Source organism: Typopeltis vanoorti, chromosome 18 (genome assembly GCF_054136105.1).
Source record: "Typopeltis vanoorti isolate ZY-2024b chromosome 18, IOZ_Tvanoo_1.0, whole genome shotgun sequence".
NCBI classification, from domain to species: Eukaryota; Metazoa; Arthropoda; class Arachnida; order Uropygi; family Thelyphonidae; genus Typopeltis; species Typopeltis vanoorti.
Genome location: NC_143566.1, coordinates 112,831,776 through 112,903,864, shown reverse-complemented (window position 1 = coordinate 112,903,864; position 72,089 = coordinate 112,831,776). Strand labels below are relative to the sequence as shown.

The 72,089-nt window shown below is 39.1% G+C and overlaps 1 protein-coding gene across 1 annotated transcript; it reads right to left on the bottom strand.

The window, feature by feature from the left end:
• Positions 1-26,170: 26,170 nt before the first annotated feature.
• LOC150097080 (serine/threonine-protein kinase pim-1-like) lies at positions 26,171-63,735 on the bottom strand. The gene is made up of 5 exons (XM_090408123.1): positions 63,214-63,735; positions 63,072-63,119; positions 61,969-62,332; positions 47,909-48,085; positions 26,171-26,274 (listed from the first exon to the last, which is right to left on the bottom strand). Exons 1-5 carry the CDS (start codon positions 63,733-63,735, stop codon positions 26,171-26,173), a joined length of 1,215 nt encoding a protein of 404 aa, XP_090264249.1.
• Positions 63,736-72,089: the final 8,354 nt, after the last annotated feature.

Genomic DNA, 72,089 nt, shown 5'->3' with positions numbered 1-72,089 from the left:
CAGAAAAATAGGAGATAATACAAAGATAGGATGTGGAGGAAAGAGTTTAGAAGTGGAAATATTTCAATATTTAGGTAGCTGGATCTCAAAGAAAGGAACTTCAGAGTTGGACTTTAAAAATAGAATAGGCAAAGCTAAATCGGCATTTATGGAAATGAAGAGAATTTTAATAAAAATAAATATTAAAAAATGGTTTGAGAATTGGAATAGTCAAAACAACAGTTTGGAGTATTGTAAGTCATGGAAGTAAGGTATGGACACTCAGAAAGAGAGATATGGAAAAAATTAATACATCGGAAATATTATTTGATATTCTCTCTGTATAGCCAATAGGCTATACAGAGAGAATATCAAATTAATAAGTTTTAAGAAGAGTTGGGATGGAAGGAACATTTCTTAAAAATTGTGCGAAGAAAGACTAGATTTGCTGGACATCTGAGAGGTTCCTCAGGATATCTGACAAGAACTATATTACAAGGGAAAGTTGAAAGGAAGCGAAGACGTGGAAGACCAACTAAAGAGTGGTTTAATGACGTCGTGGAATGGACTGGTTTAAGAATGACGGAGACAACAGACCGAGAGAAATGGAGAAGAGCTGCTCATGTGCTCTTTTCAGAGTACACCACTGGACGACGACCTACGGTTGTATTTATTTTTGCTACTTGTTTTATCCTGTCCCAAAGTCGCCATACATTGGAAAAATTAACCAACTCAATTACATTTTTTTATGTACTTTCAGATACCCTAAAAGAATGCCGCTGTCAAAAGAAGAGCGTATTGAAATAATCCTCATGGCTGGTTCCGGGAGCTGTCGCAAGGTTGCAATGGACTTTAACAGGAAATCACACACGACACTGTTGCCAAACTTATTGAGAAGTTCAAGAAACCTGGAAGTGTTGCGAGTCAGAGAAGCGGACGTCCACTGATGATGGCACAACTGTCGAGGTATTGGCAGCGTTTGCAGGGAGTCCACAAAAAAAAAAGCATACTACGATTATCGAGTATCCAGCGCATTATGATCAATGGCATCGATACAAAATGCAAATGTTACGTAGTGAAGATGAAGTTCTTAGTGAACACGACCAAGATAAGAGGCTTGAATTTTGTGAATGGGCTCTAAAGAAACTGGCGAAGATTTAAACTTTTTAGCCGAGATCCACTTGACTGATGAAGCCAATCGCCAAAACCTACGTTACTGGAGTGATGACATCCCAAACTGGACGAGTCCGTCAACAATTCTGATGCTCCATTCTGCACCACACAATGGGGCAACAGAATTGTTGGACCTGTTTTCTTTGACACAAATCTTACTGCCGACCTTAACTTAAACATGTGCCACAGGATAACATATTGCCGTCTCTCTTAAACGAAGATTAGTTTCAACACGACGGGGTAACACCTCATTATGGTATCACCGTACGGCGATGGTTGTTCAACAGTTTGCACATTCGTGGATTGATCAAATCGTGAACTGGAGAAAAATATTGCAGCTTTTTTAATATCAATAGTATCATGAATGGCCATGATGAATCCGTAGCGTTTGGGGGGGGTAACATAAACATGGAAACTTCCTCTTAACGAAGTATGGAAATAAAAGGTTATTCTCCCCTGCGATCTCAGTTTAACCGGCGAATCAATTCCGTGCGAATAAGGCCCCTCAACGAGAAACAACTGATGCGTAATAGTCTGAAATAACACGTGCAGATAACATACACCAAGTGGTTGTAAGGAAACGTCTCCAGTCCAGGCGTGGACACTCCAAACCTGCAGCACTCCTCTGAATGCGGTTTCTGTCTCGGATCTCGTCTGGAAAGTAACATTTCGAGGGAAAGACAACGCTGACAGGTGACGAGACCGACTCCAGTTTATTTCCGTATAAAACGGAGAAGTGCGCTATAAAAGGTGGATCTGTCTCACTCCGACGAGCGTTCAACGAGTCGCAAAAGTGCCGTGCGATTATTGCGATATCGTGCCGAGTTGTAAATCGCTCACTTCGTCTAACTGAAAGGGGCAGTTGAGAGAAACGAATAAACCCCTTTTCCGAGGGGGCAGGAGTAGAAGAGAATTTTTTGCTTCGAGTACCGGAGAATGGAAACGAGACAACTAAAATTTCTGAGGCTATGGGACCAACGTAGAAAAAAACACCCACACACATAAAGAGCGAAAGTCGTAAACATTGCTCGTACATCTCAGTGACCTGTGGAAATGGCGAAGATCGTTGTCTCATATCACGTGCTGAATGTTCTCAGAAAGCGGATGACGCAGTCCACCCCTCCTTACGACGAAATGCGTTCTTTTAAAACATCGCCGCGTCTCACCTCCGCACAAAAATCCGCCTCCTCTAAACATCCGCGAATCCCACATACGAACCCATCTCGTTGAATTCGATGAAGGGCTCACGAACTCAAAATTTATTCGAATTTAAAATTCAGTTCACTATTGGAGCAGACATAAGCACGTGCCTTACGTTCACCCTTTTCACCTCGTCAGTAAGCAAAGCGATTTGTGGGGAACCTCGAAAACCTGTTTGTACGACACGTTGAGGTCTTCATCGTTCGGCCAAGAAGACCGAAGTGCATCAAACATCCCGAAGAGTTGCATCCCAACAGAGAACTCATCTAGAAGTGAAGAATCAGAAAATTCTCCTTTGCCGATGCGTGGAAGGATGATCTGAAGACGACAGAAAGGTGGAACTCGGTCTCTGTTTACAGAAACGCAACCGCAACTGGGAGATTCCTGCGCGCTGCTTCACATCCCCATCCAATGAGGTAAATGCACGTTAGAAAACGTCTCCACTTGCAGTACCATCGAAAAAAGAGGAGAGTTTAAGAACACTTCAAGTTCCTTCCAGCATCCAAATTTTAATTTTCCCCTCGATAGACATGTGTTAGGCAAAACCGCAGCGACGCTACGGAATTACTACGTTAAATTCGCTTCTGTTCCAACTGTACTAAGATTTTGCATCCCCGAAGCTTTCATACGTCACCCACAAAAGAAAGAAAAATAAATAAACTAAAAAACGAGCCTGTAAATTGACTGCAACTGCGGCATTTCTAATATCCACGAGGCGGGATGTTCCGCCTATCGGAACAGGTACATAAAGAAACATAACGAAAACAACTCCAAGATTGACCTCATCTGAGCGATTTCAGAAAATCGCTTACTTTCTGGTTAAAGACCACGAGATGGCGCCAGTTGCAGGCCATTCCTTCGCGGATAGCATTTGAAATCATCGAAAGTCTTGTCCCAACTATCCGATTGGCAATGGGGTCGAGAGGGAGGGTCCCTCGATCTCTAACAGAGCTGAAAAGCCCCTCCCTGCTTCTTTTTGGGGGAATAAAAGGCGTTAAAGAATTTTATTATTATTTTAAAGAAAACAGAGGGACTGACCTTTCAACCATACAACCAGGGCCCAACGTTTATGGGGAAAATCATAAAAAACACGTTAAGTAATTGTTATGTAAGAAAATTTAAGAAAGCGTGAAGGATGCTCTGCACCCGCACAGTGGATCAAGACTCAGTACTGCCAAGATTGTTCGCATTTATTAAAATCCCTGGACTTCGGATGACACACGACATTATGCCACAAAACACGACAGCACCAATCAGCACTTGTCGCTATTGTCTTTTTTTTTTATTTACAAAGTAAAATACAAGATATTTTATACTGTATTATAAATACAAATCAAGTCGTACAATTCGATGTACAGTCTTATACAATACAGTTCAAGTATTACTATCATTTTCTGTTGGTAATTACACTTATTTTGGGCTATTTATTTTGTTACAGTTAATAAATGTTTCCTTATACTGTGTGTGTGTGTGTGTGTGTGTGTATATATATATATACACACACACACACACACACACATACAAATAGAGTAAAATACATTTCGGATAGTTTTCGTAATTTATAATAAGTTACTGGTTTTAGTGATAAAATAAGTTGGCTTGTGTATTTGTGTGTAACCAAGGGCCGTAGCCATACTGGTTACTAGAGAATTAAATTAGCTCGAAACAGTCACTGCGAGTCCAGTGACCACATCTATGAGGGCTCACCTTACACGGTTTGATTTGATGTACATGTTAATATATTAGTCTCCTAAGTGAATGGACTAGTTAGTATGTTGGTACCTTAATTGAAGATATGTGAGTTATAATGATCCCTTATACTATAGGTTTAAAGTAATTGTCGACATCGTTTAGTCTCCCATGAGGTAGTCTCTCAATCTTTTTCTAAATGTATAAGCTGAGGTTATAGATTTGATTTCATTTTGGAGCTTATTGTAGCTGTTTGTCGCTAGGTACTCGAAGGATTTATGAATTTACACGAAGCATGACGCGCACATCGTTTACTCGGCCGTTTTCACTTTGCTGTTGTACTGCAGCCGAGTCCGTAAACATTCCTGGTTTTATCGTCAGTGAACATAAGAAGTGAGCTCCTCATGATGTAAATCCGATGACTTACAAAACTTACTTTAATGACGTGTTTTCAATGTGATCGCGCGAGTCCGACGAATGTGTCAGACAACAGAAATCTCAGACTTGAAATATGGAAACGAAAGGGTTCAGTTTGGAATAAATTACGATGAAGGAGAGTGCAAATCCACTAAAGCCTGCGCGTAACTCAGTCGGCATAGACTAACCTCTTCGGTCGGAAAGTCCTACGTTTGATTCCTGTTTAGGACGCGCGGCCCCTTCAGTCTTTTCGACTAAAAGCGAATTAACCAGTCTTATACGGAGGTAGGTTTTCCCGGAAACCGGAGTTTTTCATTCCTAAGGAGATGCTTCCCCAAAGTCAGGCCTTGTGATCAGGTTGGATCTCCCAAAGTAGCATCAAGGAAAAAGAGCGGACCTTGCATCAAACCGACACAACGCCAGGAAGAAGATCCAAAATAGGACGAAGTTAAAAAGATAAACTTGGTTTGCTCCTCCATTCCATCAAAGAGCAACAGAGGCTTCCTTTTGGAACCACCGACAGAAAACAATTAACGAATTTGGCGATCTCAGCACTGCGAGACCTCTCGCTGGTGAGATTAACTTCAATTGTATGTGCTGAAACAATTAGCCTTTCTGTCAATTCTCATATATATTCCTGTGGGGGTTCCTTTCTCTTCCATCCCTTTGGGAGACGGGGAAGGTTGAGCGCTGTTAATGAGGGATGTATGCGAGTGTTCACGGGGCCGGTTTGCCTGTTATGAAGGACAAAAAACCCTTTCCTTTTTGTGTGCGCTTTCTCCTTGTAGTTCACATCGAATTCAACCCGAGCTCTCTCGGTCAAACTAAGAGGAAATCAAGTTTCCTCTTTCCCCGCATTTCTTTTTTACCCTCACGAATAACAATGGCAGAGGATGGTGAAGCAAAGCGAATCGTGCAACGAACAAAATTTTTTCTGTACTCTTTGAAAGAGAAAAAAAATACTCCATTTTTCGTTCCCGAAAAATGGAGTATTTTTAAAATGAAAGATTAAATTTCTTTCGATGGAAGATTAATTTCTCGTGCACTTTTCTTTAAATGTTCGAAAGCATCTTACCTGAGAGATGAACAGCCAGAAATCCCGAGAACAGCCTGGGTAGCGTTTAATCGGTGGAATCTTCGATACACGACCTCTCGGTAGCCGAGCAGTTGCAGTAAGACCCCGAAAACGTGCGACATCAGTTGGTGGGCGTGTCTGTCGCTCTCCTCAATGGCGATCTGCCGAGCAACTCCATTCACGATGAACTGGCGTTCGTTCCGGTCCGCACCTACACGAGAGAATCTTCTATGAAACCAGACCGACGTTTGCGATGCAGAAGCGAATTCTTTTCGGAATTGAAACCCCACAGATTTTCTTTTCTCACCCCCCCCCTGCTCAAAAGGATGAAGCGCCACAAGTAATGTGTTGCATCCATCGCCGAACCAGACCGGACAAACCTCTTTGAGTGCGAGGTCCTTGTAAGATTGAATCCGGTGCATGATTTAAAAAAAAACAAACTAATCTTTCCAACCGAACCTCATTTCATACCGACTGAGGTACGGACACAAATGTGACAGCATTCTTAAGTGAGGATTCTTGGAAAATGTGGTGGAAACTCACAAGCGAGTTCTATCGAAAATGTTCCGGTGAAAGTGCGTTGGATGCCTGCACGCCGCTGCTAACTGACAGAGGTAAAGAGAATAGGAAGGCTGCGGTACTGTGAAATCGCATTTTCTGGTCCCACATGGTATCACGTGACTGCGAAACAACAATTTCCCGTCGATTGTTCAAAATTTCACTCCAAAACCACAACAGCCGGGACATGTCGTCTGAGAAGTGGCTCCTCTCCTATCTTGTCGGAACCTTTACGACTACGCGAGTTTTTCTCGGAACCTTTGCGACTACGCAAGAAAGTGTTTTTCATCCAACTACGGTTGGATGAAAAAAAATTCCAACAGCGGCAGTTGAAAGTATTGCGAAGTTCCTTCGTGTGCTTAGTGGCGATCTCCCCAAGAGTGATGTCGCCACTGCAAAAATCGAACTCTCTATCGAGGGGAGTTGAGGAATTTCATCGCGGGCTTCCGGAAAGCAAGCCCGAAGGAGCTCTCAAAAAACTTCTTTCTCAGGGAGGCGTCCCTGATTACGAGAAAAATCAATCAAAACATGAAAGAAAATCCTTCGGTGGACCCGCGGGATGTTCAAGTTGGCAGGTTTGCGTTGGAAGGCAGTCGCACTTGCGCACACAAAATGTTCAAATTCGGAAGCAAAATGAAATCGGAATCCGCGCTTACCCGTCGCATTCGCACGGCAGAAATGTTCCGCTGCAGTTGGAGCCACGAGCAGAAGCAGGTTCAGAGCGGACCAGCCGGAGAGCTGCATCGAAGCCGCCGAAGCGATTCCCGCTGCACCTGCAACAGAAAGGAAGAACGCATTTAGTTACCGTGGGGGAGCGTAAGCCTGGCCCCACCGTGGGGAATTCGATTTTTCCTTTGCTGCGTTGATTCGACGTGCGTTTTATTAATTTCAAGGATCGTTTCGCACTTGAGCTGTTTGTTTCACGTCACCCGTGACGCTCAATCGTGTCAATGCTGAGACATTTTTGTTTTTCGTTTCGTTTCTTAGATTAATTGCAAATCGGGTCCAAAGGAAGTCATTTCGAACCGCACTTTGCCTTCGTTCTGATGCTGGCAACTTCTCCCCTGGATTGACGAGGTGCTGTCGTCGTGTTAGGGCAGGAGTGGGAAACCTTTTTCGTATCAAGGGCGAAAATTGCTAATTTAAAAACTTCCTCGGGCGACTGGCAAATTTTAACTTTTATATAGTGTGTGTGTGTGTGTGTGTGTAGTGTGCAATATATATCTCGAAGAGTAAATGCGCAACGTTCTCATCTGATAGCTTTTAATTACAATTGTTCGGACATAATTATAACAATCTTAAACTTTTTAGTAAGAAGGCTGAAACTGATTTTTTGTAAAAGCTTTGAAATATTAGCCGCCCTTGATGAGACGGCTATTCGTAGTTCATTGGCGAGATTTTCGTCAGAGAGTTTTGTACGAGGGCGATTTTTTGCCAGACTTCATTTTGAAAAAAAATTGCTCGCATTCGTAAGTAGCAGAAAATAGAGAAACTATTTTCAAGGCGTTATTTTTTAAAGAAGGGAATTTCTCAGAATCAACAGTAAAAGTCCGATATATATTTTGATCTCAAAGTGCTATCACACTGCAAACCAACCAACTCTAATTGCAAGGAATCGGATGCTTCCTCAGGGCGTATATCAAATATTTTTAACTCATTTCTTTGATTTTTTATATCTTCAAATCTCCTTTGAAATTGATTCAAAACACTTTGACACTCATCAACATACTCGCTTGTTTAATTCTGGAAAATGTGTAAAGCGGTTTTTTTTCAGTTGGGTAAGAAATAATTGAAGCATCGATTCAAAGCTCTTGATAGGAGTGAGCAAAGAGGCCATTACCTGATTGGGGCCTTGTAATTTCAAATTTAGATTATTCAAATGACTAGTTATGTCTACTAAAAATGCTAAATCAGTTTGAAGCTTTTCATCCTCCAATTCTTTAATGGGGACACTGAAATGTTCAAGAAAATTTTCACTTCTTTAAGTTCATAAAATCGCTTGAGCATTTGAACTCTACTTAGCCACCTAACGTCACAATGGTACAATAAGTCCCCATATTCGGCTTCAAGATCTTGCAAAAATTCTTTGAATTCCCTGTTGTTCAACCCTTTACTTTTTATCAAATTATTGGCCTTTGTTACATTCATGACGCGGTTCATCTTGAGTGACTTTGCACATAGATTTTCCATATGAATGATGCAGTGGCACGCAATTAAAGTATTTGGGTTCAATTGACGTTTCTTAAATTCATTCTTAATCAGAGCCACGAGCCCTTTTTCACGACCTACCATGGATGGAGCACCATATGTAGCGAGACCACTCAGTTTTTCATATGGTAAATCGAAATCCTTTAATGCTGAATTGACCATTTCAAATAAATCTTCACCTTTAGTTGTCCCCTTCATTGATTTTAAAGCAAGAAATTCTTCTCGTATATTGAAATCTGTAGTTATTCCCCGTATAAATATATAGGCTAATATTTTTAAACAAACTCAGTTTTTCTGGACATAAAATCTCGACGGCAGTAAGGATGCAATCTTTCACAAACTCACCTTCATTATGGGTTTTAAGATTTTTAGCAATTTGTTCACACAACGAATAACTAGCTTGAGTTACAGATAGTCTTTCCTGAATAAGCTTTTTAAAAAGAGATTGGCTTTTGATTATATTTTCTTTTGAAGTCGCTATCTTGTCTAAACGTTCTGATCCTTTTAAATTTTCATATTTCTTATGCTTACTCAAATAATGTTGCAGTTTAAGAAAAATATAATCTTGAACGACATGTTCGTTACAAACAAGACAAATGCACTTGTCATTAATTTCAATAAAGAAGTACATTTCTGTCCATTTTTCACAAAACAGATCACATTCACCACTCCTTTTACGCTTTTCACTACAACTTGTCATTAAAAAAAAATAAATTGAATAAAGTTGTCAACTGGTTAATTACAAGGCACTCGCAGTACTGCATGAGAAAAACAAAGTCAATATGTTTTGACACGCGGGAAAATGTCATGGCGGTAATTGGGAAGCAACCAATCAGAGAAAGTCTGAACTTTGCCCGCGAGAAATGCTCCTGATTTCGTTTTATTTTAATGGCTGGTCTCGATTTGATGGTTGCCAGAAGTATGACGATCATATTTCATGTAATATAGTTATTTTTGATTTTGTATATTTAATTATTAAATAAAATTATAATAAATTTAAATTATTATAAAATTTTATTTCCATGTACATACGAGTACATCAGCAAAGGGACGAATTGAAATAGACTCGCGTGAGAGAAATTTCTCCCGCGTGTGAGGGGTTCCCCACCCCTGTATTAGAGGCATCCTGTAGATGCGCTAACTGACGGCGAATGAGCAGCACTCCGTTCATTGCGGAGACACCAAATGTAGAAATTGAGAGGAGGTTGTCGGAGATGTCCCATTTATCCACGTACGGTTAATTCTGCACAGAGAGATGGGATCTGCTTTAGCTAGCAATCTGCTCTTGGGGTTGCTAAGGGTTGTTGTTTTTTTTTCTTTTCTTTTAAAGTTCGTTCTTCTGTGTTTCCATAACCTATTTCATTGCTCTTCTTTACTTATTTCCGACTGCTCATTCGTAGCACTTTTAAGTGTCTCATTAATTTTGCATTATTGGAACTGCAGAAGAAATATGTAAATTTTAACTTGCGAAATACAACTGGCAAAATGAACTTCACTGCAGATTTAATTTTTGCATGATTGGAATTGCAGGACAAATTCAAATGGCAACTGCGAGAAAATAGAAAAAGTCAGTGTAATAACTTACTTGGGGTTAAAAATCGATAGCAATTTAAGCTGGAAACCTCATATTATCGATGTTGTAAATAAATAAGGATTATGTTAAACTGACTTTACTACCTAAACAGATTCTTAAAATTAAATATGCTAAAAATATTATATTTTGCCTGGATTCAACGCACACTACAAATATGGTACATTAAGTTGGGGAGGAATCTATCGCACTACTCGGAAACCTTTAGTCTCGATTCAGAATAAAGTAATTAAAATCTTAACTAGAAACAAATACAAGGATATGCAATGTGTAATAAATACACCATACTAAACATACTATCCCTTAGATATTTATGTCTATAGCAGTGGGTCTTAACCTTTTTAGTGATCGGCACCCCCTTGAATCTAAAAGTAAGTTCTCGCTCTCCCTTGAAAGCTGTGTTTCTATTTCTTTATTTAGGAAATTACATCTATTGCAAGATAATTTATTTATTGAAAAATAAACACATACATTTACATACAAAACAATATCTCAATTTTTAATGGCTATGCTGTTGTTGTTTATTCATAATAATACTTTCGAAGCGAGGCTCCTTTTTTGAAAGAGCCACGCGTAAGTCATCACTTGCATTTAAGCGATTTCAAACTACCTCGTTAACGTTCGTACTTGGAGTATGCGAACACGTGCGCATATCAACCAGTTTCTTATTGTGCTGGTAAGTGCGATGCGCTGAGGCAAAAGGTAGAGAGGGTAGGAGTGGGGTTCCAAAAGTCGAAGTAGCGTTCGCTAGTTTCTCACAGGCGGTAGTTTGCCATGGAAAATTTAGAAACTTCTCTCGCACCCCTGGAAATGCTTTCTCGCACTCCCAGGGGTGCACACACCCCAGGTTAAAAACCACTGGTCTATAGAGTACTATTATTCATAAAAAACGACAACGAATGCGTAAATATCAAACAAGATGCTTTCCTTAAGTGTCAGGAAAAAAATACACGGATAAAATTGCGCTGCAAAAATTACACATAGATAAAAATACACCAAGGGAAAAAATATCCAAGTAAGAAATTACTCAAAATAAAATTTACCAAAAATTGTACAAAATTTATAACCAGCAAGGGGTAAATCATTAGTGCAGATTTGGGCAAGCGGGTTAGGGAGGTCGTTGAGTTGGAAACTCAAAATGATGCAGTGATTAGCTACCCTAATTAGTACTTACCTCAGATTTACAAGGAATAAATTTCCTAAGGTAAAACCAATCGACAATTGTTAATCACCATGAACTGCTCAAGAATTTCTAAGAATTGTTTGGGTGAAGGTGTATAAGTAAATTTTTGTCTTACATTCTTCAGTTCTAGTTTAGTGACTCGTAATACAACTAGTGCATAACGTGCGAGTTAATAAATTTTGTGATTAATTTTTTAAATTAATTTTTAATTTACTAATGGCTGATTTTGAGTACGGCGTTAGTAATGAAGATGGCCAAATTATAATTTTCTATGGATTTGAGTTTGTTCGTCACCGTTAAACTGTTATCTGAACTATTCATTGGCGTTGTGCAAAGTTTAGAACTTTACATAGTCGATCGCCGCTCCATACCAGAGACAAGATTATCCGCGAGTCTTCAGAACACTGTCATGTTAATAGAACTTTTGAATCTGAAGCTCATCAACTTGCAAATCAAATGAAAAGAAAAAATGTCGAATCCAGGGGCAAGGGCTCGTGCAGTTGTAGCTAACAGTTTTAGTGACTGTATCCGACGTATAAAAAATGCGCCTACCGAAGAAGAGCTCCATGACGAGGCGATTAAATATATCCAAAGCTAAAAACAATCGGAAACGTTCCGTCAAATTCAGATAAAAATTTTGAAATACCAGAAGTACTCTAAATGGATTATTCATCGAAGTGAATAATCCACATTGGTGGATGGAACATCGAAATTGGTGGCCGCTTGTTCCACTTGTCACAATCTGTTATACGCAAAGTAAATGAATGTGTACTAAAATCTCTATATGAATCCAATTAGTCATTTGCAGTACACATTAAAATGTTACAATCACTTGCACTTTTACCAGAAGAAGTGTTAGAAACATTTTTAGAAGTTGCTGATCTGTTCTCTAATTTAGACGAATATAATGATCAAATCGAGCAAGTTCTTTACTTCGAACTTACGTATATTTCAATATTTCTACTTGGAACCACAGACACGCAGCAGCCAACCGTATAGCTAGAACTACAAATCGTATCGAAGGATGGCACTATGGACTTCAATCGCTCTTTCAGTGTTCCCATCCAACTGTTTGGAAAACATTGTTGAAGAATTATCTTTGCAGCATTTAACTGGTCAACGAAACCCAGCACGTCGTAGGTGCATTTCGTTAAACAACGTATTTCAAATATTATACAAAATTACGACTCTAATAGCCGACTGGATTTTTTACGTTGTGAAGCTTATATGACTTAGCGTTTGTTTTTTTATTATTTTTTAAAATAAAACTAATTTTTGCAATATTAAGAAAGTTTGTGTTTAATTTGACAACAAAATACCAATAATATTTTAATCGAATTAAAGTCAACAGGTAGGTCTTATAAAATATTACAAAATTATCGGAACTCTTGTCTGAAAATAAATATAAAATTCATCATAAAAATTTTAAAACTCTAAAGTAAAAAACTTCGGTATGAATATTCAAATTTGTGTAATTTTTTCTTAGTGCATTTTTATCCATATGTAATTTCTTCCCTGTGTAATTTTGGCAGTGTCATTTTATCCCGTGTAACCCTTTCCTTATAAGAGCCTAAAATATTTAGTTCGAAAAGCAAATAAAGAAGCAACACACCAACGTTGTACTTATTTAGCACCAAAAGTATTCAACACATTACCTTTAACAATAAGAAATGAAACTCACTCAAACTAATACAAAACTCGAATGAAAGAATATTTATTTTCACCCAGAAATGAGGAGGCTCTGTTCAAAATAATTGTATAAATTATTGATTTTTAGCATATTGGTATTGAAAAGATCCAGTTTGTTTTATTTTGTCCCTAATTAACGTTATGCACTTTCTCTGTCCATATTAGCATGTCTCCTGTCAATTATGTTATTATAGTGTATAGTATGAATGTACGTGTGCATATAATGATAAGGCATTACATAATGTTTTGTAACTTTATGCACATCGTAACTTGGACGAGCTGTTGCTTTTAAGTTACACATAAGATGGTAGAAATTTTGTAATAAAGTAGGAAGATTATAATAAATTTGTCTTTTGCAAACCGATCGCTATTTCAGCAGGAATAAGACTACCTGTCCAAATACGTTTCGCTCGCAGAGGCCTAACACGGCGTCACTAATCGTCGCAATGACTTGCACAGTCCCTACGGAATGGAGAAAAAGGCAGGCCAGAAGTGCGAGCTTACAAGAATACGATTCTGAAAGATATTCGAGTCGGATATCTTTACGTTATCCCGAGGGGAGCAAGCCCACCGCAACAGAACACGGCGCGTTCTGTTCCGTCCGCAGTTATTTCTAGTCATTACAGCCAGAATGAAATTAGTATTTTTTTCTCTCTTTTTGCGAAGAACACTAAAAAGCACACGAAATAAATTTGAGAAGGCGAACAAACAAAAGTGTTAATTGCTCTGCATTTTATTCGGACAATTCCATTCTTTCCCTCCCTGCACGACGCGATCGATACCTGAGGGAACTGGGGTCGAAGGAAACGCTCCGCTTTATTCAGAGCGGTGAATAAACTTTTATCGTTTCCCGATTCTCAAGCTGATCCCTGCAATCAAAGAACGAAGAGCGTAAAACATTCACTGTGACGGGCACCTCGTTCTACTGAGTTACTTCGAACAGAAGACCGAAATTCACCCCTTCTGCCGTTCACACAAACGGAGTTTTGTTTACCCGAGAACGAAGCGTCTGGTAAAGCAAATCCAAGTTGCTTTTCTTCTTCCTAAAGAAAAATAGATCGGCTACGAAGCGCCCGATCTTCCGATGAGATTCTCTGCGGTTCGTTTATTCACCGCACACCACTCGAAACTTCCTCCTGTTCTCCGTCTAGGTTCTGCTCTCCCGAGCGAAAATTCGCGAAAGAACTCGTTCACAGCATCGTATGAAGTTCAGACTAAGATATTGGTAGAATTTGGTCGCTCGCTATACGCATGGACGCACTTCCATGTTTACCTTTCATTTGGCGATGGTACGTGTCGATGCCACTGAACGTGATCACTCGTGGCGATGGCTTCCCGTCACGATCCGGTAGAAACGTCGCAGCTAAAAATGCAGCGTATTGGTTGGAACTCCAGAGTAGACCTCTCGGCGTTTACAGAGGTCTGGTGGAGGGTTCCATTACGTTGCATTTGAAGCTGCGGCGTTTCTTTTAATGAATATGGGCCAGGGTATACGGGGATGCTGTGACTCAGAAGCACTTATTAAATATCAACTATAAGAAATATTAATAAGAAAGTGAAACGATCTTTAAACATAACATACGAGGACTAAAAGGAGGAAAATAAGACAAGAAGCAAATATTATCAACAACACCCTCTGGGTACAAGAAATGACCGAAGACGGTATTAATATTCAATTAAAATTCAACCACGAAACTACTTACAAAAGGCAGAACTTTAACTGAAAAAAAAAAAAAAAATAGTGGGAAGAAATGCAACCGACTTGAACACCTACTTCAGCACCGCTGACTTCCCTACAAAGATAACCAAAGCCTAACGAACCCCTCGTCGATTGGCTTCGATTACCTGTCCTTCTGCAGTCAGTAAAACTGCCAAGGAATTAAAGAACACACCTGCGGAAAAGACGAAAAAAGAAGCACTCTTTCTTAGACTAATTATGAAAGGAAATTCCACAACACATTTGTCTCCGTAGCTTCAGCCGAACCGCTTGTAATAAGCACAAGCCATCGTCCTCGCATCCCTTCCTGCGAGTGCCCAACACCGGACTGCTTTTCGTTCATCTCCGCGGCTGCGCTGTTCGACACCTTCCCCCCACCTGTCTTCTGCAGTTGTTCCGCTTGTCGTGAAGCAGAAAATATTCCCCGACGAGCTACTGGATGACCAAGTGGGGAACACACTCCCTTTTATTGTCGAATCCTTTTCTCCTCACATTTCCCAGCGGAAGTCCGCATCCGGATAAACTTTCGCCGACGATAACAAATTTCTCGAAGTTTACGCGTCGACTGAGATGAGGTCCTCGCCCCTCTCCACTTGCCCACACAGTGTGATGGAGGTGGAGAGGAATCCTCATTGATTTGTTAGCATTCGGTTGGTCTCCATCCTCATCCAACCCACCGCGAGGACTTCAATAAAAATTCTCCTTCGCCCCAATTGAGGGCTTTCCCCACCATCGACGCAAACTGAAATTTTCGACTCACTTCCTCCGGAACAGATTGAATGTCGATGCTAATCCTGTGTCTCCGCGTTTCGCAAAAAACACTTTCAACGAAGATCAGATTTTGCAGTTGGTTCCCCCCCCCACCCCTCTATGTTCCATATTTCCTTTCCTGCAGCACAAACTGAAGTGCCGGGAGGAATGAGCGCCACGTTCTCCCAACTGTGTATGAATTGGCGATCTTTGAAAAGCATTCTCCATCCAATGACTTTCAGTGAAGAGCAAATCGGAGAAATGGAACTCTCGTGTCAACCGCTCGCTCAGTTTTTAACAGCAATTCTGCGAAGTTCAAGTGAAGAACCACAAATGTGTTTCCTCATTAACAACGGACTCGCGTTGAATTTCACTCTCCTCACTTAACGCCCTTCCATGAGTCTCCTCTTCTGTGTCGAGTGCGTTAATGGAAAGAAAAACGGAACGAACGGCTCGAAAAATTACACATTTTCGGTGATGTATTTATTAAAAATTGTTTTTGTTATGACCTTTATAATTAATCCTTTTTATTTTTACTTTCTGTATTCGATTTACCGATCATCTGTTGAATGTATTCTGTCTGCAGCGTTTCCGAAAATAACGAAGTCGTCATTATTATTTCAGGTCCAGGTTCTGTTCATAATATTGGACTTTGCTATTATGGCTGCAGATTTCCACCTGCACATTTATCGCCCAGCAATCTTGTTCATTAAAAGGTCTGGTTTTCTAACACCGGTTTTTTCTCTATAATATGGCTCCACGGTGTCCTGCCTCTGCACCCAGACACCGTGTGTGAGGAAGCAACTACAGGGAGATGTGTGCCAACATCTCGCTGTTGCAACCCCCCCCCCTACAACTAGTGTCTTCTCTGACCTCCTCGGACTGTGCAGGGCTGTGTGGGTAGGGCATTCTGGTTGTCTAGAATCTAGATCAATGAATTCATAAACCAAAAGCCACCATCACGAACTCATTGATGCTGGGTAGCACCAGGTGGGACTCACGTAGAGAAGAGCCATAAGCAGAGATATGAAGCACAGACGTCCATCTCATGCGCTCTGCTAGTGCGGTCTCAATCTGGGAGCGCTGGTACTGGGTCCAACCGTTCGTATGTTTGTAGTCTTTCTGGATGGCATGGCTATGAAGGCATCTTTGCAGGTTGTGGAGGATGAAGCTTCCATCTTGCTAAACGAAGCCGTGGGATTTACCACCGGAGAGAAGGGACTCCTCAGAAACCTCCATAATTCAGCCTTGCGTGAAAAGTATGTCATAGTCGGAGCCATGACCTCAGAGCAGAGCAAACTGCCATATTCCTACGGGATTGTACCAAAACATAAATCCCACCAAGTACCAACTTGAGGTGGTACTAGAAGTAGAGAGTCAAATAAGATAAATCACCTTTGCTGGGACTTGAGAGGAGAGCCCCCTCAAAGAAGCAAGCCCAGTTTCTTAGGCTGAAGGGATAGAAGACCTCCTTTTTGGAGTAAACATCACGAGATATCTCCACTCCACCAGGATTGTCAAAGAATGTAATGTCCTCTCGTGTAGGGAAAACTATGTTCTCGATCTTGAGCCTCTTGTCATGACCTGAAGGGACAAGAGACAGTGCGAAGGCCTTCTCTGCAGTTATAGTAAGGCCTCTAACAGGGAAGAAGTCAACTGCCCAGTTGAGGAGTTCCTACAGGCCTACCCTAGTGACGGCCACGAGGATAATTATTATTATTATTGTTCCGGGCAACTCCAAGGAGTCGACAGACTCATCGAGGGAGTCCCTAACATCATGTCAAGAACAACTATTCGACATTCACACAGTATCTATCATACCTCGCCTTGAACTCATTCACGGTCATAGCACCTACAACAGACTCGGGAAGCTTATTCCACTCATTCACCACTCTCCAAGTAAAAAAATCCTAGCTCTAACGCCCTTGTCAACCACGTTCTTGCCCAGCTACCATGCATGGCCACTATTCCTCCCACCACCAGTCATATTTTCAAAAATATCTTCTGGATCAATCTTATAGAAACCCTTCAGTAATATGAATGTCTCAATCATATCACCTCTCCTACGCCAATCGTCCAATCTCTGCAACCCACAAATCTTCAACCAATTCTCATAAGGTTCATTCCACAGACCTATCATGTTGGTCACTCGTCTCTGGATCCTCTACACTTCCTCCTCATCACGAAGAAACCATGGTGCCCATAACTGGGCACAGTAGTCCAGATGGGGTCTCTGCATGTTAAAGTAATTTTCAGAAGCCAAGTGATTTGATGAGTTGATTTAGTCAGTTTTGCAATGTGCCCCCTAAACTTCAATTCCCTATCCACCAACACTCCCAAATCCCTAGCCTCATAAATCTCCTAGAGTACGGTTCCACCAATGCGATATATTGCTGCTATTCTTTTCACCCCAATGTGCATAACCTTACATTTTGCCACATTAAATTAACATCCATTTTTCCTAGCCCAGTCCACTAAACAATCCAAATCATCCTGTAAAATTTTGACATCCTGTGCACTCACAATTGCTCTACCCAACTTTGCATCATCAGCAAACAAGTGAACACTTCCACTTAAATCCTTTCCTATATCACTGATGAACAAATTGAAAAGCAGTGGTCCAAGAACAGAGCCCTGAGGCACACCACTAGTCACAAGCCGTCTTTTAGACTCCACTCCTGCATAAACCACTCTCTGGTATCTCTCCTTCAAACACCCTCCTATCCATCTCACCAACCCTATATCTATCCCCATCTGCTCCACTTTACTGATTAGGGTTCCCTGTGGTATCCTGTCAAAGACCTTGGCAAGGTCCTGTAGTATCACTGTAAACCCATTACCCCTATCCAGTTCAGCTGTCACTGTGTTATAAAACGTGAGCAAGTTACTGAGGCATGATCTAGCCTTCACAAAACCATGTTGTCCCCCATACAATATCCCATTTTCATCTATCCAATCCTGTATTCTTTTCTTGACTCATTTCTCTAAGACCTTGACAATGATTCCTGATATACTAATCGGTCGGTAATTTACAACAGCAGTCTTGGAACCACCTTTATGCAGTGGAACTATTTTCCCTTCTTTCCACCCCCTCGGAACTAACCCAGACCCGAGACTCAAATTAAACAAAATGGTCAAGGGTACTGACAATTCTTTAGCTGCTTCTCGTACGACACGAGCTGGTATACCATCCAATCCCACGGATGTATTGACATTGAGGTTATGCAATAGACTACTCACCTCCACTTCATTCACCACAATTCCAATTCCCGTATAATCTACTGGTTTATTCGTTTCTGCAATGTTACCACCTGGATGATATATACTTGCAAAGTGCTCACTCAGTAACTCAACTATATCAACTGATTCAGTTACCTCCCTACCATCGGCATTCTTTAAAATCATTCTATCGTATACATTTTCCCTTTTACTTGCTACATATCTAAAAATCTGTTTAGAATTCTCTTTAGCCTGCATGGGCAATGTTCTTTCGTAATCTTTTTTGCTTTTTTTACCACACTCGTTACCCTTCTGGCCTGCGCTTTATACCGTTCATGTGCCTGCCGGTCACCTCTCTCATTAAATTCCCTCCATAGTTGTTGTCTCTTTTTTCTTGCAGCTCAAGCTTAATGGTGTTATTCATCCATTTAACCCTTACTTGATTTATTATTCGGACTCTAGGTATACAGTCAGCCATTGCTCCATGCAAACACTTCTTAACTGCCTCCCATGCACTATCAACTTCTAGTCCTTGCAGTTTTACATGCCATGGCACTGAACCAATCAAACTCCTAAGCTTGTCATACGTTCCAGCCCGATAATTCCGCATGTACCCTGTCTTAATTGAAAATTCCACACCTTTAGCCACCTCCCAAGGCAAGACCCTATGATCACTCTCACCTATTGGTGGCAATGTGGTCATATTTGTTACAGCCAAATCCTCAGATGTAATTACTAGGTCAAGCACTCTCTGACCCCTAGTATTTTCCATTACATGCTGTCGCAGATAGTTATCCCTTAATAACCGCATAAAATCCAATTCCTTCCTCCCGTGTGTCCTCTTCTCACTCCAATCAATGCGACCATAGTTGAAATCTCCCATAATAATCACCCTCCCTCCACTCATTTCTTCTATTTGCTTGTGCATACTATCTCCACCATCTTTTCCATCACCTGGTCTATAGCAGCAACCAATATAATAATAAGAATATAATAAGAATAGAAGATGCAATTCAACTTCTATTCTCCTTGGCTGCAGTTCATCAGTTATCATCAACAATACTCCTCCCATTTTATTCTCCCTGTCATTCCTGAACACACTATACCCATCACATTCAATCCCACATAATGTCATCGGCAAAGGCCATTGTATTAAAGTAAGCGGCACCGTAACCAATGTGGTTAGGAAGAGAACGAAGAAACTCACCTATGATGCAGTTAAAGAAGAGAGGGGACAGGATCTCCTGGCGAACTCCTCGTACTGCGGGAATGGAAGTCGCTCGGGTTCCAGTTGTGATAGAGAGGGAATTACCCGAGTATAGCGCCTCCGTAGCGCAATTGGAAGAACGACGGTACATTGCGCCCTTTGATTGGAATAGGCCTAAGTTCGATTCTCGTCGCGACGGGAGGAATCTTTATCTGGTCGATTTCAATCGAAGGTGAGTTAGCCGATCTCATATGGAGGTAGCAGGGTTTTTTCTCCCGGAAACTCGGGTTTTTCATCCCGCATACATACAAATCGGTCCATCAGAACACACGCAATTTACAGACAAAAATTACTAGTTGTGGTGGTGTTGGAAGTGGGCGGTAGATGGCGTTGATGGAGATGATTCGTAGTAGAGGTTAGGTGTAGAGAGAATTGTAGATGTCCTCCCACGATGAGTCTTCGGACTCCTTGGAGGTATCAGGAATAATAATAATAATAATAATAATAGCTCTGTGACAGGAAAGAAAGAGATTTGGACATCCAGCAATGGATAGCACTTGGAGGACTGCTGGAAGGGAGAGGTTATCAACGCCCTTCCAGAGGTATAAGGACGCCATGTAGAAGGCTTTAGGTGGCGTCGGGAATCGCAGAGGAGGTAAATGTTTTCATTACAGCCATCTGAAGGGATAAAGGCTCTTTGCTGGTAGTCTCCTGAAACTTTGAAAAAGTCGAAGATCAATGATAAGTCTGTACTCAGCTGCTGTTGTAAAGGTATCTTTCTTTGGTATGAATATACAGTAGTTCTGTATCTGTAAAAGTAAGGTGGAATAGTTCGTGTAGACAGGCGGACATCTAAAAGGTCTTGGAGAATCTGCGACGGATCCTTCTGAAGCCTGGAAACCCATCAGGTCCAGAGGCAGATAAGGATAGACGTGCAGCTGCTCTTATTTCCGCTGACACAGGTTAATACAGGAAGATGCTGGGATGTACTGAAGAACCATAGGCTGGTCATATTCCGGACATGGGGTTGAAAAGACTGTTCCAAAACGCCATGTTGCTCTTTGTTAGTTGGATTAGAAACGCCATCTAGGATGGTCTCAGTTCACACCCCTCTGTTGATTTTATAGAGAGCCTGCATATTCCCTCTTCCTCTGTTTCATTTTGTACACAAGAGTAGTGGATGGGCAGGGATGAGGCCGATATTGAGAAGGCGTCTGGTGCTCGATGGTGAACTCTTCTTGTAGGTATTTGTCCAGTCTGTGGGGAGACATCTTGCTCCTTTCAGAGGGGCACGGATGATGGTCTTCAATGCTTGAGACAGCAAAGGAGGCCCTGACAAGAAGCTGAGTGGACGGCTGATGCTTGGAAGATGGAACAGGACGTGTAGAAATATTACCCGTCCCATATCGAGGTGGACGAGATGAAACGATGAAAGTAGTGATATTCCATCAGCTGCCACAGGGTGACCTCCCACTTATGCTACACCTCTCATGTATGTCTCTTCACAGAGGCAGACTAGATTATATCTTAGCAGGGTCTTCTTTTCCCGCTAATTCTGCCAAACCCTTGGCTGTGGTTTCGCTAGATAGTAGATAGGGACATGGCGAATCTCGTTAATCCATTCATGCGCATCACTAATTACATGAGGCATTTGGCTATTTTTTTATTATTAATCTTCTTGCTGAGATATGCAGCAAGACACTTATATTACATTCTGAAGGACTTGAAGTAGGCCGAAGCCTCCCCAAAAGTCTACCCAGTGCCGGTAAGAGCAATCTTCGTGGTAATATCCTGGTGGCAGCTCAAAGCCACCAGTGCACCTTGCAGAGCTATCAGAGAGAGAGAGGACCTGGAAGTCCTTGTGTGTTCGAGTGAGGATAAGTCTCTCTAGCTGGAGGTACTCCATACGCCACGAAGAGAAATGCTGGCACTGGTAAAACGAGGAGCTGCCCCAATCTCCTCATGTATTTGCCTGGCAAGGTCCAGCTTCTGCTCATAATACGGGACCTTGCACTTATGGCTGTAGGTCAGTGGGCACCCAGTATCCGCTGCCTGTGTGTCTTTCACCCAGGCGTCACTACTTCTCCTCAAAATCGAGTCCCGTTTTCTTACACCAGTGTCGGTCTTAAGTGTGGTTCCGCCGTGGCTACGCAGTCTTTGATTTTAAAATGATTACTCAGTATGGAGGCCACGGCATCATGCCTCCGCACCAGGACACCATGGCGGCCGCAACATAACTGTCTCCCATATTCCAGTGTTGCTTCTGAAAGTGTGTAGAGGTCACTTTCAACCAAAAATCCTAGGATGTACACGACGTCGTATATTTGTTTGTGTTTTTCGTCACTCATAGATATTAGATCGAATCAATATCTTTGTGAGGTGGAATCTGTTCAAGAAAGCAGACCATTTAACAATACGCCCTCAGTAATGCAAAGTATATAACGCACTTAAATACGCCGCCCCACAACGAGAAACCTCTTGGTCCTCATAAGTTTGGCAGTTTACTCCTCATCCTGTCTTCTCTTCTGCGCGTGACAGGCTATTCAATATATGATTACACCTTATGAAATAAGGTGAGATGATACGGTTTATGGACTCACCAGATGGTACAATAAAGAACTGCATTGATTACATTCTGATCAAACGCAATTGGAAATCATCAGTGCAAAACGTTAGAACTTTAAAAACTCCAGACTTCGTTATGCACAATTTTACGCTTATATTACTTTTTCTTGCTAGTGCCCCTCCTGTTACTTGCGTCAAGTATGAAATCCAACTAAAAGGTTAACAAAGCAAATCATATTTAATTTTAGATATTAAATTATTCAGAATCATACCATAGTGATCATTGCCTTCAGCTTATTAGTTCGGGATAGCTTTTCTACCCATAGCCTTAAATTACAGACATTTAAATTTCGCTTGTGCTGTGCTTATTATATGTAGAAGTAATATCATGCTGAATTTGTATATTTTTGGCGTTGAAACATACTACAGTTTTGTCTCTTTTATTAATTATTAAAAAAATATATATGTTTAAATAGACTTTTAACTTTAATCTGAGAGCGTTAAGTGCAGATGGAAATTCACTTAATTACGAAACAAATGGAGAACAGTCCCCTGCACGAGTATTTATCTTACATCTTGGATCAGAGTCCGAACTAAATGTATCCTTTCTGAGTTTACTAAACTGGAGTCTTAGAAAATAAAAGAAAGCTAAAGTTCTGTAAACCATCATGGATGTAGAGCGATCAGGCATCAGTAGAACAGAATCCACTATTGAATCCTCTCTCTTCATGTTCGAAATCCAATTTATTCCTGATCTTCCACACATGAAATTTAAGTTAGTAATAGCAAAACCATCTTAATTAATTTGGCTTGCTTGCGAGAAGGATTCCTATCGTATCCTATCCTTTTCGTCCGTACTAGAACGGGTTGAGTCCACCCCAATGAGGGGGTACGACGAATTAATGCAGTCGGTTCTTCACTCCTCTGCTGCATCCCCTTAAGGGCAATATTTATGACTATAACCCTTGTGAGTGTTCACGGGGCCAGTTTGCCTGCTTGCGGGAGGAAAAACCCCAGATAAACTGGAGAGATAAACCCAGCTACCCACGTCCAAGACCGTCTAACTTGCTATGTCTGAGTAAGATCCTTAGCTCCTCACGTCGAGAATCGAACCCAGGACACTTCTTTCCCAGGCACATGGTTGCGAGGTGCATAACCACTAGGCAGATTGGGGACCAAATTTATTATTAAGTATCTAGAAAGCTGCTAACGTTGGAGACAGAGATGGAGATTCTCATATAAAATGAGGATCTCTCTCTCCTCTGCCATTCGTGTATTTACCTTTTCTCTATTGTATATCCAAAAATAAAATCCTATTTCTCTGTAATATTATGGTAACATGTAAATAGTCTTTATTTGTTGCCTTTCTTTCAAAACGTATATTTTATCAAATTAAAAATAGCCATGTGATGGGATTTTCTGTAAACTGAGAAAGAGTGCAATTGGGAAGATTTGTGATTAGAGTACCTAAAAGAGGGCAGGCTGTTGTAATTTTCTTTTTGTATATAAAACTGGACTCTCCATGTGAACTCCTTCAACAGCATTAAGAATGGGCAGCCTATCTGTACCTGAAATTAAACGTAGCACATTGGCGCAAACCATCACATGACACTATGTCATTTGCAGTCATTGCCTTTTTATAAAATAGTATTTATTTTAAAAATAAAATAGTGTATTTGTTGTTGTAATACCATTAAAATAAGTTATGAAGATTGTTGCCTATATAATCAACTGAGGTTCCTCTATTTCAATTACGGGTGTCATTAGGTTGCAATCCTACCTGCAGTGAACTGTGTACAGATGGAAGCAATTTCTGCATTCGACTAGAGCATACCTGAAGAACAGAAACCCAAATTATTACATAGTTAAGTTCTGATTACTGTGACCTTTCACTTGCAATCAACTGTACCTCTTGATAATTCTTATGCACTGCCAGCGAGTCTAGTTCCTTGCTCCTTGATAGTAGCTTTTTTCTTTATGTCTTTACTGTTAGTATAGAACTCTCTTCAAAGTCTTCTTCCTCTTTTCCTCCTGCTTAACTGTGTCAATTTTGCATCACCTTATTTATGTTTAAGAGATGAGGACTGGGTACTCAACTGATGATCACACTCCTCATGCAGATTAGTTCCCAAAGCATCCTAAATGTTGATCTGCAATCTCTGTGAGGTGGTTGAAAAGCATCATGTCAGATAATGGCAATGCACACACTAACCAGGGAAAAAAGATAAATATTTTCCACTTTTACAAGTCTGATAAAAGCACAACTTCGAGTGCTCTGCAGATATTATCTGGGTTCCAAACAGATGGGTAAAGACAGTTGAAGACTTGACTCAGAGTGATGGACATGGGTCAGCTATCTCTGATTGGCTACCTGTAGAGATTGAACGTTCCACTCAGTCTTCAAAACGCTAGATAGGGTTTAAAGGCCTTGCCTACTCCCTATAAGAGAATAAAAGGCGTTATCGGATTTTTTTATAGCTTATAATTTTAGAAAACTGTACTTTTAGGGACATCTCACACAATGATATCTAGTATATGCCTAAACTTTTGGATAAAGTTGGGCTCATTCCACCCAAAAAGACTGCTGGTTCGAATCCCACCGTGGGCATCGATGTTTGTGATTGTCTGTGAAAAAAAACTAGTGGTGGTGGTGGTAGGCGGTAGATGGCGTTGGTGTAGTTGGAGAGAGCTGTAGAGCAGGTGCCCCTCCCTCGATGAGTCTATGGACTTCCTTTAGGTGTCAAATAATAATAATAAATAATATCAAGTGGCATAATAATGAACTGTGTATATATGAGGACAGACTGAAAGAATGCAGTCTTCAAAATTTGAGGAATAAGAAGATGAAAGAAGATATAATAGATACAACATTTTGTAACTTATGGCTAGTGAAGACAGAACTTGGTCATCTGAAGAAAATATAGGATGCATTTAGTAAGCATAAAGGTCTAGGTTCTTTTCATATACTATCCTTTAATACGGTGTGCATTCTAGCAATATTAGTATGTACTTTGAGATATAGGTGTTAAGTAAGAATGGCTAAAAAAGGTCCACTTTAATGAATACTGGACTTCCAGAAGCAGACCAATGATAAAAAAAGAGTAAACATGGCTTTTAAAATAAAAATGGATATTTATTTACCTTTCTTTCAGTCATAAGTTAACAATGAAAGTTTAATAATCCTTTCTCTTAATACTTTTCAGATTTTCAGTGTTAAGTTGATTTCTTTCAGCTCTTCTGCCATCATATTTTCTGAATTAGTTGCTAGATATGAAAAGTATGAAATTGATTTTTTTTTATTTCTTATGTCACAAGTCGAAGCAAAAACAAAGATATCATTCGAATAATGCAGCCAACAGCAATTAATTACTGAAGTACGGAGGTGGCAGTGATACCATGTTATGTCAAAAGGATGAAGTATTTTTCCTCTGGGTGGAAAAACTGTGTGAATCCATTGATGCATGCAAAGAACCTTTAAAAATGGCATTTCGATTCAAGTAGCTAGTCTTTAATGTCTCGTATGCAGATGAGAAGGCTTAGCTTACAAAAAAAAAACTCAGATTGTCATATTTTGTAAACAATGTAACATTAACAGGATGTAAATATATATATCAAACAAAATGATGTCTCCAGACTCTAGTCTCTCCCTTTCTTGTTAAGCGTGATTAATCATTACGGATGTAGTCCACATCACTAATGGTTTCTCCGAAGACTTAAAAACTTTGATAAAAATTTCTTGCTTGGGTTTATACCAAGCTGTCCATTTGTCATACATATAGTTTAAAATACACCACTGAAGGAAAATATATATGGTAATTTCACTGCAGCACTCACAGTTGAACCACATGCCCCCCAAAAATCTTCAATGTAGTTTCCGACAATCATTAACACCAGATCCAATAACCAATCACAGTTTAAACAAAATCAAATTGAAATATCACTAAAAGTTGTCAGTGATCTAATTTCCTCATCCAGGGATGATGAATAATATCTTCCAGATGTGGTCGATTTTTAGGTTCATAAGAGAGGCACTTCCATATTAGATCTTGACATTCTGAAGAGAAAAAAAAAACAAAATGTGATTATTTCTTCTAGGCATTTTGCTAAATTTAACATAAGTGTCACAAATTCTGTTTTAAAATAAAGATGAGAAAAGTTAGTAGTACTAACTGCATATATTAGTAATAATACCTTGCCAGCCTGCTTGGACTATTGTTAGCAAACCTGCTAACCAATAGGCCAAGTTACGGGTTTGAATTTTGCTGTGGGCATGAATGTTTGTGATTGTCTTTAGGTGGGGAATGAATTTAATTACTCATAGCTGATGGTGACATATGTATAACATGTACTGATTGTCAGCAAGTCCTATACTTCAGCTTCTGATGATTTCACATTGATGATAGTGATGAAACACCCATATAAGCTGCTCGCTGAATGCCTCAACTATATGCTCCAGCACTTACCTATCTACATTTATAATCTATTAAACACCATCTTGCCATAATTATTCTTCTATCTACTTACCACATTCTTGAGAGGTAGTTGCTGGGGAGTTATTTTTGGTAGAACAAGTGGAAGGAGAGACAACGAGGAGCCGTCCCTGGAAGGTGCAAAAGGAAGGCAGGAGTAAGGTGATGAAAAGTGGCTTCTTCAAATTGAGGGTGGTTGAATTGTAGAATGCATTAACTAAGAGCAAGAATGGTGGATGATTTCAAGGCGTGGTATGGTACCGTCAGGGCAGGTTCTACCGACTGTGCAACTAGTGCATTTGCACAGGACGGAAATATTGGCCTAAATTATTCGAAAAATAAATTACAAAAAAGTAATTTATTACTTAAATATAAAGAGCTAATAAGCTTCATTTCGGCAATGAAAACATTACTTAAATTAAGGGGATATTAAATCCCACATTGTTTTAAAACCGAATAAGAAACTCAAAGATTGGAATCAGAGAGTTTCATGCCGAATATAGTAAACTATATAAACTACTTGCATTAGCTCACGCTAGTAGTCACCGATACTTTATAGTTTACTATATTCGGCAAGAAACTCTCTGATTCCAATCTTCGAGTTTCTTATTCGGTTTTAAAACTATGTGGGATTTAATATCCCCTTAATTTAAGTAATTTATTACTTATTTATTGAAACCGGAGACTTCAGGATGTCGTTAGTTAATTTTTACATATTAAAACTTTATTGGACTGTATATTTTTTAAAAATCATAATCATTTAAAATAATGTAGTATTATAATTTGTTTAATATCTCACGTTCAGTATTAATATCAGATGATGTGACAATAGCAGAGGCCTGGTTGGCTGAGTGGTTAGCATATTTGCTCTCCAGCCAAAAGGCTGCAGGTTCGAATCCCGCTGTGGGAATGGATGATTGTGTAAATACTAGTGATGGTGGTGGGCGTTAGATGGCGTTGATGTAGTTGCGGTTCGTTGTAGTTTTAGACAGTTGGAGAATAGGCGCCCTCCCTTGATGAGTCTTTGGACTCCCTGAAAGTGCCAGGTAATAATACTACTACTGGGACCTATACTGTATAACCTTTATATCAATGACACTGTCAGTGTATTGCAAGGGATTTTCAGTTGTTTGTGGATGATGTGAAGCTGGGAAGGATTATTAGTAATAGTGCAGATGTGGTAGCCCTGCAAGAGGATTTGAATAAGCTAGACAGATGGCCAATGAATGATGGTGTAGGTTTAATGCAGCAAAATGCAAGGTCTTAAGGTTTGGGACACATCGATAGGACGCTGAATACCCTATTGCAGGAGCAACACTACTTCCTCCAGAGGAGACAAGAGATCTGGGGTTGATGATCGATAGAAACCTGAAATTCAGATTAGATATTGCAAAGGTGGTGAAGGTAACACAAAGGATTGATGCAATAATGAGAAGGACTCTGACCTGCAGAGATAAAAGAGTTATCATTCCGTTGTATAAGACCCTGATCAGACCACACTTAGACTATTGTTCTCAGATTTGGTCCCCCGGATTTGAAGGGGATAAGTTAACTGTGGAAAGGGTGCAAAGGCAGATAACAAAGATGGTTTCAGGACTGGTCAATGTTAGTTATGAAGATCAGCCAGGGAATGTGGACTGCAGAGTTTGGTGGATAGAAGAAGGAGAGGTGATATGACTGAGACTTTTAAACTGTTGAGAGGTGGTTACAGGGTTGACACTGGGGAGTTTTTTCGCTTGGTTGAACAGTGGGAAGGAGTGATGACAAGGGGCCATCTCTAGAAGTTACGAAAGGAAACCGTGAGCAAGAGGGTGAGGAGTGGTTTCTTTGCATGGAGGGCGGTTGAAAGGTGGAATGCATTGCCTGATAGTGGTAAGAGCGAGAACGGTCAATGAGTTTAAGGAGTGGTATGATAGACTGTGTTTCCTAGGAGGGACCACCCGTGATGAGTCTTAATAGACTGTTTCCTGCGATCAGTCGTTTGACTCCTTGGAGGCCTAAATAATAATAATCATTTCCGATTCCATTGTTGGCCGTGAGTTGACCTTGATCTGAGCATAAAATACATGCATATTTATCAAAATTGCTTAATGAAAGTACAGTAATATATTCTTGATAAATACAGAATTACACAATTAGATTATAAAATTCCAGAATGACTGAATTAATTTGAAATTTTTTACGATGTGACAATCAATATTCTTGCTTCCGCGTGCACTCTCTCTTATTTGTAAGCAAGAATCTGACCAGTCCGCAGTGAAGTGTTAACAGGGATGTGATAACTATCTTTTCGTGTTTTATAATGGAGCGAGCCCAGGGAATGCAGTCCGTCCTAAAGTAATCTCTTCAATGATACTTTAAATGCTCTCTTTTCCCAAGCGGCGAACGTAGTCTTTCAAAACTAAAGTTTATTAAAACTAATTTGCATTCAACAATGGCGGAAACTCGATTGGAAGGTCTTGCCATGATTTCAATAGAACATGAAATTGGTCAGAAATTAGACTACACTGTCCTTATTTGTGATTTTACGAACGTGAAAGCAAGAAAAATTTAGTTTTAAAGAGTAGGTTTACATTTTAACAGTGAAAATTTAAATGAACTAATGTTAAGACATGACACATGCTCTAAAACCTAAAAAAAACATTTACCATGGTTATATGACTGTGATTTAGCAGTTTTTCATTCTACGTGACATGATGAGCATTACTTACATGTGAGTTAATAGTAATACATTTTCTTTCTTTCTTTTAACCTTTAATGCTGTTCGACGAGCATATTCATCATGTGAAAAAATAATTTACACTTTGTAACAAAAATTAAAAAATATTTCTCTTATTATTAAAAAGGAATAATCTAATGATCAGTGATTTTTTTTTTCATTTTTATGAAAGTAATGGTGTATGCGAAGCAAATAAAATACCATTGCATGCAATTCAAATAATTTGTTTTGAGAACCGTGCCAACTGCATCTAATTTTCTCCAGAAAATAATGAAACAAACTCTATGAAAAACATTTAAAAAGATTGTATTTATACTGTTTTTTAGCAAGTCTAATCCAATTTTTTATAAACTGTAATTGTAGAACAAATTGCTATACTTTTTTCAATGTTCATGGATTTCTCATGGTTTTTAAGAACAATATTTTTTAGGTTGCGTGATGGTATTTGTGAAATTAATGAATATTGGAGCAATAAAACTGATTTTTCAAATAAACTAACTTATAATAATTGCCACTTTGTTATAATTTAAAATTTACAGCAGGTACATTTACTCTACATTTGACAAGTATATTCATCTTTGTTTGATTTTAATTACCCAAGCAGATCTACGTTTTCATAACAAATTCCACATTTAAAGAGTTAATTCTCTCTCTCAATCTTTCTGTAAAAAATAGTTCATGATCATTTTTCACCAAATTATGAATTTTCATTAGCTAATGCTACTATTTAGAATTTATGATCAGACATGTTGAAGCCCAGCATAACATTATAGCTTTTAAGACATCATTAAAATAGTTTTTTTTATGCAGAAGTAGCAGCAAAATATACTATTGCATAGGGCAACAAAATTCCTACGGCTAATCCCAGGATGCTGTTATCCGGGTTCAGCCTACCATGACGAGTCTTGAGAATCCATAGGGGTCCTAAATCATAATACAGACACAAAAAACAGGATTTTTCTCTGGCTGATTTGCTAATTTCAGCTGAACTGAACTGAACTTTTGCTGTGCTCACTTCCATCAAGATGACTCACCAAGTCATCTTGATGGAAGTTTTTTCACTTGGCTGTGCTACCAATTATATATTTGGATTAATCCTTTATCCAAGTGTAAGCAAAAAGTTACATAATAAATTTAGTTTAATCCTTTATCCACGTGTGAGCAAAACAAAGTTTGCGCCTGAAAGTATCTTCAGGACAGGGGTAAGGTGGTACAACACCGGTCAACTTGTTGCAAAGGTGGAACAAGCTACCAACACTCCTATCTCATAATGCAAAACACATCTCCTTGCGGATATGTATAATGTTATGCATTAAGGGAAGGGCCACTACCGATACCGGTTTCGACCTTCATTGCGGTCTCTTCAGTGGGAGCCAGGTCCAAGTGGAGATACCAAGGCAGAAGCATTAGCAAGGTCATCTCCTCCTATAGGAGCTGCCAAACGGTGTACCACCTTTTTATTAAATTACTCTGGATTTAGAGAAAGATGTTGAAAGTTTATTTTTCACTTGGTCAGACTATAATAAATTTAGCTTAATCCTTTATTTAAGTGTGTGCAAACCAAGTTTGCGCCTGAAAGTATCTTCAGGACTGGGATAAGGTGGTACAACACCGGTCAACTTGTTGCAAAGGTGGAGCAAGCTACCAACACTCCTATCTCAGTATCTCCCATAATGCAAAAATCTCCATGCGGATATGTATAATGTTATGCATTAAGGGAAGGGCCACTACCCAGACTAGTTTCGACCTTTATTGAGGTCTCTTCCGTGTGCCACCTTATTAAATTACTCTGGATTTAGAAAAAGATGTTGAAAGTTTATTTTTCACTTGGTTATGCAATCATAAATTTAGTTTAATCCTTTATCCACGTGTGAGCAAACAAAGTTTGCACCTGAAGATACTTTCAGTAAGGTGATACTGAGGTAAGGTGGTACAACACCGGGCATACACCTATAGGTAGATATGACCTTGCTAATGCTTCTGCCTGGTATATCCACTCGGACCTGGCTCCTACTGAAGAGACCTCACTAAAGGTCGAAACTAGTCTGGGTAGTGATGCTGTAGCCAATGAAGTTTAACTCGGGCTCGGCTATTGCTAATATGAGTTCGCTCTTTTAAGGTTTTTGCCTTAAGGGAGCAATTTGAGTCTCCGGGGAAAGTGCTTTCCGGTACAGCACGGAGAGGGGGTTTGTCGGTGAATGCTTTTCTCCGGAATATGAGCGGTTCTGCTCAGTGGTGGGTGGAAGGCCATAACTGAGTGGTGCCAACGTTGTGATGGACGGTCTTTCGTCCACTATTGAGTGGCCTAGGGATCGTACGAATTTTTAGAGACGGCTTTACTTATTCAAATTGTTGAAACGGGTCTGGGTGTGGCCCTTCCTTAATGCATAACATTATACATATCCGCAAGGAGATGTGCTTTTCATTATGGGAGATATTGAGATAGGAATGTTGGTAGCTTGCTCCACCTTTGCAAGGAGTTGCACCACTTTACCACAGTCCTGAAGATAATTTCAGGTGCAAACTTTGTTTGCACACACTTGGATAAAGGATCAAACTAAATTTATTATAGTCTAACCAAGTGGAAAATAAACTTTCAACATCTTTCTCTAAATATGATTAATTTAATAAAAAGGTCGCACACCGTTTGACAGCTCCTATAGGAGGAGATGACCTTGCTAATGCTTCTGCATGGGCTCCCACTGAAGAGACCTCAATAAAGGTCGAAACTGATCAGGGTAGTGACCCTTCCCTGAATGAAGAGCAGTATATATGTCCGCAAGATGTGCTTCACATTATGGGAGATACTAAGGCAAGTGATCAGAACTTACCCCACCTTTACCACGAGTTGCCCTAGTCCTGAAAATACTTCAGGCACAAAACTCTGTTTGCTTACACTCGGATAAAAAATTAAATCAAATATATAATTAGTTCCAAGTCATCTTCTTGGACTGATATTCTTTGTGCAACTGATTATTACCATTATTCAGTTTGTGCTGCCTCGACAGTACCTTCCAGATTTCACATTTAATCTCTTCATTCATCCATTTGACAACTAGCTTTTTCTGTTTTATAACCTTTGGAATACATACACACACTGATGCAGTTAAATATTTCTTGATTAGTGTCCAAAATCAGCATTTCTCTTTTTCCTACTTAACTCCTCATTCCATACTACAGCTCCAAGTTTTATTGCAAGCTTTTCATAATCACTAGCCCCTATAGTTCACACATATCCCTTCCTAACAAGTCTTCACATGGCTAACCACCATCAAAGTGAGTATACATGGTCAGTCTCATCAACTAGAGAGAAATGCAACACACAACTCAATCATATCCTGAGATGATCAGTTCTAAGATTATCAATCTTAGAATGCCCTCCTTTGCATACTCAGCTATAACAAATCTCAAGAAATTCATTTTGTTTATTCTCAATTTATTTATTTCAATTTATATTACTATAATTAAAATCACCTACAGTGTTCAACTCTAATGCTCTTGTACATTTCTTTGTCAAAGTCAACATTCCTTAGGCCTATTTAGTTCAAAACATTCAACTGAACATCTCTTCTAGTTAATATTTCACACACTATTGCCTCAAAACCATTGCCACTATTTCCTTCTTCCATCTCTACCTTATGTGAACATAAAGTTCATGATATCATGGGCAGCAGTTCCTTTCCATTCTTATGATTCAGGTCATATCCTTCAACTTCCATTTCTATTCCCATCAGCATACCATCATTGTCGATCACATTTCACTTATTCCAACAATTATTATTAACATCTGACCACCATGGAGTCACTGATCATGAGAGATCAACACTACAGCACACAATGCTCATCCAACTATATCTTAAAATGATTCAATCTGTCTACATTCACAACACACTCAGGCAATGCATTCCACTCTCCATTCAAAAAAGAGCGAGTTTTCCTCACTCTTCTTCCCACATCCTCTTTACATTTTTCAGGGATAGCCTTGTGTTTTATTCTCTTCTCATTCTGTGAAACATTTCTTCCACATCAATCAGATAGCAACCCATGACTAACATATGTATCAATCATATCCTCTCCTGCTATTTACAACGCCTTGCAATTTAAATTATTTCAATCTGTGTTCATATTCCAAAGACTACCTTCCTTTGTGAATATTCTCTGGATTTTTCCTAACATATCTTCATCGCCACGAAGATATATTAGGAAACCTACGTACCCCCCTCTCTCATCCCATGAAAAATCTCTTCCATATCAACCTGATAACAATCCCTGACAACTTATATATTTCAATTATATCCCCCCTCCTCTTCACGAGGACTTGCAATTTACATTCTCTCAATCTGTCCTTGTATTCCGCAATTATAAAGACCACTGACAACCCTTGTGAATCTTCTCTGAAACATATTGAACATATCTTGTCAGCATGAAACCCTGGTGACCAGATCAGTCCGCAATCATCCATATAAGTAAGGCCTTACACAGTGGTATCATGAACTCTTAATTTCTGCTTGTCAGGTTTCTCCGTGTCATGGCCATTATCCCCTGTGACGTGTTCACAATTTGCAATGTGGTCCTGAATTTCAAGTTTAGTCCACTACTACTACATATCATTTCATTTATCTGCTTGAACGTTTCCCCACCAAGTATATACTTTGCATCCAATCGTTGCTTACCAAATTTCAAAACCTTACACTTTGCAACACTGAACGATGTTCTACTTAACTGCCCCATTTATGCAATCTATTCAAGTCCGTACCATTGTAAGACCATAACATCCGCATGACTCTGCACCGTTTTCTCCCCAGTTTTGATCATCTCAAAACAGTTGCATATCCCCAGTCAAACCGATTCCATTATCATTAAAATAGAACAATGGTCCCAAAACCGGTATGTTTTCCAGGTGGTAAAATGAGTAGAGTGATTGAGGCATTGGATATGAGGCGGGAGTGAGCAAAAGAGTTAATTGTATTAATTGGTACAAATGATTTGAGAGAGGACAAAGAGCGTATCAAAATGTATATCAGGAGGCTGCTTGGAAGGATAAAAGAATAGTGTGGGAGAAAGGGTAGTGAGCGTGTTTCCTAGGTATGATTGTGGTGAAATGAGGCGGAGAGCAAGGATTATGAATGATATGCTGTCTGAAATGTGTGAGGAGACAGGAGTATAGTTTTTTAATGTGTGGAATGAGTTTGAAGGACGAAATGAACTGTATGGGAGCGATGGACTGCATTTGAGTGGTTATGGTGTGAGTCGCTTGGAGAGACTGCCGCTGGAAGGTAGAGAAGTGAGTAGAGAGAATTAATCAGATCAAGTGGGAAGTGATGTGGAAGAGCAAGACGGGAGCCCATTGTTATAGATATCTAGTTTTTAATTATTGAAGAGGTGGTTATGAATGGGAAAGTGAGTGGTATGAGTATAGAAAATGAGAGAATGGGGAGTGCAAGAGGAGCAGGGAAACGGGGAAGCTCAGGGTGGACGGGGGGGTACAACAGCGTGAGCAAAGTGGATGCTCCAAGAGGAGATGAAAGCATGTGTAGACAGGAAAGGAATGACCTGGGATCAAGAGGAAATAGTTGTAATTTAAAAGGGTTCCAAAATGAATAAGCAGAAAGGGAACTGGCCCCAGTCGAGCATGGAGAGATCACATCTAGTGAGGGGTATCAGTGGAACTAGCTATAGATCCAGAAATGAGCTATTGTGCTTGTATACAAATGCTAGAAGTATAAGAAACAAAGCAGATGAAATGGTTGCACTGATTGCGTCTGTTCACCCAAAGATTGTCGGAATAAATGAGACGTGGTTGGAAGAAGACGACATCCTGACAGGAATAGAGATGGAAGGGTTATGATGTGTTTTGTGAGGGAGGGAGAGTGCTATTGATGATAGAGAAAGAGTTATGTCCGCAAAAAGGAGAGATGCATAGTGCCAGTGGTTTTGAGGCAGTGTGATGCGAGATAGAAGTGAATGGAATCAAATACTTGGTGGGATGTTGTTATAGACCAGGTAATGTGGATGGTGGTGATAATGAAATGTACAATCAAATTATCCAAGTAAATAAGAAAAGGATGATCATTATGGGCGATTTTAATTATGGCAGTATAGACTGGAATGATGAGATAACAACTGAAAGTAAAGAAAATGAGCGAGTTTTTGAGGGATAACTACCTCAGACAGTATGTAACAGAGGGCACACGAGGATTGATGGTCTTGGATTTGGTCATCGCATCAGAGGATATAATTATAAATGAAGTGTCAAATTATCCACCAATTGGTGAGAGTGACTATGAGGTGATTACCTGGATGGTTGCCAGCAGTGTGTGGACCTCTGTGAGAAAAGGGTATATGTGGAACTACAAGGTTGGGGGGAGGAGATGATTATGAAGAACTCAGGAGACAGCTTGCGGGTGTAGCATGGAATGAGAAGTTAGCTGAAAAAGAGATCAATGCAGCTTGGGGATTTTCAAAAAATATCTAGTAGATGCAATGTCTAAATGTATTCCAAAGGTGAGAAGGTAAAATAAGGTAGGTGTGAGATGGATGCATAAAGAGATTAAGTATGCGATAAAGAGAAAAAAAGGCATTGTGGAGGCAGCATAAGAGAAGTGGAAATAAACAATCCCATGAGGACTACAAAGACCAGGCAAGGAGGGTGACTTGGTTGGTGAGGGTAGCTGAAAAGAGGTATGAACAGCAGTTAGTTATTGAAGCCAAAAAGAATCCTAAGGAGTTCTTTCGATGTGTAGCCAGCAAAAGAAAGAATGGTTATGGAAGGATGACATTGACTGGAGAAAATAGTATAAAGACAGCTGTTGTGGAATGTTTGATGGGGATACTTAATGAGCAATTCATAAATGTCTTTCAATCTTGTGAAAGTGACTTCATGGAGAGATTGAGAGCAGTTTGATGATGGGGAGAAGAGCGTGACTATAAGTGAGCAATAGGTATATGAGGAGTTGAGTAAAGTTAATAAAGCTGTGGGACTTGATACCACATATTCTGAAGGAATGTGCCAGGGAGTTGACACCTGCCTTGACATATTCTTTTAATACGAGTCTTGCACCCGATCACTTTCCTAAGGAGTGGAAGGAGGGCACGATTGTGCTGCTTCATAAGGGAGGTAATAGAATTAAAGCATAAAACTATAGGCCTATCTGTGTGTCAGGTGTTGCGGTTAATTGTTGGAGAAGCTTGTGAGAGGTAGGATTCAGAGTTGGGTTGACAACAATGGCATTATCTTTGATCGACAGCATGGATTTGCTAAAGGGAGGTCATGTTTTAGTAATCTATTTACGTATTACAATAAAGTGATTGCCTCCTTGGACAGAGAAGACGGATACACAGTAATATACTTGGATTTCGAAAAGGCTTTTGATAGAGTACCTCATAATAAGTTGACAGTCAAACTAGAGCACATGGGGTTGGATATTAGACTACTGCATTGGATTGGAGACTGGATATCTGATTGGTATCAACAAGTTGTGTATGGGGGAGCGATATCCAGGAAAAGGAAAATAACTAGTAGAATGCCTCATGGGTCTGTTTTAGGGCCATTACTATTTAACTTGTATATTAATGATATAGCGAAGATTTGGATGGAGATATTCAGCTTTTTGCAGATGATTCAAAGTTAGGACGAATCATGAGGAGTAGTGAAGTTGTTGTGGCCTTCCAAGAAGACTTGAATAAATTGAATGACAGGGCACGGAAATGGGGATGTGAGTTCAATGTTGCAAAATTGTAAGGTTTTAAATTTTGAAAAACAAAGATGGGATGCAGAATTTATACTTGGTGAGGTATATTGTTGTGATAGTGGAAAAGGATCTGAACTTTAAGGGACACATGGCCAAAATTGTGAAGAACAACACAAAGGCTTCTGGGAATGATGCAGACGACACTAACGTGAAGAAGTAGGGAGATTCTTGTTCTGTTGTACAAGGCTTTGATTAGGCCACACATGGACTATTGTGCCCAGATTTGGTCACCTGGTTTTCAGAAGGATGAAGAGATGTTGGAAAGGCTCCAAAGGCGACTGACTAATGTAGTTTCTTACCTCTGGAATGTCTAGTAGGAGGAAAGATTGAGAAGATGTAATTTGCAGAGTCTGGTGGACTCTGCCCAAGGAAACACGTGACGATCACTTTCGCCAACTGGAGGAAAATGTGAAGCCACACTCACAATTTCATTCTCTGACGATAAGATCTAAAATTCTCAATCCTTGCGTGCACTCCTTCATATGCTGCTTGAGAGAGTTCTCGCTCACGAATTCAAGAAATTGATTTCATTTATTCCCAAATGCTATTTCTTCATTCCAGTCTATACTGCCATAATACTTGCACTTCCTTTGTTCTTTAATCCAAGTTGTTTATGCATTTCTTCATCCCCATCCTCCACATTCCATGACTTATAGCAACACCTAATTAAATATGTCTTCCTGTCAACTTCCACATTACACCACACTGCCTCATAACCAGCGCCACTATTTCCCCTCTTTCAAGTCTACCTTATGTGATCTTAATTATCCTGCTATCATCAGCAGCACTCTCCTCCCCTTCTTGCCCTTTTTCTCCTCAGAAAAAGTACTATATCTTTCCATTTCTTTACCCATTAAGATATAATATTCATTCAGCCATGCTTCACTTATTTTTCAATGATTTATTATTAACATTTGATCTAAATGGAATCTGACACTTATGGTGCAAAGTACGCACAATTGCATACAATGCTCATCCAACCATTCTTTAAACTGATTCAATGTGTCTACATCCACAAAACACTAAGGCAATGAATTCTGCTCACTAATCAGTCTCCAGGCAAAGAAAACCCATTTCTCACTCCTCTGCGCACAACATCCATATACATTTCCAGCAATGATCTCTTGTTCTACCCCCCCCCCTCTATAAAAAATAGAACAACCCATAACTAACTTATACGTCTCAATCATATCCCTCTCCTCCTCCTATTCAAGAGGCTCTACAAGTTACATTCTCTCAATATGGCCTAGTACTCCACATTCCAAAGACCACCGACTTCCTTTGTAAATCTTCTCTTGAAACTTTCCAACATATCCCATCACCATGAAAATCCAGAGATCAAATTTGTACACAATGATCTATATGAGGCCTGATCAAGGCCTTATTCAATGGCATCATAACCTCTCTACTTCTGCATGTCACAGTCCTACACATCATTGCCATTATCCAATGTGACATCTTCACAACTTGTGCAATGGGGCTCCTGAATTTCAGGTCACTGTCCATCACTCATAGATCTCTCTCATCTCCCCTACGCCTGTTAAAGTTTCATCACCAAGTATTTACTTCACATTCGGATTCTGCATTGCTCTGTCTCCAGTTTTGCATCATCTGAAAACAGCTGCATACCGCTAGTTAAACCCATCACTACATCATTAACATACAAATTGAACCACAATGGCCTCAAAACTAATCCCTCACGCACATTACTAGTGACCTTTTTCTTTTGGGATACCACACCCGCATATACAACTTTCTGATACCTATCCTACAGCCAGTCACTAATCCAACTCAGAAGTATGTTATCCAATTCCATCTGTTACAATTTATTTAAGAGCTTGTCGTCATGTGGCAGTCTATCCAAAGCTTTTGCAAAATCTAAGTACACCACTGTATATGCATCTCAACTGTCCAAGATATTTGTCAACTTCTCATAGCACATAAGTTAGTAAAACATGATTTCCCCCCTAACAAGCCTATGCCGATAACCACAGAGAATACCGCTGCTATCAACCTATTTCTGTATCGTTCTTTTCACCAATCTCTCCAGCACGTACACATCACAACTCCAGATATACAGACCAGTCTATAATTTGAACCTACAGCCGTGTCACCACCTTTATGCAGTGGAACAATTTTTCCACATCCTTGGAACCTGTGCTGTTGGAAGACTTTTATTAAACTGGTATGCCAATGCTACTTCCAATTCCCTGGAACATTCCCTTAAGATGCGTGGTGATATGTCAAATCCTATTGCAGTATTGACATCAAGGTTATTTGTTTCCTGAAATACCTCCTCTGCTCACTCACAATTAAGCCATCTCCTCTGCACTTAATTTTCTCATTCCACCCTAATTAGAACGAAACACCCTTATAAATCGATCACTAAATATCTCAACAATATCTTCTGCATAGTTACCATTCTAATCCATTAACATCATCTTACCATGTTCATTCATTCTTCTACTTGCCACATATCTAAGATACTCTAAGGTTTTTCTTTGATTTTTTGTTGCCAATTTCTGATAATACTGCACTTTAGTTTTCCTTACTGAGTCACTCTCCTGGCTTGTTCTTTATATCCTTCATGTGACTGATTATTACCGATATTCATCTTGTACTTCCTCCAAAGTACATTCCATTTTAGATTTCCTGCTGAAACTTCACATTCATCCATTTTACACCTACCTCATTCAGCCTTTGGCATTCAGAATGCATCCACACTTTAATGCCTGGTTGTATTTCTTTGTCAATTCCCATGCAGCATCTATTTCCTTACTGCTGAACTCTTTGTTCCATGTTATAGCTCCAGGCTATCCCCCCGCTCTCCTAAACTTGTCATAATCACTGGTCTTATATTTCCAGATGTATCCTTTTCTCACAAAAGTCTGCATATGAGCAGCCACACCACAGGTGATTACTTCATGATCACTTTCGCCAACTGGAGGAAAGAGTGAACCCCTCTCAAAATTACATCCTCTGTTGAAATGTTCATATCTTGAACTCTCAATCAACATGTGCCCTCATTTAGATGCTGTCTGAGATAGTCATCCCTCAAGAACTTGTGAAATTCATTTTCCTTATTCCCAAATGATATTTCCTTATTCCCCATCTCTTCATTCCAATTTATAGAGCCATAATTAAAATCCAAGATTGAATAAAGTCGATCACTGAAACCGTTTCATCCCTCTTATTTCCGATACTTCTGGCATTTGTAAATGAACGCAGCAGTTCATTTTCAGGTCTATAACCAGTCCTATGCAAGCCACAGGTTGGTTGCGATATCCCCACCACAACTGCTCATGCCCAATCACCTTTATCACCACTTACCACACATATCCACTCCATCTCAACTTCCCCACCTACATCGCAATATACTCATCCCCATACACGCATTCACTGCTGCTTTCAACATCTAATCTCTACCATGTCTCCCTTTCCACCCCAGTTCCTTTCATTTCCCTGTTCATCTTGCATTTCCATTTTCTCTTCTCTCACACTACCATATTTCTACTGCCAAGCAATTCCCGTCTCTGCAATACCATTCTCCTGAGCATTAATTTCATCTCTTACTTTTTGTTGCATGCAACACACACACACTGTACTTCCATTATCAACACTTTCAACAATAGACTCACTACAAAGCCATTGAAATGCAACATGCTTTTATTATTCCATTCGTCTCTCAAATACATGCCATAAACTGGACTCCCTTCTCCTCACAGAGCTCCGCTATCATATCATTCATGATTCCAGTTCTCTGTCTCAATTCGTCATTGTCATACCTAAGCAACACACAGACAACCTTTCATACTACACTGTTTTCTTTCACTCTTCTCAATAACCTCCTGATACTCGCCTTTACTTACTCCTTATATCCAGCTATCACTCAAGTCCAAACCACATGATCGTTTCCTCCACAAGGAGGCAGTGTGACCACACTGGTTCTATTTAGTTCTCATTATTTTTTGAGCAAATTACAACACATACTGAATATTAAATGCAATAACTTTAATAATTATGATATTTCAGCAATATCAAATTGCCATCATCAGTGATCATAGAAGTGATATGTGCATGCAGACACTAAAACTGGGTAAATGAGGCTGAAGAAATTCATAGGAAAGAACTTATGGAGACAAAAAAAAAAAAAAAACTGAGTCGCTAGTGTTGTGACGAGACGTAGCAGTTTAATTGCATGGTTACCAAAAGTGTCCCCCCCCTTAATTATATGCTTACATTTGTGTGACAGTACGTTTGTGTGACAGCCAAACTGACATAATAATTGTACTGTGGTAATGTATTCTAAAAGTGATCGCTTTGGTTTTTATTTTGATTAAAATAAAATGGAGGTGCCATTTTATTTTTATTTCAGGATGTTCTGAAAATGAGAACGGCGTTATCAAGAATTCCAATAATCAGAAAATGGATGCAAGAGTAATATTAGAAGTGACATCGAAGAGGTTAGGCAAGAGTTAATGACAATGAAGAGTCAGATTAAATGTATGGAGGAAATTGAACGTTTAACAAAGAGCATAACTGTTGTAAATGACAAGGAAGTTATGAACTATTATTTATTATTCACGTCTTCATGGAGTCAAAAGACTCATTGAGGAAGGTCCTTACTAGTGAACACAAAGTCTATCATACCACTCCTTAAACTCATTGACCGTTCTTGCTCTCATCATTCTATCAGGCAATGCACTCCATGGTTCAACCACCCTCCATGCAGAGAAACCACTTCTCACCCTCTTGCTTACAATTTCCTTTTGTAACTTCCAGGGATGGGCCCTTTGTCATCACTCCTTCACGATGTTCAACCAAGCGAAAGAACTCCCTAGTTGAGAGGTGGTTACGCCCTGTAATCACCTCTCAACAGCTTAAAAGTCTCAATCATATGACCTCTCATTCTTCTATCCATCAAACTCTGCAGTCCACATTCCCTCAGCCGATTCTCATAACTAACATCATACAGTCCTAAAACCATCTTTTTTATCCGCCTATGTACACTTTCCACAGTTAATTTATTCCCTTCAAATCCTGGGGACCAAATCTGAAAACAAAATTTAAGTGTGGTCTGATCAGAGACTTATACAACAGCATGATAACCCTTTTATCTCTGCAGGTCAGCGTCCTTCTCATTATTGCAGCAATCCTCTGTGTTACCTTCACCACATTTGCAATATTCCCCCTAAATTTCAGGTTTCTATCAATCATCAACCCCAGATCTCTTGTCTCCCCTACTTCCTCCAGTATAGCTCCTCCAATCGAGTATGCAGCTTCCCATCGATGTGTCCCAAACCCCAAGACCTTACATTTTACTGCATTAAACCACAACCCTCATTTATTTGCCCATCTGTCTAGCTTATTCAAATCCTCTTGCAGGGCTACCACATCTGTACTATTACTAATAATTCTTCCCAGCTTTGCATCTTCCACAAACAACTGAATATTCCCTTGCAATCCACCGACAATGTCAATGATATAAAGGTTAAACAATATAGTCTGAGTACTGAGCCCTGTGGGACCCCACTTGTAACCCTCTACCTCCTTGAAACTATCCCACCATACACAACTCTCTGATACAACTCTCTATCTTCTCAATCTCAAGAAGACTGAGTCACATATAAAGCAACCCTATCATTAAAGATGTAGTAAAAAATAAAGAGCACAAATCCGTTTTACACATGGTACAATAAAGCGAATATCGGATGCTTTGCATAAAAGAAAGAACAGACATCAAAATTAGTGTCGTGGTGGGCACAAAGAACTTGAATAGAGAGACAAAAAATGTGGAAAGGGATTTAAAGAAGTTGTTGCACGAAGTGAAGGATAATAGTGTCATTCGGAAAGTGGTCAGTTTGCTAACTACTTTCCCAATAAACTCCAGGGTGAGGCAATAGGGGGGGGGGGTATGTAGGAGTTGAATGTTTTTTTTTTTTTTTTTTAATTTTATAGGTGGTTTAAAACTGGCATTAAGTTTACAATGTTACTTAAATTAAGGGGATATTAAATCCCACAGTTTTAAAACCGAATAAGAAACTCAAAGATTGGAATCAGAGAGTTTCTTGCCGAATATAGTAAACTGTAAAGTATCGGCGGACACTTAGCGTGAGCTAATGCAAGTGACCCGAGTACATAGTACAATACCGGACGACTCGTTGCAAAGGTGGGGAAAGTTCAGATCGGTATTCTTAGGTATATTCCATAATGTAAAAACACATTTCCTAGAAGCCTCAAAAAAGGCTGAAACCGGTCTGGGTAGTGACCTCCCACCATAATGTAATAACAGCATACATTTCCTAGGAAATGTGTTTTTAGATTATGGAAAATACCTAAGAATAGCGATCTGAACTTTCCCCACCTTTGCAACGAGTCGTCCGGTATTGTACTACGTACTCGGGTCACTTGCATTAGCTCACGCTAAGTGTTCGCCGATACTTTACAGTTTACTATATTCGGCAAGAAACTCTGATTCCAATCTTTGAGTTTCTTATTCGGTTTTAAAACTGTGGGATTTAATATCCCCTTAATTTAAATAATGTTTTCATTGCCGAAATGAAGCTTATTAGCTCTTTATACTTAAGTTTATAATGATTCTATTGAAAAATATCAGAAAACATTCTATTTGTTCTGATAACCCTTTAATGTATGGGATAGCTATAGTTTTACTGTAATCTATATTGCATGTATTTTTGATGAAGAACAAATGTATTTTTTATAGCCATTGTGAACTCACAAATTATTATTATTTATACAAATACCTGGAGTTTATTGTATCTATTGTCCCTGCAACGTACCTTATATTAGAGAAACTGGATGTACAATCCCTATCCATAAAAAAGAACACAAACAACACACTGAATTTAACAATTTTGGGAAAACAGACCTTTCAGATCACACTCTTAATACCCTACACCAAATTGATTGGAAAAGTACCTGTACTTTTCATCGTACAGAAACTTGGCATGAACACAAATTTAAACAAACCTGTGAAATTATGATTAACTTAACAAGAATGGTGGCATAAAAATCCCAAGAATTTGGATGGCACACATTCAGCCCACGTAGTTCAAGCTTTCCAGTAAACTCTGACTTTATCATGAATAAGCAATTATTTCAGCTTTTATTGGTCACAATCCGTACTATTTGGTTTAATTTATCAATTTCCTAATATATATATCCGGTTATTACAACAGCACAACATGATTACGTTTACATTATTATTAATTCCTATCCACAGTTTTTCTCCAAATTAGTTTATTACTTGAAAGCACTCCTATGTTGCCATATCTAACATTTCTTTCTTTCTAAGGCAGCTCTAGCTGAATCAATCCACCTAGACCTTGGGCTTCCTCTGGGTCTCTTTCCTGCCATCTTGGCAACAAACACCTGTTTTGCTAACCTTATCTCATCCTTTCTATTTAAGTGGCCATACCACCTTAGATTAGCTCTGCTGATACATTCTTGAATGCTAATAATGTCAAAGTTCCTTTCTAACAGCTACATTTTTAATATGATTCTGCCATCGGTTCACTCCCCTAATTTTTCTCAGAACCCTCATATCTGTGGACTCTAGTCTGTGATCAAGTTCTTTATTTCTAACCCAACTCTCAGACCATAATAGAAGTGGTAATAACCAATTCCATGAGGATTACAAAGACCAGGCAAGGAGTGCGACTTGCTTGGTAAGGGTTGCAAAAGTAAAGTATGAGCAGCAGTTAGCTAATAAATCCTAAAAAATTCTAGGGAGTTCTTTCAATATGTAGCCATAAGAAACGATTATATAAAGATTACACTCACTGGAGAAAATGGTATAAGGACAACTGATGTGTAAGACATAGCGGAGACACTCAATGAGCACTTGATAAAGGTCTCATTCTTGTGAATGAGACCTTTATCTGGTGAAAATGGTATAAGGACAACTGATGTGTAAGACATAGCGGAGACACTCAATGAGCACTTGATAAAGGTCTCATTCTTGTGAATGTGAAATCATGGAGAGATTAGGATCAGTTGATGATGAGGAGAAGAGACTGACTATAAGTGAACAAGGTGTATGAGGAATTGATCAAACTTTATGTTAATAAGGCTGTGGGATTTCATAATATATCACTATGTATTGTGAAGGAATATCTCAGGGAAGTGACATCTGCCTTAATATATTTTTTTTAATGAGTTTTGCACTGAGTCGAGTTCCAAAGGAGTGGAAGGAGGGCAAGATTGTGTGCTTCATAAGGGAGGTGATAGAATTCAGACATCAAGTTATAGACCTATCTGTGTGTCAGGTATCTTTAAGTTGTTAGAGAAGCTGGTGAGAAGTAGGATTCAGAGTTGGGTTGACAACAATGATATTATCTTTAATGGACAGCATGGATTTGCTAAAGGGAGGTCATGTTTTAGTAATCTACTTGATTATTACAATAAAGGTAACAGCTTCCTTGGACAAAAAGGAGAGGGATAAACAGTAGTATACTTTGATTTTGCAAAGGTTTTGATAGATTACCACATGATAAATTGATAATCAAACTAGACCAAATGGGGTTGGATATTAGATTAGTGCATTGGATTGCACTAATCTAATATCCAACATTATTAGATTAGTGCAATCCAATCCAATATTAGATTAGTGCACTGGTCATCTGATAGGTATGAACAAGTCGTGTATGGGGGAGCGATATCCAGGAAAAAATAAAGTCAGTAGTGGTGTGCCTCAGGGGTCTATTTTAGGACCATTACTGTTTAACCTGTATATTAATGATATTGGTGAAGATTTGGATGGAGATATTCAGTTGTTTGCAGATGATGCAAAGTTGGGACAAACCATGAAGAGTAGAGAAGATGTTGTGGCCTTACAAGAAGACTTGTATAAATTGAGTGATTAGGCACAAGAATGGGGATCAGAGTTCAATGTTGCAAAATGTAAGGTTTTAAAATTTAGGAAACAAATATGAGATGCAGAATTTATGCTTGGTGAGTACATATTATACTCACCAAGTGAGTGTAATATGGTGGAGGAAATAAGAGATCTTGGGATGATAGTGGATAAGGATCTGAAATTTAGGGGACACATTGCGAAAATTGTGAAGATAACACAAAGGCTTCAGGGAATGATGCAGAGGACACTGACTTGTAGAAGTAGGGAGATTCTTGTTCCATAGTATAAGGCTTTCTTAGGCCACACATGGACTATTGTGTCCAGATATGGTCACCTGGTTTTCAGAAGGACGAAGAGATGTTGGAAAGGGTACAGAAGTGACTGACTAAGGGTAGTTTCTAACCTCTGGAATGTCGAATATGGGGAAAGATTGAGAAGATGTAATTTGCAGATTCTGGTGGACAGGTGGACAGAGTTGGTAAGGGGTTGTTATAGGATCAATGCTGGAGAAGTTTTACAGAGAATAGTGGGAGATCAGGGGAGAACCAGAGGTCATCCTTCGAAACTGTATAAAGAGGATGCGAGTAGGAGAGTGAGAAGCAGTTTTTTTTTTCATGCAGAATTGTGAATGATTAGAATACCTTGCCTGAGAGTGTGGTGTCTGCAACAATTAGTGTTTAAAGCACGATATGATGAGCAGTGTGTATGATAAAAGGACCGCCGAGAGGAATCCGACTCCATGGGGTCTTGAGTGGTAATAATAATACTAATACAAAGTTCATCAAAATTGAATTCTGGAATTGGCGGATAAGAATATGATACTCTATGTGAGACAGGATGGCTTTATGAAGGGTCAAGTCATGCCTTAATAATCTACCAACTTTTTATAATATTGACATTTGAGTTGGATAAAGGGAATTGCTACACGATGATAGTGCTGGATCTTGGAAAGACATGTGAGAGGTTACCACATGGAGTGTACGTTGGATTACACAAGCTGCAATAAACGCAGTTGGAGAGAAATGGTGATATGGATAAAAGGGTAGCTGATGGACAGATTCCACAAATTAGTATATGGAGGAGCAGAATCCAGGTGACAAGTGGCATACTGTAAGGCATACTGCTTGGATCACTGCTATTTAATTCATGCATAAATGATATAAGAAATAACTTGAAGAGAGATATTCAGTAGTTTGCTGATGATACAAAGTTGGGTAGGGTAATATTTAATCATGATGATATAGTGCTTTCAGGATGATTTAAATAGGATAGGATGACAGTATGAGTAGAACAAAGTACTTCATTTGAATGAGGAAAAGTTATGCATTCTGATAAACTGATGAAGCAGGGATTTGGGGGTAGTAGCCTGATGCAACCACATCTGTATTATTGTGATCAGCTCTGGTAAACTGGGTTTCTTTGGGATGAGGAAGTAGTGGTGAAGATCCAGGGCAGTTGACCAAGATTGTGAGTGGTGTGTAAAATGCTTCATATGAAGATCGATTGAAGGTTTGTGGGTGCAAAAGTTGGTATATAGAGTCAACGAACAGAAATACGATAGAAACATTTGAGTTACTTAAGAAATATCATAGGATTAATAAAAAGGGATATATTTCAGCACTTGGGTAGATTGGGGCAAGAGAAGAAGCCATCCCTTAAAGTTAAATAATGTTTAGCAAGGGTGCTAGGACGAGATTTTTCACTTGGAGAGAGATATGAATAGATTGCGAGTGCTTTGTCTGTTAATGGTTTCAAGGAGAGGTATGATTGATATTGTGTTCATAGTTTTGATCTCACACGATGAATCTTAGGACTCTATAGAGGTTTCATGAAATAATAGTAATATAATAATAATAATAATAAATTTATACCTAGAGATATCACTCGACGAAAGTTTACTTCTGCCCGTAAAATCTGTTCATCATTTTTAAATGGAATATTTCCACAAACCATATCATAAAGGAGAATTCCAAGTGACCATACAGTAGCAGCATTACCATAATAGCATTGTTCACGAATCCACTCCGGAGGACTGTAAAGTCTTGTTCCTAGAGAGCAAAATTAAAAATAAAATAAATCGTCAATGCTTTTAATTCCCCAAAAAGGAGATGGTGTATTTATTATTATTTAGCCCTCCAAAGCGTCAAAAGACTCATCGCGGGAGATCCTTCCTAGTAAAGAAGTCTATCATACCACTCCATAACCATTCTCGCTCTATGGACCCTTGTCATCACTCCTTCCCGCTGTTCAACCAAGCAAAAGAACTCCCCAATATCAACCCCGTAACCAACTCTCAGCAGTTTAAGTCTCAAACATATCACCTCTCTTTCTATCCACCAAACTATGCACTGCACATTTCCTCAGCCGATCCTCATTACTAGCATCGTACAGTCCTGAAACCATCTTTGTTATCCACCTTTGTACCCTTTCAAAGTTAATTTATCCCCTTCAAATCCTGGGGACCAAATCTGAGAACAGTAGTCTAAGTGTATACAATGGAATGATAACTCTTTATCTCTGCAGGTCAGTATCCTTCTCATTATTGCAGCAATCCCCTGCGATACCTTCACCATCTTTGCAATATGTCCCCTGAATTTCAGATTTCTATCAATCATCGACCGCAGAGCTCGTCTCCCCCTACTTCCTCCAGTATAACTCCCAATACAGTATGCAAACCACAAGACCTTACATTTTGCTGCATTAAACCGACATACCCATATTCAATGGCCCATCTTTCTAGATGATTCAAATCCTCTTGGAGGGCTACCACATCTGCACTAATACTAATAACTCTTCCCAGCTTCGCATTTTCCGGAAAGAACTGAATATTCCCTTGCAATCCACTGACAATGTCATTGATATAAATATTAAACAGTATAAATGCCAATACTGAGCCATGTGGACCAAACTTGTAACCCTCTACCTCCTTGAAACTACCCCACCATACACAACAATCTGATACCTATCAGACAGCCAATCCTGAATCCAATTAACCAACCTCACATCCAGACCCATGTGCTTCAACTTAAATATCAGCTTATCATGTGGAACCTTGTCAAATGCCTTCGCTAAATCCAAGAATATTGCAGCATATGGCTTTCCCTCATCTACTGTTCTTGTAACTTTATTATAATAGGCTAGCATATTACTAAAACAAGAGACCCCTTCACAAATCCATGTTGACTCTCACAGATAACATTACCCTCATCTGTCCAATGCTGTATACAGTCCCTCACTAATTTCTCCAAGATCTTAACTACTGATGACACACAAACTGGCCTATAATTAGACACTTCCAGTCTGCTACTACCCTTATGCAATGGGCACTATCTTACCTTCCTTCCATTCCATGGACACCTTTCCCCATAGCCAGACTTTCATTGAAAAGCCAGGTCAATGGAGCTGTCAATTCTCGAGCACATTCTCTCAAAACGTGTGAGTCTGGATGGTGAAATACCATCCAGACCCACAGTTTTACTGACATCCAGAGTACTCAGAACGTGGAACACACTCTCCTTCTGCACTTCTAAACCTCGAACCTGCCCTATCCCTCTCGTATTAATATTTACTCCTCCAGGATGAAACACTCCAATAAAGTGTTCATTGAACAATTCCACTATGTCCTCTGTATCAGTCACTCTATTCCAGTTTTAATCCCGTAATATCAATTTTCCACAGTCATTTCTCCTCCTACTGGCCACATAGCTAAAAAATTCCATACGATCTTCTTTGGATCTTAGGGCCAATCTCTTCTCATATTCCAGTTTCACCTTCCTTACCATATTACTCACTCTCCTGGCCTGTGTCTTATATTCTTAATACATCTTCTCTTCACTGTCTCTTTATATCTCTTCCATAGCCTCTTTCTCGCATGCCGTTCCTGTTTAATATTGTTTGTCATCCACTTTACTCCAAATTGTGTCATCTCTTCACTCATGGAATACAGCTTTCCATTGCTGCTAACCCTCCATCAAAACTTCTCCAAGTTGACGTCTAAGATTATTATAATCACCTGCTTTATAATTCCACATATGTTCCATTTCTTTGATACTCCTGCATGTCTATTAATTTTCCAAGTGAAAACCATATGGTCACTCTATCCAACTGGTGGGAGAGACGTCATCTCAGTTATTATCAACTCTTTTGATGCTATAACCAAATCCAAAAATCTTGAACCTCTTGTTCCCTCTGTTACATGCTGCCTAAGATATTTGTCCCTCAAGAATTCTAGAAATTCCATTCCCTATTGCTACATGCATCTTCCTCTCCCCAATTTATACTACTGTAGTTAAAATCTCCCATAACAATCATTCTTCTTGCACTTGCCAAACTCAACTGTCTAAACATCTCCTGGTCCCCGACCTCTGTGCTCATGGGTCATCTGTAGCAACACCCCACTAAATATCCCGCCTTGTCCGCCCCTACCTCACTACATGCTCTCAAAATCATTAGTGTCGCTGCCTTCCAAAGTCTCCACTCTTATAGAACATAAGTTGTCACTTATCATAAGCAGTACTCCACCACCACGCTTTCTCTTACTATCCTGCCACTTGTATTCCTGTTATTATATCCCCTTCTGTCAACCACGTCTCAGTGATCCCAATGAACCTTGGCAAGGCTGATGCTAGCAGTGCCACCAATTCCTCTCCCTTATTCCGTATACTCCTGGCATTAGTATAAAGCATAAATTATTCCCTGTAGACTCCACTGTGATATGCGTTACCTGATGTCATCCCCCTTCTTCTAAGTACATTCCCACAAGAGGCCACCCAGGCTACCATCCACCCTGGCCATTCTAGTTTCCCTGCATTGATTATACCGATTCGTTCAGAACACAGTAATCTCTCCAGATGTCTACGTTCTTCTTCATTTAAATGAAAGCAGTCTCTCGCATACAATTCCTTCTTGTCCTCAAATGCCCACCAAGCATCCACATATTCCAGTACTCTCTTCTGACACATTCTAGCTATTATGTTATTCAATATTACTGCTCTTCTTCTCAGCTTGTCACTATGATACCTAGGCAACATACACGCTATCTTTCCTCTGTGGATCTTCTTTCATACAACCTCATACAAGAATCTCTTACATGAGGTTGTATGAAATACTTCAATACTCTTGCTTCTATACTCTCCTCTTCTGTCATTCCCAAACCACTCTCTCATTCCTGTCTCCTACTGCTTTTATTTTCTTCTCTTCTATCATTCCCAAAACTTTCTCTCACTTCTACTCTGATTAGGGTTGCATACAGATCTTCCATTTTCCTAATCTCATCATTCATACTTTTCATCTCATTCATAAAACATTACACCTCCTCTTTCAGTTCATCTATCCCTATCTGCAAATTAGTCATTCGCCATTCATTTTCTCAATCAAAACCATCTACGTAAACTTCACGTCATTCAAGCCTTCCACACTCCCGACCAGTTTCGGCTCATACATAAGCACTGCGACACTGCAGCACCCCCGAGGAAAAAATTAAAAAATTAAATTTCGTTTGTGTTTATAAATAATAACAATGCTTACAACATTATATAAATGCAATACAACATGTTAAAGGTTACAGCTTATGTTTTGAGATTGATTGAATAGTTAATAATTGGAATTGTTCGATTAACGCTTTAGATTACGAAACAAATACACTGCGATCTAACCCAGTTTCAGAATTATCACATTCGGCCAATTGCAGCTAATCTAGCCGATATTAGTTTGTGCTTCTTATTGCATGTTACAAGTGAATCCGTCACTGCTCGTTTGGGCAGTATATTTTATGCTTGTGAGCGTTATTTCTGTGAGATATGGAACTTTTATTATTGGTGCGTGTTCGTGGTGAGGGTGAACTATTTTTTGTAAATCTTATTTTATTTTGTTAAAATAACATAATTATTTATTTATTATAGATAAAAAGCTGAATTATGACGAGTGTCACTGTTGAAAATAATTATATTTTTTCAGTTATCGTTACACGAAACAAATGCACTGCGATCTAACGCAGTGCCAGAATTATCGCGCCAACTGCAGCTAGACTTGCCGATATTCGTTTATGCTTGTCATTGCACGTAACGAGTGATTCTGACACTGCTCGTTTGGGCAGTGTCGCTTACAGATAAATTGAATGCATGCGCACGTTATTTCTGTGTGATACGAAACTTTTATTATTGGTGTTTGTTTGTTCGTGGTGAGGGTGAAAGATTTTTAATAAAGCAATATTTTATCATGTAAATTTATTTATTAATAAATTGGTTACCGATTAGGAAAAAAAGATTTTTTTTTTATTATTAAACTTTTCACTGGCCGCCACTACTCCAGACTCATTTTCTCATTCATACTTCGCTAGTCATTCTCTCCTGTCACACTACTCGTCTCCCGACATTCATTTCCCATTCCTGAAGCAACTAGTTCTGTTATCGAAATATCTAATTCATTGATTTCCTCCCACTGTCTGCATTTTGTGCATATACGCACTCTCCCTTCTCTCACCGTTCAACTCCCAGGAAGCATACATGTCGCAAACACTGCATGCCACAAAATCCTTTATGATACGTATAACAGTTCTTAAATGGCAGAGGACTTGGTGACACGCCAGTTGTAATTGCAGCTGCGTCTGCCATCATTCCTTACTGCCGAGTAACTACTAAACTAATCGCTAAAAGTATATGAACACTGTATCACAGAGATGTATATATTAACGCTAAATATAAACAAATATAACGCTATATTCAACAATACAAGAGAGCGAAAACTTATCTTCTCTTCCACCTCAAATGCTTTCGACTGTGACCGCGCTTTCTTGGTAACCCAAAAATAACACAATATATAACAACGAAACTCCAAATGCAGAACCACTAAAGAACACTTGTGTCAATGAGAAAAAAAATGCAGCACAATTCACAAAAGAATTCGCACTACACACCGTTTAAAAAATACTTCTCCCTATCACAGCTCAAATCACCCGCCCCATCGGTAGCAATGAGTTGATATTTTTGCCACACATTCAGCGATGCCTTTAACATATGGTATAGGAGTCCTGTGGGCTTCTTGGTTGAGTCATCTATAGGACAGTGGATGATTTTTTTTTTGGTGGAGGGGGGGGGGGTATCATTGGATTATATCCATTTAGTAAGGCAGTTTCTTTGACAATTTCCAATTCCTGTTTTAGAAATTCTTCCAAAGAAGAATTCTTGTGTGCTTTGGATACTAAAGATTTCATTATGTCAGATTTTTGAGTTGATGTATTGTGGATATAAGGACCTGAAAAGCCGTATTTTGGTAGACAAAAGTGGAAATTGATCCACAGGGCCATTGCCAGAGTAGATCGCGACCTCAGGCAAACAATTTAATATTGCCCCTGATGGATTACAAGACAAAAATAAGAAAATCTCCAATTGCTATTTTGTTTTTATTACAAGAGAAACATTAATGCAAAACAATTATATAATACTATTAATTAAATGTTTGCTCTACAGGGATAGCACACAATAAAACTGTTTATAAGTTATTCTAAATTTAATTTAAATTATAAGTTATGTCCGCCTTTATCGATATAGTTGCTAGACCAACTAATCTTTCTTGGGTCATTGCTGTTCACAAAGAATTTTTAATCAATTTAAGCTTGGAAAACTTCTTTCTGCACTTGCTACGCTAACAGGAATTGTTAGCTAGCGACTATCGCAATATGGCTGAACGAGCGCCCTTATTAAGCCACGCCGTGACGCAGGCTGCCTCTATGCTACACCCTGTCGACAGTACTGTTGATCCATCATGCTTATGTTGGATGTGTACATCAAAAAAGGAAATACAGTCTGATTATTCTTTTTCTAGTGTGAAACTTGAAATGAGGATGTAGGGAATTGATGTTTTTATAAAAAATGTGTAGAGTTCTAGTTCCGTGTGGCTCCAAGATCATCATCACCATACTAAAGCCATATTGTCGTATTTGGGTCGAGAGCGAAAAATTCTTCTAGATATTCAGGAAAAAAGTTGGCTAGATTAGGTGATAAGGATGAGCCCAATGCTGTTCCTTCCTCGTTTATATATTTTATCTTTCCATGTGAAGATGCCTGATGTGATTACAAATTTGAATAATTCCACTATGTCCAATGAAACGTTTTGGGTTAGAATTTCTACAGTCGCTTTGTGAGGGATACTAGTGAAGAGAGAGGCAATGTCAAAGCTTACTAACATGTCTGCCAGTTTAATATCTTTTAATATTGTATGAAATAATATGGAATTTTTTATTAAAGAAGCTGAGTAGTGAGGAGATGGAGAAGGTTAGACAGAAATCTTGATATTTTATGCATGGGACTCTTTATACAATCCACAATGGGTCTAAGTCAGTGTTTCCCAACATTTTTTGGATCATGCCCCCCCTCAACGATTTTGATGTCCCCCCCTCTAGTATGATAGTCAGCCAAGTTCTGAAAAAGTATAATATAAATATGTACTTTAAATAAAAAATAAATATGTACTTTAAATAAAAAATGAACATAGGTAAAACTGTTTTTAATTTGACTTTCTTCAATGAATATAAATTTCATATTACACTTTGTGTATTATAAAACATAAATCGAACTACTGGCAGGACCAAGTAGGTACCACTTGACAAACAAATTCAGTTTGTCAAATGCCATCATAGTTTGCTTGATTTCAACTGCTTCACCATCATAGTGCGCTCTCTCTCATGGAGCACAACAGAATGCTATATCACAGGTGCCAATCTCATTCTAACCTCATGTTGAGGAGGGGGTTTACCTCGACTCCCTGCCCATGTGGATGAATCATGCTTCAACCTGATCGACTTCGTAAAAAAAACTCTGCTTTCAGTCCCAGAGGAAGCAAACTCAATTTAAGTGGGGATGTCAGTTTAACCTTACACTTCACCACATTAAACATGTAGTGAAGTGTAAGGTTTTAAAATTTGGGAAGCAAAGAGAGGATGCAGAGTATAAGTCTGGTGGGTATATCTTCAAGGAGGTGGAATAGATGAAAGATCTGGGATGATTATTAATAAAAAAATATACATCCAAGTAGTCTGAAGACAATGCAGGAAACAAACCCTGTTACACACAAAAGCCTGTCCAAACCATGCTTTAAACTCATTCCCCACAATGTCAGAAAGCATTCCACAGACCAACCATTTCATGCATAGAACTTATTCATGCCCATGCTCACACCCACCTTATAGAACTATTTCTCCTTGTTCTATCCCTTTACCCCATCCTACAAAATATTTCCTCCGCATTAAAACCAATTTAAATGTCTCAAATCATATTCTGCTCTTTTCCTCCTATTCACAAGGTTTTGCAAACTGCATTTGCTCAATCAGTCCTCATATTCCACATCCTGAAGACAAGTTACAATCTTATCTGAATCCTTTTCTAACATATCTGCATTAACATGAAAACCAGGGGACTAAATTGGTGCAAATAATCCATATGAGGTCTGATGGCTTACACAGACCTCACGATGGATCTGAAGTTCCATTGAACTTGAGATCACCATTTCAAGGAATGTTGTCTCAACTTCCTCCCCATCAAGTGTAAGCTTTGCATACCCTTGTTGTTTATAAAATTTCAGAACCTTACATACTCTGCAATATTGAACACAGTTGCATACCATTGCTTACTCATAAATCTATTCAAGTCCTCCTGGAAGACCACAACATTTTCTTGATTCATCATTCTCCCCAGTTTTGCATCATCTGCAAACAGTTGTATATCACCAGTTAAACTGATCCCAATATCATTAATATACAAAATAAATAACAATGGCCCAAAAACTGACCCTTCTCTCATACCACTAGTGACTTTCCTCTTCCAAGATATTTCCTCCTCCCCCATACACAAATTGCTGATACTTAACTAATAGCCATTCACCTATCCAACATGATAGTCTATCATCTGATCCCATCTGCTTCATTTTAGAGATCAACTCGTGGTGTGGCAATCTATCAAAAGCATTTTCAAAATCTAAGTATACCACTGTATATGCATCTCCCTTGTCCAATATATTAATTACCGTGTTAAAGTTAGTGAAAGATGACCTCTTTAACAAACCCATGCTGAAAAGCACCAAGAATATCATTGTTTTCAACCTGGTTTTGTATCCTATATCTCATCAACCTCTCCAATACATTAACTCTAGACATACAGATCAGCCTATAATGTATTGCCTTTAGCCTTATTATCACCTTTGTGAAGTGGAACAGTTTTGCCTTCCTTCTACTCCTTTGGACTTATCTGCTGCAAGCCTCTTGTTAAACAGGTAGGACAAGGCTGATGCTAACTGCCTGGAACATTCCTTCAGGACACGTGGTGATTTTCTTGGTCTGATTTGCTCACTTATGAATGTACTGCACTTTTGATGTCCTTGCCAAGTGAGTCACTTTCAAAAACCTGCTCTTTGTACTCAAGCAACTGATTGTTAGCATTGTTCATCTTGTGTACCTCCAAAATGCCTTTTTCCAGATTTCATCCATAATTCCCTTGTTCAATTTCACACCCAACTTATTCAGCCTTTTGACCTTAAGAATACATTCACACATTGATACTGATATGCATTTCTTTGTCAGTTCCTAAGCAGCATTTATTTCCTTACCACTCAACTTCTCCTTCCATGCTATAACTCCAAGCAGTCTTCTAAGCTTGTAATAATCAAAGCCTTTTACTTCACATATATCATTTCCTCACAGAATTCTTCATATAGCCAGCCACAACTATGGGATCACTTCTTGATTGCTCACAAAGTGAAGGGAAGTACAAACCTTACAATTATATCCTGTGATGAAATGGTCTGATCCAAAACTCTCGATTATCACATGGCCACCTTAACATACTCCTTGAGGTGGTTCTCTCGACAACGAGAAATTTCATTATTCTTATTCCGAAATGTTATCTCTTCATTCTAATCTATACTACCATAAATAATCATCCTTTCCTTGTTCACTAATTGAAATTGTTTATGTATTTCTTCATCACCATCCTCCACATTTCTTGGCCTATAGCAACATTGGAAGAACGACGGCACGATGCGCCCTTCGATTAGAAAAGACCTAAGTCCGATTCTCGTTATGACGGGAGGAATCTTTATATGGACTTTTTCAATTGAAGGAGAGTTAGCCGAACTCTTATGGAGGTAGCAGGGTTTTTTCTCCAGGAAACTCGGGTTTTTCATCCTGCATACAGACAAATCGGCCCTTACGCAATTTACAGCCAAAAAATACTAGCTATGGTGGTTGTGGGCAGTAGATGGTATTGATGTAGGTGATGGGAGTAGAGGTTCTGTATAGTAGTGGAGACAGATAGATATACAGTAGGTGTCCTCCCACAATGAGTCTTTGGACTCCTTGGAAGTGTCACGAATAATAATAATAACAAACACATCCTAAATATCTCTTCCTATCAATCTCCACCTCACAACCATTGCCATTATTCCCTCTTTCATGTCTACTTATCATTTGTTCACTGGGCATCCACAGATGCCATATGGTCACTCCGATGCTCGGTGATGTACCACACTAGGCCTCGCCATGTAGTCCTGTTGTATGCTTTTCTGGAGGCTTCAACTCTCTGAAGATCAGTCACTCCACACACACCATCCATATCATTGACAGTCTATCCCTTCCTGTTTTTCCAGGAACTTTACCTTCTATTACTGTTCTAAGAAGTCCTCCTTTCACTGTGTCCAAAATGTTTTAACTTTCTTCTGCCAATATCCTTAAGCCTTAAAGTTCTACTGATTTTTTCTAACATCCACTCATGTGTATACCTTTCAGCATGATATCATCAGCAGCCTTTTGTAACACCACATCTCTAAAGCAGCTATCCTTTTCTGATCTGACTTCTTTATGTTCCAAGTCTCACATCCATAAGTTGCTGTTGGAAAAACTGCATCCAAAATCATCAACGTTGTTACCATGGAGATAGATCCATCCTTCCAGATTTTAAACAAGCCTCCGACTGTTGTTTTTAGCCATTCCTAATCTTAGTCTGACATCTTATGAACAGCAATTCTTCGTATTAATAATGGATCCCAGGTACTCAAACTTGCTGAATTCGATCTTTCTCCATTAAGGTACACCTGTTTCTGAACAGCTTCCCTGTTTATATTTTCTTTGAGAACCATTATCTTTGTCTTGACAGTCTTCTGTTATTATTGATCTTGTTAACTTCATCAAGAATTTGTTCTTGTACTTTCTTGTCATTACAGAAGAATATAGTATCATCACTTATATGGCAAAAGGATCTTATCTCAGGTACCCTTACCTTTCCTAAAACCTGCTTGTTCCTTGGGCATCAACTTGGACCTCAATCCTATTCAGCATGATCTTCAATAACATTTTGCTTGCATGAGATATTAAACTAATAGTTCTTGCACAGCTCCCTTCTTATGTAGTAGTATGAAAATTGAATTCTTCCTATCTCTAGGGCATGATCCTGTGTCCCACATCCTTGTAATCAATATATGAAACACTCTTATCCTCCATCCCCAGTGGCCTTAATTAACTCTGCTGGGATTCCATCTGCTCCTAGGGCCTTATCAGAACTTTCCTCATGAGAGGGCTACTCCATATTTTCTTTATCCCTTCTTATGTGGCGTTTGTGTTCACAAACGCTACATTAAATATCTCCACTATGGTAAAACAACCCTGCCAGACGACGCACTTCACACATGTAGCAGAATAAACTGTAAAAGGCATCAAGTTCCTGTACCGCACCATAACCTGGTTTGAAAGAAAATTTAAAGAAGCCTGCGGAGTGCTTAAACATCATTCAAATCTGAACAAGAATGATGGTTTAATTATTACAAAAATATGGATGACCCATCTTCAACCAGTAGAGCATCCAGAACAACTCCAATTAGAAAATCTTAATACAGAGAACTTCATAAATTGTTTAATACAGTTCATTTTTTAATGTTTTTTTTATTTTATTATAATATTTTTTCCGCCAGAGATTACCTGTGTAGTGTATTGTCATGTATCTTGTATCCTGTGCAGATGTATGTTTTCCTGATGATGACCTCAATACAGAGGTTGAAACATCGACTGTTACTTTCTTAAATGTTAAGTAATTTTTCTAACACGTGTGTTGCCTCCATCAATTTTATACTATGAATGCTGACCACCATGTGACCTTAAAAATGAATTATATTCTATTCCCATTAGGATATCATTCCAATGATTCTGTGGAGTATGAGGAGGAATGTGGAGGGTATGCATCGGCAAATTTGCATGATGAGTGCAGGTCGAGTAATTATTATGAGGACACATGGGTATAAGGAATTGGTCACAAGGAGATTATTAATAGTCGTTAAGAGATAATTACCTGAGACAGCATGTAATGAAAGGGACAAGATGTTCGAGTGTTGGATCTGGTCATAACATTGGAGAACATATCAAACACCAATTTAGTCATACGGTCTCCACTTGGAGAATGATCACGTGGTCTTGACCTGGGAGATTGTAAGAAGTGCAGAATTTTCTGTCAAGAAGGGGTATATGTGGAATTACAAGGCTGGTGATTATGGCAAGCTGAGAAGTCAGCTTTCAGCAGTACTATGGCATGAGCATTTGAAAAGGAGAGATGTTGATTATGCATGGGAGATTTTCAAAGGACATTTAAAGAAAGCAGAATTGGAGGAAGTATAAAGAAAATAGTGATCCGCATACCCATGAGTAGTACAGGCAAGGAGGGTGACCTATATGGTAAGGAAGGCCAAAGCTAATTATGAGAGAAACTAGCTGATGAGTCCAAAAGAAATCGTAACGAGTTCTTTCAATATGTGGCAAGTAAAAGGAAGAATAACTAACGAAGGATGCTTTAAAAAGTGTTTACGGCAGTAAAGTAACAGAAGCAAATACAAGTAGTTGAGTTACTCAGCGATTATTTTGCAAAAAAGTGTACCACATTGACTGTGATATTGCAATGCCGAATATGTCACTCACTGATCTGAGTAATGAGAGTAAGAAGAAATAGAGGTGCTTAATGCTAACACTGCCACAAGGGTAGCACATTAGAGCGCAAGTGTTTCGAGAACATGCAAGAGAATAGAGTGGAAAGATGAAAATAATTCCACCGCATAAGGGAAGCTTCAAGACAGAAGTAGCATATTATAGTGGTTAAAGTGTTGGAAAGATTCATGAATATTAGAATTCAAGACAGAAATATAATACTTTATAAGGAACATCATGGTTTTGTGAAAGGTAGGTCTTGTCTTAGTAACTTACTTTCTATAAAAAAAAAAGAAACAGTGGAGTTTGATAAAGAAACTCCTTACTTGGTGACACTACTGGACTTTGCAGAGCCATTTGACAGGATCCCTCATGAAACTGTTGCATAAAAATTGGAGCAAGTGGGAATGGATCTGAAACTGGCGATTTAGATTAGAGGGTGGCTTATGGAGTAGCTGAGTCAAGGAAAAGGCATGTGATCAGTGGTGTACCTCAGGACTCAGTACCTGAACCTCTGTTTAATTTGTACACTAATGATATTGGAAATAATTGGACAGGAAATATCCACTTGTTTTCTGATGATGCAAAGTTGGGAAGAGCAATAATCAAGAAGGTGATGTAGACATCTTGCAGAATGACTTAAAATTTTGGCAGTATGGGCAAAGATAAATAACTGTCAGTTCAACATGGCTAAGTGTAAAGTGATGCACTTTGGGATGATGAGATCATATGCTGTGTAATATATTAATGGAACTGAACTGCAAGGAATTCTTGAGGCAATGGACTTGGGGGCTTTTGTGGACAGAAACGTGAAGTTTAGGGGACCTCTTGTAAAGGTGGCCAAAACAGCAATTTAAATTACATTTGTTGAATACACTGACAAGTAGGAACAGGGTAGTTATTGTTCCACTTCATAAGGCATTAATAAAGCGACATCTGGACTACCGCACACAGATCTGTTGACCGGAATTACTTGATGGAGCGGTGGAGAAGATCCAGAGGCAAGTGAAAATAATTGTTGCAGGTCTGTGGAATGTTTCTATGAGAATAGATTCAAGGTCTGTGGGCTCCAAAAACACTAACTGATAGGTATAAGAGAAGTGATATGATAGAAGCATATAAGTTAAAGGGATTTTATAAGATTGATACCGATGACTTTTCTGCAGAGTACAGGAAAGGGGGGAATGAAGGGGGAGGGGAGTCATCCGTGGAAATTCTGTAAACTTGTGGTTAAACAAGGGTGTTAGGACTAGAGTTTTTAATTGGAAGATGGTCAATGTGTGCGATGCACTGCCAGAGGTGATTGTGAATGCTCCGTCTGTGATGACCTAGTTTCTGATAGGTACTGTGCGAATAATGGTTTGCATGTCAATGTAGGGTCTCCCACAATGAGTCTCCTAACTCCATGGAGACACTTATAATAATAACAAACTCAATCAGGGGAACAATTTCATCTCCCTTATTTCTGATACTCCTGGCATTTTGTAAAGAAACACAGCAGCTTACTTTTAGGTCTATAACCAGGTGGTGGATAGGGATTAGAAATTTCTGGGACCATTTATCTAAAACAGTGCATTTTGGCAAAATACGCTGCTTCAAAAAAACAAGTCATGTTAGGGTTCAGGACCACGATGACAGCAGTTCCTTGTTGTATTCTGTCTCCTGAACGGTTTTCATTGACAGCTTGAGCTCGCTATCAGACATGATTGAAGGATGAAGCCTAGCTGTCTGCTCATCTTAAAAACCAGTTTCTGTTGAGGAGAAAACCTTCTTGCCAGTGCCAAAGATCAATTGACTCATGATCCATCTGAGAAATGCCAAGAAAAAAAAATTCTGGTTCGCGTCCAGAGTTGAATCTATAATCGTGCTTCTTCAAGTTGCCTTAACACTGCAGAAGCAAATGCTATTCCCATAAGGCTACAAAAGGCAGCATGAAAACCAGCTTATTTTGATCATTAATTCAAAACCGAAATTACCTACCGTTAAAATCTGTGTAGACGCTGTCCTTCAGGTAGGCTCCGGAACCAAAATCAATGAGTTTAATTTCATCTCTGTTCAGGTCCACCAGAACATTTTCGTCCTTAATATCCCTGTGAATGACACCTTCTCTATAGCAAGATACCACCGCTTCAACTATCTGTCGGAAATACCTTTGCGCTAACTGTTCTTCGAGAGCTCCTTTCTCGTTAATCACTTCAAACAAATCTTTCGACTTCTCGGGCCTCTCCATTACGATATGGTATGAATCTCCGATGTCAAACCAGTCAATAATGGTAACAACACCGGGGATGTGTCGCACTCGATGCATTAAGCATATCTCCAAAGGCAAACGACGTCCATTCATCTATAAATGAAAGGGGGAAAGAGAATTAAGTTCACGTGATCTCTCATCATGCTGCTTAAAATCATTAGAATAAGTATGTCATACAGTCACATTATGGAATGCTTAACATCTATTGAATTTCATGTTATTTAGTAATGCTGTTTTAAACGATTATATTTAAACATCCCCCGATAGTGGTGGGGGGGGGGGTATGAATAATTGATAAATCTGACTAATACTTCGCAAATTTCTTTCCCAATGATATCGGATATGAAAACAATCAGTCCGTTAAATTATGAAATATTGCCCACATCAATGTGATTATCACTCTTGTTGAAACCGAACGTTCAAGTTTCACTCGTAAAGTACCCTTTCTTCTATACCACCAACGTAGTTTAACGTTAATTCATTCGCAGTTTACGCTAGAATTAGTAGTTATTCAAATATGTTACAAGGAGTCGGTAATGCAATTTTGTAATATAACTTAAAAACATTCAGAATACAAAATGACTCTTTTTTTCTAATTAAGTAATAACTAAATAACTTTCCTAATTAAGCGATTTAAAAAGTTGAAACTAAAGAGCTTCATCGCTACATTAATGTTTAAAGTAAAAAGGAATAAACACTGAAAACTAAACAAGTTCCATAAAATATAAAATCTCAGCCTTTCACATGGCCGTAAAATGTGCAAGACCGTAAAATGAATGAAGGAGACAACGATTTTTACTACAGAAAAAAACACTTAAAGAATCGAACTTACCTCTCCCCATTGTATTACTTTCACCTTCAGTACATGCTTTACGGCAACCTAAGAAATTAAAAATAAAATTAAGCAACTGAAAAACAAAATATATTTATGAAGTACGACATTTCAAATTCAAGAGTTGAATTAGGAAACTCACCGGTGCGTTATCCTTTAACCTCACACCCTCATAAACTGACCCAAACCCTCCTTTACCTAGAAGTCTGCCTATCACGTAATGTTGCGAGGACTCCTTCCAAGTTATTGCACTCTTGGAAGGACTATCTGGCTGTTCTTCTATTTTTTTAGAACGCTCTCTATTTGGATCATTACTGAATTGGCTCTGTTTATGTAAATAAACTTTGTCAACTCGAGTTGAACAATCGGGCTGTTCTACTACATTTCTATAACGGCGTTCATGCGATTCTTTACTACGACGCTCTTTATTTGGATCATTACTGAAATGGCTCTTTTTACGTAAATGAACTTTCTCAACTCGAGTTGAAATATCAGGCTGTTCTACTATATTTCTATGACGCCGTTTATGCGATTCGTTACTAGAATGACTCTTCTTACCTAAATCAGAGCTGTCGGCTCCTCTTCTACTCTTGGAAGAACAACCAGGCCTTTCTCCTGAATTTTCGGTTCTCTTACCCCTTTGACGCGAAATGCGCGAACCCATACTTGAATGCCCGTGAAACAATTACAGGCGAGCGTTGGGGTGAAGTCTTCGAGATTTTCTTATTCAAACTTAAAAATTTCGTGGTGGAGACTTTTTTTAAGTGTAAAAGTAGTGGAAGGTCTGTGAACAGAAGGAAAATGAAAAAGGGGAGGAGGTAAATAGGCTAAAATTATAAAGGAACTGTAAACTTATTTTTTGTTAAAAAGGGGCGGGGGGAATAAAAAGGCAAAAATGTTGCTGATGAATATTTTGAAACTTATTTGATTATAAATGCTTGACAGTTGCAGTTGGTACACGGCCCTGATCTAAACTGCTGTGCGCAGGTTTTGTAGTCTTGGTCCCTTCCAAATCATAGAGGGACGAAGCGACTGCGGAGAGGATGCAAAAACCGACTGACAAAAATTATTTCAGAATTAGCATGTTAGCTACGAGAATCAGTTAACCGCATCTAATCTACATCGTTTGGTAGAAGGAAGAAACGATGTAATGATACGACATACGTTTATGCTGTTGAGATATTTATCGGATGGATGCGGAATAAATCTTTGAAAATATTCGAATAGCAATATTTTCTTGGGTTGTGTCCACATCCAAGTTTTTCATCCTCAGATCCTTTTCCACCAGTCCCCATCTCTTCTTTCGCCGCACCCGCTTCTCCTTTTTCTCCTATTCGAATATTTTCGAATAGGAGAAAAAGGAGAAGGTCCATCGCTAGAATTTGTGTAAGAGATCGGTATCTTTTATATTATTTATTATTATTTTATTTATTAATACATGCAGAATGGAATTAATTGTTAAGAGTGTAAATAATTCCATAACGAGACGATTCTGTTGTAATATTCGGCGAAGTGCAGCATTTCATAATTGATATGAAAACTTCTCCCTAATGTACAATAATGCTAATTTAGGAGTATATCACAAGCTGGATGGAGGAAATGGAAAGAGATGCGATAAGAGGATGCCGATCAATCTAAAGGGCAAAATGTACAGGACAGTAGTGAGACCAGCTGTGACGTATGGTATGAAAACTGTGGCCCTGAGGGAAAATAACATCAGCAGGGTGGAGGTAGCGGAGATGAGAACGCTTAGGTGGATGTGCGGTGTGACCAGAAAGGATCGTCTGAGAAATGACTATGTGAGGGGAACGGTGAAAGTTACGAACTTAGGAGCGAAGATACAGGAGGCAAGGTTTTCGTCCCACATACCCGTCCTCCCTCCTCGTCACATTTGGTCATGTGACGAGGAGGGAGGACGGGTATGTGGGACGAAAGGTCATACAGATGGATGTGCAGGGGAGGAGGAAGCCAAAGAAGAGATGGGGAGCTGGCGGAGGAGGATCTAAGGAGATGAAGAACTTGGATGTGGACTTGGCTTAAGTGGGATAAGCTTCACCCTGCTTAAGTGGGATATGCTTCAAAAGAAGAAGATCACATTCTTACACATATATTGTTATCAAAATTAGTGGTGTAATCAGAGGCGCCCCGTGGGTACGAGGTGCGTTTGTTTAAAATTATAGCTCCCATAAAACAGGGGAGGAGGAAGCCAAAGAAGAGATGGGGAGCTGGCGGAGGAGGATCTAAGGAGATGAAGAACTTGGATGTGGACTTGGCTTAAGTGGGATAAGCTTCACCCTGCTTAAGTGGGATATGCTTCAAAAGAAGAAGATCACATTCTTACACATATATTGTTATCAAAATTAGTGGTGTAATCAGAGGCGCCCCGTGGGTACGAGGTGCGTTTGTTTAAAATTATAGCTCCCATAAAACAGAATTTGCAAATTAAAATGAAGTTTTAAATGAAATGGCGTCCCACCTGATCAGGCGCCCTTGTGCCGGGAACAACCTGCACACCACGGCGCTGGGTGTAATAATAATAATAACCACATTATATAGCCATCGAAAGGCTTTCTGCCATAAATAGAGCAAAGACATTTTAATTTCCATGCAGCCTTATTGGTTTTGTGATCAGTTTGGATATCCGTTAGATGTTTTAAAGGTTTTTCCAGCTGGGCTTCACCTGCCCTTCCACTATGGTGACCAACTTTAGTCGGGGAATTATTTCATCACGTTTCCTAATACACACTCATGTTCACAGAAACCGCATCACCAGCAGTATCCATGTTTCTTTTTCTTTGTGTGTGTGTGTGTGTGTGTGTGTGTGTGTGTGTGTGTGTGTGTGTGTGTGTGTGTGTGTGTGTGTGTGTGTGTGTGATTAACTTCGAATGCCTATTTGAAAAGGCATAATAACACAGCAATTGTCACACATAATAAAGAAGGTGATATAACATTTTTATTTTCGATTAATAATTGCCTATTTTTAGTACAAGTTGTGACATAATCAGGAAATGACAACAAACTTGACTAAATTAGCTGTATGTAGGATGACATTCAAGCCAATTTTAACTTAGGGATATGACAGCTGGGTTAGAAATAAAACCCGTGACCAAAGACTAGAGACCGCAGATATGAGAGTCCTGAGAATGGCGTGAGCAGATGGCATCAATGGCAATATCATATTAAAAATGAGAATATCAGGAAAGAACTTGACATTGTTAGCATTCAGGAATGCGTTAGCACAGCTAATCTCAGGTAGTATGGTCACTTAAATAGAATGGACGAGGAAAGATAAAGCGAAACAAGAGTTCGCTTCCAGGCTGGCAGGAAAAAGAGCCAGAGGAACACCATGATCCACCAAAATATAAGTGGATTGATACTGTACAAAGTGCCTTAGACGATAGAAATATAAGATCTGATAATGTTGGTCTTCACAAGCAACAGATTGATTTGGAGGAAAATTGTACACAGGAAGTTAATAATGATGAACATTTTTCATGTAGTACTATTATATCCTGTACACCCCTTGAAGGTGCATGTCAGGAATTTGATGATGATGAACAAACCACAAAATTGCCAATATTTTGTGGTTTGTCACGGGAAAAACAAATACGGATATAAAAATTTAGTTCAACTGCACACTTTTACTATTCCAACCTAAAATTTCACTTTATTATTATTATTATTATTACGGGCAACCCCGAGGGGTCCTAAGACGCATCGAGGGAGGCCCGAAACATTATGTCAAGAATAACTATTCAACATCCACACAGTATCTATCATGCTTTGTCTTGAACTCATTCACAGTCATGACACCCACAACAGACTCTGGCAGCTTATTCCACTTATTCAACACTCTCCGAGTAAAAAACCTCGTTCTAACACCCTTGCTAACCACACTCTTGCATAGTTTCTATGTATAGCCCCTAGTCCTCCCACCACCAGTCATGTTCTGAAAAATATCCTCTGAATTAATCTTATAGAAATCCTTCAGTAAGTTGAACATCTCCACCTATCAACCAATTTTTGCAATCCACAAATCTTCAACCTGTTCTCATAAGGTTCATTCCATAGACCTGCTATCATTTTGGTCACTCGTCCCTGGATCCTCTCCACCTCCTCCCCATCAAGAAGAAACCCTGGCGCCCAGATCTTGGCACAGTAGTCAAGATGGGTCTTATCAAGGCTCGATACAGAGGAACACTAACTTGCTTGTCACTGTTCGTCAAAATATTCTTCAGTATCCAAGTGATTTGATGAGCTGATTTAGCCACTTTTGTAATGTCCCCCCCCTAAACTTCAATTCCCTAACTACCAAGACTCCCAAATCCCTGGCCTCATCAATCTCCTGGAGTACAGTTTCACCAATGTGGTATACTGCTGCTAATCTTTTCACCCCAAAATGCATAACCTTACACTTTGGCAAATTAAATTGACATCCATTCTCCTTAGCCCGATCCTCCAATCTATCCGAATCATTTTGCAAAAGTTTGACATCATGTGCATTTACTCTTGCTCTACCCAACTTTGTATCATCACCAAACAAATGAACAGTTCCTCTCAGATCCTTTCCTATATCCTTATTGAACAAATTAAACAGCAGTGGTCCAAGAACAGAACCCTGTGGCACACCACTTGTCACAGGTCGTCTATTGGACTCTACCCCTGAATAAACTACTCTCTGATATCTCTCCATCAACCACCCTCCTATCCATCTCACCAACCTTATATCCATCCCCATATGCTGCAGTTTACTGATTAGAATTCCACGTGGTTAGCAAGGTCCAGGAGAATCACTGTAAACCCATTACCCTTATCCAGTTTAGCCGTCACTGTGTTAAAAAACGTGAGCAAGTTACTGAGACATGATCAACCCTTCACAAAATCATGCTGTCCCCCATACAGAATTTCATTTTCTTCTGTCCATTCCATTATTTTTCTCTTGACTACTTTCTCCAAAACCTTGACAACGACTCCTAATATGCTGATCGGTCGGGTAATTTAAAACAGCAATCTTGGGACCTCTTTTATGCAGTGGAGCTATTTTCCCCTCTTTCCACCCCCTCGGGACTAACCCAGACCCGAGATTCAAATTAAACAAAATGGTCAAGGGTGTTGACAATTCTTCAGCCGCTTCACGTAAGACCCGAGCTGGTATATCATCCAATTCCACAGATGTATTTACATTAAACTTTTGTAATATACTATTTACCTCCATTTCATTCACCTCAATTCCTGTATAAGCTATTGGTTCCTTCATTCCTGCAATATCACCACCTGGATGATATACTCTTGCAAAGTGCTCGCTCAGTAATTCCGCTATATCAACTGATTCGGTTACTTTCTCCCTATCATCGGCATTCCTTAAAATCATTCTGCCGTATATATTTTTTCTTTTACTTGCAGCATATCGAAAAAACTGTTTGGGATTCTCTTTAGCTTGCGTGGCTAATTTCCTTTCATAATCCGCTTTTGCTTTTCTTAGCACACTCGTTACCCTTCTGGCCTGTGATTTATACTATTCATGGACCAGCAGGTCACCTTTCTGCTTAAATTCTTTCCACAGTTTTTCTGTTTAGTACTTCGTGATTTTTATGCCTCTCTCCTTTATTACAGCTTGGCATCGGCGGGGGCATTGAGAAAATGAATTTCCTGATGGATGCAACTATCAATTCATGGTTCCATATCATATAATAACGCCTTGGAGCTACCGAAGTGTTTTGTCTTCTTCTTATGTATTTCCGTGTCCATTTGGTATCACAAATTCTCAATAGGGTTGAGATCTGGGCTGTTTCCTGGCCATGGTACTCGCTGTGTCGAGTGTTCATTGAGCCATTTATTAACCTTCGTCAAAAATTAAAGTTTTTTAAGCGCTAAACTCAGTTAGTATGGTACAATTTACCCTTATAATAGCATTACTTACTACATAGGCAAAGTGGATATTAGATGCAGCACTATTTCAAAGCCGAATAAAGAAACTATGAACATTTGGTAAGTTGACTAAAGAACTTAGAGCTTGCGGGAATACATTCCTCGGTGTCCTCCGATTTGCCTTAGTATGGACTACTTAAAAGAATATAAGCGCTGCCCAAGCGTCCATATATTCGACTTTTATCAGTCCATTTAATAATGGTTTCGCTGGCCTGAGAGCTGTTTCGAACTGGTTGGTTCTCTTCAGAGACCAGGCAAAAACCTTAAGAGAGAAAAAACTCTCAGTCCTAAGGAACTTAATATGAGAGAAATATATTTCCCGTAAGCTAACTCTCGGTCGGTGCATAAAAGTAATTACTAAAATAAAGAGCCAAAGGTTCGCTGATGTAAAATTACATAGGCAAGGTGGATATTAGTTGACCAGAGAACTCACTGTTGAACACCAGACAGTCGGGATTGAATTTTCCCACTGATAGTCTTCAAACTGTCTGCTGGTGCACTGCAGGTTAAACTTTCCTCGTTCGAAAAAAAAAATTACTCTTTTCCACTTTTCCACTCTCTTGGGTTAACAAGGGCTTCCTTTAGAACCCCTATCAGTATGAGTCGAATGGGTCTTCTCCGGACAGTTACAGAGCTTCCCACAACTCCCGTTTGTTCTTTCCAGTCCTGTTTCAGTACTCTGGACGACGCACGGCGATTTTTGACGCAGAGCCGCTTTAAAATCCGAACTTGGCATGGTGTAGATAGTAAATTTCTTCCTGTCCCCTTCTTCTATTCAGCAGATCCGGTTTCCTTCACTTTCGACAGCAGCCGTATCGCAGTAGATTGACTACAGGACACGTTTTAGCTATTTCACGAAAGGAACAGCCTTCTCTATTCAAGGCGCGAGTCAGACTTTTTCTGCGAGGTATTAATTGCACGTAACTAGCGATCTCAGTACGAAAATGCGAACAGTAGCTAGCGATGTTTATTTATAATATGAAAAATTCTGACGCAATAACCGTAACTATTACATTATACAGAAACTCGTGGAATCATAGATGATGTAATACAACGGACCATCTAATGATAAACCAATGAAAATGACCATTCAACTACAATGATAAAAATTATATTCATGTAAGGTGATGCCATTTCTATGAGCATGAGTGTATATAAGTGGATTGCAGAAGTGATTTTTATAGGATCGACGCGAGGGAAATGTTACTGCACTTCCTAGCGGGAACAGAACAAGGGATCATTCCTGGAAGTTGAATAAAGGTGTGGTTAGTAAGGATGTAAGGACTACATTTTTTACTCGGAGAGTTGTGAATGAGTGGAATGGGTTGCCAGAGTCAGGTGTGAGTGCTTTGTCTATTAATCTCTTTTTCTGTTTCTATTAATGGATTCAAGGAGAGGTATGATAGATCATGTGGATCGATCGGGTCTCCCGCGATGACTCTTCGGACTCCATGGAGGTGTCTGTATAATAATAATATTTTTTAAATAATATTTTTTTAAAAGTAATCATAATAATTTTTATTACTCTGAAATATTTACATGTGTGAAATAATCATCTTGAGTGACATCCCAATATATTATTTTACAAAGTTAAGCATTAAGTGCTGCATGTGCATGGTTCATTTTCAACAATAGATTAATTAGATTCCAATTAAGAAGAAAATATTGTTTCAATAATAATTTTTTGCTGACATATATGTTATATATTTACAACACATATCGTTCTAATATTAACAATGAAGATAACACACAGCTTTTATATAATGAATAAGTAATATGTAACTGTAGTAATTGGTAATTTCCAGTTGTAGTTGAATAACATTTTTTTAGAATAAGAATAAGTTTATTGTCATTCATATATACATATATAGAGTATTTACAATTACAGTATATAATTTAGATTAAGTACAAATATATAAACGCATATAAATTATAATAAGAATGCAGCATTTTTTCTTTTATATTTTCTTTTCTTTTTTTTTTTGCAATTTCACTAATGTATTTACAATGCTATATTTACAACACATAAAAATTTTTTTATAATAATGAAATAATTTTTAGAGTAAGTATGTTGATTTCTAAAATGTTTACACAATTACAATAATCATCTTTAGTGACATTCCAACTTGTAATTTTTACAAAGTTCAGCAAGTAGTGCTGCATTGTGATTTTTTTCTGCATTGCATTTGAATTAAAATTTTGGTAATAATACTTTTTTGCATCTATATTTACAACACATGTTCTTCTAATAATATGATAATGTGTCAGATAAATTACGTACATGTATTCATTCCAGAATGCTAGGAAAATATCTTATTTAAATTGCATAAATAATGATCTTAACAATGTGTTTTACATCTTTTTTCACATTCATATTTACAATGATCCGTTTAAATTTATTATGATTCGTTTTTTATTAAATTGTTTATAATATTTACTTGTTTCTTTGCCTGGGGGAGACCTGACCCCTACCAGACTCGTCCCTCGGTTGGCAGACGAGGGAAACCCCCCGGGTTGCTCCGAATAAAGAATAAGGAGTCGTGGACCAAAGGATGCAGCAGAGGAGTGGCAAGCCGGCTGTATTATTCTGCCATTCAACCCTACGAATCAGGAGTCTCCACTGTGTCAAGAGAATGTTACTGCGTCAGAGGAAACCGACGCGACTGATCCTAGATCACAGGGAGCAGTCGAGAAGTTTAGTATGTGGTCAGCCAATACAGTTTCGCATCTGTTAACCTTAAATATAAGGACACTGTTAAACCCTTGGAAAATAATTTTGATGGAAAAAGAACTTGCCAGGATGAAATGGGACATTGTAGGTTCGGCTGAAACCCATTGGACAGGAGAAGGAGTTATAAATCTAAATTCAGGAAAACTATTCTACTCGGCCAGAGAGGACAATATTCATAGAGAAGGAGTCGCCATTTTAGTGAGTAATAGTCTACAAAATGCAGTCATCGCCATAGAACCACATGGCCCAAGAATGATCGCTATCAGATTAAAAGTTAAAGAAAAAAAAATGTTCACTTTACAGTTATTCAAATCTACGCCCCCGACCAGTCACATGAAGATGAAGAAATCGATACCTTT

Excerpts from the sequence above, each read along its gene's own strand:
- LOC150097080 (XM_090408123.1), bottom strand. The coding sequence starts at position 63,735 with ATGGGTTCGCGCATTTCGCGTCAAAGGGGTAAGAGAACCGAAAATTCA. Across the intron at positions 62,333-63,071 it reads AAGTAATACAATGGGGAGAG|ATGAATGGACGTCGTTTGCC; the intron begins GTAAGTTCGATT and ends TTTCATTTATAG. Across the intron at positions 48,086-61,968 it reads CGTCTACACAGATTTTAACG|GAACAAGACTTTACAGTCCT; the intron begins GTAGGTAATTTC and ends TTTGCTCTCTAG.